This window comes from Juglans regia, chromosome 11 (assembly GCF_001411555.2).
Source record: "Juglans regia cultivar Chandler chromosome 11, Walnut 2.0, whole genome shotgun sequence".
Classification (NCBI taxonomy): Eukaryota; Viridiplantae; Streptophyta; class Magnoliopsida; order Fagales; family Juglandaceae; genus Juglans; species Juglans regia.
In genome coordinates, this window is record NC_049911.1 from 22,247,755 (window position 1) to 22,319,843 (window position 72,089).

At 36.4% G+C, this 72,089-nt stretch overlaps 3 protein-coding genes across 3 annotated transcripts; 2 read left to right on the plus strand and 1 right to left on the minus strand.

Annotated features, from left to right (window-relative positions):
- The first annotated feature begins 549 nt into the window (after positions 1-549).
- On the plus strand, positions 550-12,712 carry LOC108986111 (general transcription and DNA repair factor IIH helicase subunit XPD). The gene is made up of 12 exons (XM_018958632.2): positions 550-1,179; positions 2,739-3,019; positions 3,345-3,427; positions 3,530-3,933; positions 4,194-4,387; positions 4,542-4,722; positions 4,827-4,951; positions 6,787-6,876; positions 7,056-7,134; positions 7,258-7,334; positions 8,701-8,809; positions 12,182-12,712. The coding sequence occupies exons 1-12, from the start codon at positions 646-648 to the stop codon at positions 12,299-12,301; spliced, it is 2,277 nt and encodes a 758-aa protein (XP_018814177.1). The 5' UTR covers positions 550-645; the 3' UTR covers positions 12,302-12,712.
- A 1,047-nt stretch (positions 12,713-13,759) lies between these two features.
- On the minus strand, positions 13,760-21,552 carry LOC108986109 (transcription factor BHLH42-like). The gene is made up of 7 exons (XM_018958629.2): positions 21,130-21,552; positions 20,742-20,996; positions 17,235-17,331; positions 16,572-16,643; positions 15,845-16,466; positions 14,389-15,365; positions 13,760-14,062 (listed from the first exon to the last, which is right to left on the minus strand). Exons 1-7 carry the CDS (start codon positions 21,231-21,233, stop codon positions 13,973-13,975), a joined length of 2,217 nt encoding a protein of 738 aa, XP_018814174.1. The 5' UTR covers positions 21,234-21,552; the 3' UTR covers positions 13,760-13,972.
- Positions 21,553-23,917: 2,365 nt separating this feature from the next.
- Positions 23,918-26,841, plus strand: LOC108986106 (protein FAR1-RELATED SEQUENCE 1-like). The gene is made up of 4 exons (XM_035695868.1): positions 23,918-24,035; positions 25,206-25,478; positions 25,789-26,056; positions 26,280-26,841. The coding sequence occupies exons 1-4, from the start codon at positions 23,918-23,920 to the stop codon at positions 26,839-26,841; spliced, it is 1,221 nt and encodes a 406-aa protein (XP_035551761.1).
- The last annotated feature ends 45,248 nt before the right edge of the window (positions 26,842-72,089 follow it).

Sequence of the window (72,089 nt, forward strand, 5' to 3'; positions counted from 1 at the left end):
TATTGCATAAATTGTTCATAAATATAAAATTATAATTGCTTATTAAATAATGTAATTCATATGAGCTTTTATAAAGTCCAACAACCTTATATTTATTGTTTTTATATTAAAAATGAGAGTATTTTTAATATTTAAAGAGACCAGAGAAAATCATATTTCTAATATTAAATATATTATTTGAGTTATTATAAATATGATTGTTGGAATAAATCTTATAAAAATATTAGTAAAAAAATTAAAATTTATTTAATTAAATTTATAGATAAAATTATGGGACGGAAAAGATGATGTGCGGTAATACAATATTTAAGGTTTCGTTTAGATCATCAACTCATCTCAATTTATCATTATAATTTTTTCAAATTTTAATACAAAATATAATAAACAATTCAATTTTTTTAAATCTCAAAATAATAATAATATTAAAAATAATATTTTAATAATATTTTATCATCTCAACTCAACTCACTTCAACATCTAAACTCAACCTAAATTGCCCAAAGGCACCCCGTTAATAGAAGTAAAGAAGCAGAGAAGGAAACAGCCCTGCTGGCTGCTACATTCAAATTTGAAAGCCACTGACCCTCTTTCTCTCTCTCCAAACCCCAAAACCTCTAAAGATTCCGAAGCGAAAGAAAGCCTTCGATGAAGTTCCAAATAGAGGACGTAACAGTATACTTCCCCTACGACCACATATACCCAGAGCAATATGCCTACATGCTCGAACTCAAGCGAGCCCTCGATGCCAAGGGTCACTGTCTTCTCGAAATGCCCACCGGCACCGGCAAGACCATCGCCCTCCTCTCCCTCATCACCAGCTACGTCCTCTCCAAGCCCCATAACCCCGTCAAGCTCATCTACTGCACCCGCACTGTCCATGAGATGGAGAAAACCCTCGCCGAGCTCAAGCTCCTCCACAACTACCAGACCACCCATCTCGGCGACCGCGCTAAGATCCTTGCCGTTGGCCTCTCCTCTCGCAAGAACCTCTGCGTTAATCCGCGGGTTCTTGCGGCCGAGAATCGGGATTCTGTGGACGCCGGCTGCCGGAGGTTGACGGCCAGTTGGGTCAGAGCCGCGGCGGCGGCGAACCCGAATGTGCCGACGTGCGAGTTCTTTGAGGAGTACGAGAGGGCAGGGTCCAGTGCGGTTTTGCCGCCCGGAGTTTATACCTTGCAGGTAGAAGCGAATTTAGGTTTGAGTGTTTTGTTGATTGGGGCATTGGGATTCGTGTTTAATTTGTATTTCTTTGTTCGTTGATTTTGATGAGTTACTTCCGAGTATTCTGCGTTTGTGATGGATAATTTTTTTTTTTTTTTTTTGATAAGTAACATGAAAATTTTATTGATACGAATGAATAGGCGAAGTCCGTGTATACAATAAGTATACAAGTATGCGAAATAATACCTAAATACATTTTAGGAACCCGAAATTAAGAACAGAAAATCATGAACACTAGTTTCGATAAGCACAATGGCTGAAAACGATAGCAAAAACGTGTGTACAAAATAGTTCTGAAGTTCCTTCATTGTACGCTCCCTATCTTCAAAACACCGAGCATTCCTTTTAATCCAAATACATCACATAATGCACAATGAATCATCTTCCAAATTGCCGCCACTTGGGGAAAACCTTGAAAATCTCTTTCTAACAAGCTATTAAATCCACAACCCTCAAAGGCATAACCAAAGCCACACCAACTCTTTTAAATATCTCATCCCACAATACTCTTGTCACCTCACAATGCAGTAATAAGTGATCCATTGATTTTCCATTCTTCTTGCACAAATAACACCAATTCATAACAATGAGACTCTGCTTCCTCAAATTTTCCGTGGTCAATATCTTCCCAAGAGAGGCGGTCCATACTGAAAAAGTTACTTTGGGAGGCACACGAGACCTCCAAATAACATCTTGTAATACGATCTCACTGTAAACCACTTGCTCCCGTTAGGCCTCCATGCATCCTATCCCCATGTGCCATTAGACCTCCCGTGGACTATATCAAACTGAAAAATTCTGAAACATTATCCATTTCCCAATCATGAATATCCCTATTAAATTGAACATCCCACTGGTGCGAACCATGGGAAAATACCATCAGATCCGACACAGAAGCATCCCTATTGACAGCAATGCGATAGAGAGCTGGAAAAGCCCAATAGAGAGCTTTGAAGAATGAACTTGGCTTGGCTCAGTAGCTGGAACTTATTTGCAGTAGCTGCATAGAGAAAGAGAGCTGGAAAGGCCCTATTGACAGCAATGTGATAGAGAGCTGCAGTAGCTGCATCCCGATTGTTAGTCATCATTTTCCAGTAGCTGGAACTTATTTGCAGCTTGGCTTATGAATTCAGCTGTGTGAATCAAGATTTCTAAATATTAATGAAGACATAACACATTTCTTCCCTGCCATATCCTTGTTGGCTGCATAGTGAAAATGTTGTAAAAAATATGCAAATTTCTCCCCACTTTGGTTGGAAGGATGAATCTGATTATGGCTGTTGGTTTTGATAATTAAATTAGTAAGAATTGTGTCGACTTATCATCTTTAGTTTCAAATGATTGCTATGAATAATGCTGGCTCATCACCTCTAATTTCAACTATCAAAATAGCCAAGATCATTTCTTACATCCAAGTCATGCATAAAAATTCGATAATATATCTACTAATTCCGGAATTCCAAAATCTCTAGGATGTTGTTCAATTCTTGAATTCAATTTTGTTGCTATGCTTGCAGGATCTGAGGGCGTACGGAAAGAAGAAAGGGTGGTGTCCGTACTTTTTGGCACGACATATGGTGCAGTTTGCAAATGTGGTGGTTTATAGTTACCAGTATTTGCTGGATCCCAAGGTGGCTGGGATTATATCCAAGGAAATGCAGAGGGAATCTGTTGTGGTGTTTGATGAGGCGCATAACATTGATAATGTGTGTATTGAGGCTCTTAGCGTTAGTGTGAGAAGGCAGACACTTGAAGGGGCTAGAAGGAATCTTAACAAAATGCGTCAGGAGATTGAGAAGTATGTGTTATTCTCAAAATTTCAATTTCTTCCTGTTTCATACAACATATTAGGTTCATAGTTGTTTGTTTCACAGAAGTTAAAGATTTTTCTTGTAAATGTTGCCAGAATATGGGGCCTCTATTATATAAAGTGGTTTGACCTTTTTGCCGTGGATTTTCTATTTCTAATCTGTATGTCTCATTTTGAGTTTGAGTCTGGTGTGTTTCTTTAGAACTTGTGGCTCAATTATTCACAGTTATGGTTTTTATTTTGAAGTTTCTCTTTGAACCTTGAACTAAAATTTGATATAGCTCTTTATTATATTTTTCAATGTGGTAGGAAGGTTCAAGGCCACAGATGCTGGTAGACTGCGGGCAGAATACAATCGTCTTGTTGAGGGTTTGGCACAGAGAGGAAACCTGGCACGTATGTGGAGTGCACTGAAATTAATATTTCATTCTTAAGACCCAAGATTCTGTTTGACAATTTCCTTAGTTGTCATGAGCTACGCTTTCTTTCTCTATGCAGTCACGGACACCTGGCTCTCTAATCCGGCCTTACCTGATGATATTTTGAAGGAGGCCGTGCCTGGAAATATTCGCAGAGCAGAGCACTTTGTGCATGTCTTACGCAGATTGGTCCAGTATTTGGAGGGGCGGCTGGAAACTGAGAATGTCGAGAAGGAGGGTCCTGTTGCTTTTGTTTCCTCTCTTAATACCCATGCTGGAATTGATCAAAAAACACTGAAATTTTGTTATGATCGACTACATTCGCTAATGTTGACACTTGAAATCACTGACACAGATGAGTTCTTGCATATACAAACAATATGTGACTTTGCAACACTTGTTGGGACATACACTCGTGGTTTTTCAATTATAATCGAACCTTTCGATGAGAGAATGCCGCATATTCCTGACCCTGTGCTACAGGTTGGTTGCCCCACCCCACTTATAAAAAAAAAAAAACTTTGCTAGCGTCATTTGTAATGATAATAATGAGTCGAGTGTTCTGATAATTTAATTTCTATATGTTTGGGCATACAACTTACTAAGTAAGAGCTCTCCCATTGCCTCTTCCTGCCCTGCATGTCTGAATGGTGTTACTAGGTTTAAATTTTATATCTTTGGCTGTGGATGCAATCAAGATTTTATTTACTTGTTGCGTTTTCTCTTTGTATTTGGAATTTCAGCTTAGTTGCCACGATGCTTCTCTTGCCATAAAGCCCGTATTTGATCGATTTCAGTCAGTTGTCATTACATCTGGAACTCTGAGTCCAATTGATCTCTACCCCCGCCTTCTTAATTTCCATCCAGTTGTCAGTCGGAGTTTTAAAATGTCCTTAACAAGAGATTGCATATGTCCGATGGTTCTCACTCGTGGAAGGTATAAGTTTTACTTAAGTCTGTTAGCATTTTAGTGGGTGTATAATGGTTATAGGCTTTCATCTTTGTTTTGTAAATAGTTTGCTAGAAATCTGATTAACTTCATTATCCGTTTCAGTTCATCACTAAATATCTATGTAATTTGGTTGTTTCAGTGACCAACTTCCGGTCAGTACCAAATTTGACATGAGAAGTGATAAGGGTGTTGTGAGAAACTATGGAAGGCTCTTGGTGGAGATGGCATCTATTGTTCCAGATGGGATTGTATGTTTTTTCGTAAGTTACTCATATATGGATGGAATAGTGAATAGTTGGAATGAAAGTGGACTTTTGAAGGTATTTGCACCGTCCATGTTCTCTTTGTTTCAACTCCGTTTCCTTGAATTTGATCCCACTGCCTTCTTGATTTTGATTAAAGGTTCTTGATGCTATTGTCATAGGATATAATGCAGCATAAGCTTGTCTTCATCGAGACTCAGGATGTTGTAGAAACTACTTTGGCTCTTGACAACTATCGCAAGGCTTGTGATTGTGGGAGGGGTGCTATCTTTTTCTCTGTTGCTAGGTATCGTATTAGTCTCACTTTATGATACGTTAAAATCTTTTTGGGGATAAAGGTATCCTTCAAATCTGTATTTATTTAGTGTAAAATGCTCTCAGAAAACACTGTATTTTTCAATATTTGGTGCAACCAAAAAATGAACTTTAGGGGATAAAATATTCTGTGCTATGTTGCACCATACACCAAAAATGGAAGTCAATGGGGGTCAATTTAACAGGAGAAAACCCTTTTGCAACTCTTGATGTTCCTAAACCCCAAAAAAAACACCCTGTTGCTTCTCTGTTCCTCACTCCCTATCGATCAATCCTCGCGTTCTTGCTCTCTTCCTCATTCACTCCCAATTTGCAGCCCTAGCTATAATCTAAGAAAAGCTGCTTAAAAGCCCCATAGTAACCTAGAACAAAGCTTCCTATGATCCAAAATTAATTCTCTCACTTGTAAAAATTATTGATGAAGGGCCGAAGTGTTCAAATTTGGTGATTTGACTTGGATTCATATGGTTTTGCGAATTGGATTTGTGGCATGGTGTTTTTAGATTTTGGCTGAGGATCCAGATGTTTCCAGTTTTGGACCGTTCAGGTTTGGTGGTGGGTGAGATCATGGTACTTTTTAGTAGCCTTTGGCTGTGAATGTGATGATTTCTGATTTGTTTATATTTTTATTTTTCCAGTTCTGATGGTGGATAATGATTTTCAGTGCATGCCATTCAGGAAGTTGCACTCTCCCTCTCGTCCTTGTTGACTCCCAATTTGCAGCCTTATCTATAATCTAAGAAAAGCTGCTTGAAACCCCAATAATAATAGTGAACCCAACTTCCTACAATCTGAAAGTAAAACTTTCACTCAAGTCATCATTATTGATGAAGGGCAGAAGTGTCTAAATTTTGGGAATTTGATTTGGATTTGTGTGAATTTGTGGATTGGATCAGTGGCATGGTGTTTTTAGGAGGTTATTGGCTGAGGGATCCAGCCGTTTCCAGTTTTGGATTGTTTCAGGAATGGTGGTGGGTGAGATCATGTTACATTTTAGGAGTCTTTGGCTGTTAAATGTAATGATTTCTGATTTTGGGGTATTTTTTTCCAGTTTTGATGGTGGGTTATGATTTTCTGTGCTTGCCATTCTGGGATTTCAAATGACAGGGAAATTAGTGATTATTGTAGAAAATGTTTGTTCCAAACTCACCCACTTATTTGGATAAGCTTTGAAAGCATTTTAGGTTGAAACAAAGACAACCTAAATGTCAAAATCTATGATTCTGAAAGTTTTGACTGTTCTCAACTTCTGAAACCTAGTTGCCCTTCTCCACCTTGCAAAGGTAGAGACATTTATTTTCTTGGGTTTGGGTGTTGCATTTCGATTCTTGTGAGTGCCAAGAATTGTTTTGAGTTAAAGGTTTTGGACGGGAAAGAAAAAATATATTTTTGAATGCTTTTTGCAGTCGAATTTTTCTAGAATGCAATGGAGTAAGCTCAGTAGTAGGATATGGGACCATCGTCTGATGTGTGGTAAAGTCTTTGGCTATCAACTACTTGTGCAGATTTTTTTCTCTTCACACTAATGCTATAAGTGTCAAGAACACCCTGCCATGTTATGGAAATTTTAGTGACTCGTGGTGACAGATTAAATTTTGCTGGAAGCAGGTTGTAATTTTGTTAAACTTCTGCATTCCTAGGTCACTCGTTCTAAATTTTGACGATCAGACTTTCTGTCTCCATATACCACTGTATCTTTCTATGTATCATCATGTCATTTGCTGGCTCTTAAAATAATTGCTTATAATAAGTAGAGATTTATGGTCGATCAAGGTTCAATTAACTTGAAAATACTGTACTTTGCAGGGGAAAAGTTGCTGAAGGTATAGACTTTGATCGCCATTATGGTAGACTTGTCATCATGTTTGGTGTCCCTTTCCAATACACATTGAGCAAGTGAGTTTTATGATGACACGTTACTATGCTTTCTTTTCTGAGAAAGAGATTTTGGGAACTAAGTAGGTCTTCAGCTCTATACACTTTTAGTTTCTGGGAGATCTATATGTTACCGTTCGAATAAAGTTTATGAAGTTGCATTCTTTATGATGTGATAGATGAAAGCATGGTTTTTGCAGGATTTTGCTTGCCCGGTTGGAATATCTACGGGATACCTTTCAGATAAAGGAAGGAGATTTCCTGACTTTCGATGCTTTGGTATGCTTCCATTGGATTTGGCCCTTGTCTCAAAGAAGCATCTATATCATGGCTGTATGATTTCAGGATTTCTCTGTTTTGTGGGAGATTAATATTTTTATTAATTGAATTTTACTGCAACAGAGACAAGCTGCTCAATGTGTGGGCCGAGTGATCCGCTCAAAGGCTGATTATGGGATGATGATCTTTGCTGACAAAAGGTGTATATCCTCATACTTCCTGTTTATCACATATTTTCTTTTCAAGTTCTTGTATAGATTGACGAAGCTTTGTGCTTTTCTACTCCAGAAGTAATATTCTTTGAGGTCTAATAAACTTTCATATGGATATTTCAAAACATTGTTATGCTGATTTTGTTTATTTTTGAAACTGTAGATATTTGTCTACAATCATATCTATGTTTGATGAGCTGCTTCTTCTATTAAATAACGACATGAAACAAAGTTGAGTTCAGTTCATGATGCTGTAAGATATGTCCACTAAGCACTTCAATAATGAACAAAAAGTTGGAGAGATGCTACTGGATAGATATGCAAGTCCAAAAAATAATCCTTGGGGGATTGGCATGTACATAACTTGTTGCCTGAGGGAAGGTCCAAGAAGCCCTCAGTTCACTTATTGGCAGGGGCAAATATATGGTTAAAAATGCTTGATCCAGTATAAAAGAAGATATAGTTTTTTTTTTTTTTATAAGTAAAAGTATATTAATAAAAGAATAGGCAAAGCCATGTTTAGTACAAAGAATGCCCTAACTACGTAGGAGCAATAGATACAAGGAAATCATGGAAATCTTGGCCATTAAAATTAACGGCAATGGCCAGTACAAAGAGTTCTAAAGAAGAAAGCTTTAAGTTCCTCCATCGATCTCTCTTTGTCCTCGAACGTCCTTTCATTGTACTCTTGCCACACACACCACATGATGCAAATAGGAAGCATCTTCCATACAACCTTGATCTGTTGATTACCTCTTTTAGATCTGTCCAACTAGCCAGCATCGCCACTACTGTCTCGGGTATAACCCAACCCAAGTCTAGTCTACTAAATACCTCGTTCCATATCCCTCAAGCTACCTTACAATGTAGTAGAAGATGGTCCACTGGATTCACCCTCGTTCCTACACATGCAACACCAATTTACGATGATCACTCTTTGTCTCCTCAAATTATCTATTGTGAGGATCTTACCCAAGGAAGCGATCCACACAAAAAACGCTGCTTTGAGAGGCGCCTTATGTCTCCATATCCTTTTCCAGGGGAACTGAGTTGGAAGCTCTTGTGACAAAGACTTATAAAACGAGCGAACCGAGAACAGACCTTTACCTGTAGGTATCCACCACAATAAATCAGCAAGCTGGTTTGGTTTGATGGTGGTGGATACCTTTACCTGTAGGTATCCACCACTATCACCATGACTTCTGCCATTGAGACATCTTTGATAACGGCTTCCTATTTTTTGGCTCCATTTATTTATGGCTGCAGTTCCCAGAAACTAACCACTAATTAACTTGGCTCAAATATACTTATCATGAGGTTTTTTGGGTGGATGGTTGTCCTATATTTTGTGCAGGTATAGCCGTCATGACAAGCGCTCTAAATTGCCTGGTTGGATACTGTCGCATTTACGTGATTCACACCTGAATTTGAGCACGGATATGGCTCTGCATATAGCTCGGGAGGTAGGTCCTTGTTGCTTTCACATCTTTGTACTAGCTTGTGACATTTTACAATTTGACAAATCTATCAAACTATGGAGGCTTAGTCAGAGTCATGTTTTGTTCCCTTTTCCAATTGGTGGTTCGAAAATATGATCTTAGCTATTTTAGTTTATTCGATAAATTGAAATTGCATTATTTTAAGGGTTAATTGCAAAATCAACTTTTTGGATTTCATGTTGCTAAAAATTTACTGGGTCTATAATTTTCACAACTGAATCCTTGGGTTAGATGAACATTTCAATGCAATAATTACATCCATACGCTGTTAATTAAATTAATGGCTGCATTGCCACGAGTCCTCGAATCCATGTGGCCCTCAATCAGAGTGCGTCATGTTAGCTCTAAAACGTAAAAACAAAAAGTTTTGCCATATCAACCTGAAAAATAATTTTTTTGACAAGTCAATTTTCAAGTTCCAAGCACTATGGATCTAAGCTCGTCCATTGTCTTCTCACAAATTTTTTTAGTGATAAACACGTTTAAATCAAAATATTAAACACACCCATTGTCTTCTCACAATCTTCAAGTTCAGAGCATTGCGTTCCTTCCACCCCCCACATCACACAAAGGAACCATCCGCCAAACATCCACCCTGCATTTACCTTCATCTTGACTTCTCCAACAAGCTAACAACTTTACTACCCATTTGGCATCATCAACTGAGCAGTACAGTAAAAGATGATCAATTGTTTCCCTACTCTTCTTGTACATGTGACACCAATTGATCTCCGAGATTCTCCTAAAAAATAGAATCTTCCCTGTTGCATTTGTCTACACAAAGAATGCACCTGCGATGGAGCTTTGTTGGGCCAAATGCCTTCCGAAGGTAAACGGGCACCTGTTGGACACAATGCAAGACAAAAAGTTCTGACCTCAAACTTCCACTTTTGGAAGCTACCCATGAGAACTTATCCTTATTACCAGCTCCCATCCTAATAGAGTACAAGAGTTTGAAGAATGAAAACAACCCACTTCTTAATCTTGTGCTGGTTGAATAAAACTGATGTTCCACTGTGTTGGTCGAATAAACTGGGTGTCCTTAGTCCTTACCACAAGAAAGTTTGAACAACTCCGGAAAAACTACTTTCAAGGGTTGATTGTTGAACCAAATGTCCTGTTAAAACATGTACTTGGCTAAGCTTTTGTGTTCTTCAATAAAATTTTCCATTACTCGACAAGAAAACAAAATTCTCTCTGTCCCCATGAGGATGTTGTAAGGAATGGATCTATATCACCTTCTTTTAGCTTACCTGCATACTTCATCTTATCACCATTATTTATTGTTCTACTGACATATTGATAAAGCTAGAGAAGATCCCCTGCCCCTTATGTTTTTCATCCCTTCAAGCCCATGAGACTTGCTTACTTCATTACGAGCACCCCTCCCCCCGCATATTGCCATACTTGACTTCCACCACCAACACCATAAAGCCTCACCCCGGAGTACAAATCTTGGGCTAGCTGATGAGATGAAGCTTGAACTGATCACCAATGCTGTTATAATAACCATGGTCTGGTATTTGGTGCATATTGGTAAGGAAAAGGTGGTCGAAAGGGTTTTATTGCTATCCCAGAATGAAAAGCTCTAAATGGTTGGAAAGCTTTTGGTGATGAACTGCACAAGATGGCAGCTTTCATCCTGTGACGCTTGCTTGTGTCCAGCTATGGAGTTTTTTTATGTACTTTTTAGCACAACTTAAATTGTTTTGCCACTAGAATGAGGCACTTGTGTCCAGCTATTTACCCGTCCTTGGTCCAGATAGGATATATTTCTCAACTCTTTTAAGTGGGAACTACACTTTGTGGAGTATCCCAGAAGCAATTTGCTAGACTCTGCTCGGACCATTTTCACATTCTACTTGAGTGGGGATTTTCAAGGACAAGTTTGAAAGAAATCCCAAGAGAACACATCCAAAGCTTTCAACACCACAAGGATCTCATTTTCCTCAAACACTTTCCATCCACTCGGCCTCCTCCATACCAATAGAATTAGCTTTGAAAACCATCTGTTCTGGACCACCAACAGAACTTAAAAGATACTAAATAACTTGAATATTAAAAAATTAAACCGCCCCTCCTCACATGGGAAGGGGTGGTGGAGGGTGTGTCCCCCTTGTCTTGAGCCATTCCTGTGAGTGGTTAGAGAGCCACTATCACGGGGTGGCTGAACCACTCTGTGAGAGTGGCTGGTTAGCCACCCCGTGAAAGGTGGCTCCCAAACCACCCTGAATGCGAGTGGCTTGCAGGCTAGCCCCTTGGGAGGTGATTTGTTAGCAACCTTCACTGGGTGGTCTAGGGGTGGTCCTAGTGAGGTGGTTTGCAGGTTACCTCAATGGGCCACCCCATGAAGGGTGGTTTGCGAGCCACCCCTAGTGGCTGTTTAGCCACTCTAGCCGAGTGGCTCAAGGGCAGGGGTCTCCACCCTCCCTCCCTACCCAGGCTGGGAGGGGTGTGTTTCTATATTTTTATTTGCCCTTAGTTTTTAACTATTTTTATTGTTTTTTAAAGATGATGTGGCAGTATTTTTAATGTTTTAGAGTTGATGTGTTAAATGCTGGGCACGTGGCAGTCTCTTTGGGTGCCAGATGGCTTTGGTGACACATGGCATTGATACCACTAGTTCACTTTATTTAAAGCAATATGGATGAAAGAATCTAATTACAAATTTCATCAAAATCAGTGTTAAATTGCATTGATACCACTAGTTCGATAGGAACAGTAACCTAATCTCGGTTGGTATTGTCTACCTGCCTTTGCCACTTTGCTAGCTGGATTTGGTGACCAAACATATAAGAGTCGTGCTACACCCACCAAGGGTGTAGCCCATGGATGGGTCCTGATAAGGCCATTTGGCCTTTTTTTTTAATTCATTTTTTTTATACCCTTACACATTTAAAAAAAAAAAAATTCACATAATTAAAAAGCACTTAATCACTAAGTAAAAAAAAAAAAAAAATTATCGAGACCCATGTTAGGACCCCATTTGTTGGGACAAGTAGCATTATTCAACATATAAAGATTCAAGGATCTGAGGTGAAGACAGATCCACAGATCTTTCTGGTTCACTAGTTGAGTTTTTGGGGAACTTTTGAGTGGAAAACAAAGTCACCAATTGAAAATTGTAGAACTATAAAGTTTTAAATTTATGCATCAGACAATATTTTGAGTGGTTTAGTATCAAAGCAAGATGACAATTCTTTTTGAGAAGGGATGACAAAAAATTCAAAATTCGTTTCTTTTACGAGTCATTTCAGTATGATAGGTAGGTTGCGGCGTTTATCATATACAATATGCTGATGCAATTTATAAATGTTCTTTTATATCTGGGTACAGTTCCTTAGGAAGATGGCTCAACCATATGACAAGGCCGGTGGCAGCAGTAGTAAAACGCTTTTGTCCCAAGAGGATGTGGAGAAGATGAGCGATGGCAACTTCAATGAGATGCTGTATTGAGGATTTATCTGCCTGCTAGCTAATTATGTGTCTGATGGTTTGTTCCTGGTTCATTCTTTCCTTGTTCCATGCTTAGACTGAATTTAGTTGGCTAGGTTGTGGGAAGATTATGCATGTGAGAAGTAGCTTCCTGTTAAAGCAGAACATACCGTGCTTATTAAAGCCTTGAATTTTGCCTGGTCCTGGAATTCGTAAAGATGTTAGAATGTTCTGCATGGATTCGCATAGATGATCTTTTTGTCTTTGCCCTTTTTTTTTTTTTTTTTATTTAAAATTTTGTTAGGATAAGATTTCTTGTGCAGGTGCAGATTCCTGTTTCTTTTGTGATACTTGTGGGGCTAGCTAGCTACTTGCACTATTTTGACCATTTTGTTGAAAATTGGTTATTAATGTTCAAGTTCCATTTCGTGATGTTGCGTTTTTACAGTTTGGCTTCGCCACATGCAGTCGATCTTATTCATGAAATGCATGTAGACGGATTATAAAACTGAAAATTCCATAGGGCAACCAACCTGAACTTGTTATGATGAATGGTGTAATAAGCGTACCATAATGCTGATGAACTTTGGAAAAAGGTCGGGGAGAATGACGTTGCCTGAAGCATCAGATTATAAGCCTGCCGGTTATATATAAAAGCTTTAGTTTAGGTTTGGAATCAATACTTTTTTATGAAGGCCACAAATATAGCATAATGAAGCCTCTCATTAAGCTTTCCATGGTGCATGGCAGCATTAGGATGAGATCGGATGAGATATGTTGAAAGTCCCGAATAAGTCAAGAGATAGACAAAGAGAAATGGTACTTGCAGTCGTGAGTGTGCAAGTGTCGTACAGTCGTTTTTAAAAAAATGAATAAATATGAGACCTACAAGAAATGAAATTAATTTTTTAATAATGGACTTTACTCTTTTTCAAAGTAACTGCATAACATTAGCGTATTTCATGACTGTATGTAACATTATTAGATAGACAAAACAAATAGATCTCGCAATACTTTATGTTGATATACACATTTAAGTCCTTTTCTTTTTGAATTACAGAAACTGCATCTTTCAAGTTAAAAAGAAAAAAAGGTTGTAGAAAATTCTAATTAATCCATAAGGATGATGTTGTTGTCATGCACAGAGGCGCTTAATAATTTCAAGAATAATGATAGAGCTACCGCTGGTAGCTGCCGTTGGCTCTATAATGTTTTTTTTATGTGTTTTTTTTTTAATTTTAATTTTATATAGATATTTTTAATACTTTTAAATATTTTAAAAAAATAAAATAAATTTATAATATTATTAAAAAATACTTCAAGTAAAATATATATATATTTTTTTTATAAAAAAAACACACTCTAGCAGTACTCTAATTTCTAATATTGTTAGTTTTGGCCATCTCCGTGATTAGCGGTAGTCAAATAATGTTTGACATTAGTATGATCCGACACAAGTGTTATGAAAGCAGGTTAATCTAGCTTTAAATAATATATATATTACACTTGGGAATTAATCTTCTTGATCTTAAACATTCTCAACGTACGAAAGATACTAGAATTAATAATTTAACTAATTTACACTGCTACTTTTATCGATGACTAATTAAGTCAGTATATAGTAATTTCATGCATGGATTAATCCCCACAACTCATGATATATTTTATTAATATGCAATTATAATGATGATCTTAAGAGTCTGTGTGGGGGATGATTTGATTTATTGCCCTCTTCACCTCCACAATGCTTGCTTTCCTCCCATTTACATTCTCCTTGATCACCTGTTCGGCACCACATAGAAACACAAAAACGAATTAATTATCACCCTAAAAACTTGTTTTGATGTAAAGATTTTCTACAATTTAGAGAGAGATAAACACAACATATATATATATATATATATATAAATCTTCATTATATTAAATATTGTGGTCGTACGTAGACGATGTGCATGGACGACTCAACTATTAATTATAAATAATGTGAGAGTTATTACGTGTTGCGTCTATTTTTGCATGAATTGCATGAGATAGTATTTGATTAGAAAATTGTTGAAATCTTTGTCAAATATTTAGACATGAGTACGTAGTGAGCATGATATTATTACCTTGGCTCTCAATTCAGCTACAAAGAATCCATTGGTTAATGAAGACTGAACCGTCGTGGTCTCAATCCGGAGCTCTCGGAGCAGTTGCATGATGTCAAGTAACAACCCTTCCTTGTACGGGCATTGGAGCTCCAACAACGCGTCACTCTCTATGATTGACACCTCTATGCTGGTCTCCATTGATGTCGGGGATGGCGGCGGCGGCGGCGACTCCACTACCGTCTTGGGTTTTACACCACCACTGCTCCCCTCCACAATCCTCAACTTCCTCTTATCCTGCCCGGATTGACCAACACGAATCCGGTCCGTTTCCATCCCGGCTCGATCCATCGACATTGCTCCTCCACTCCGTTGCTCCCTCAAAGCACTAGATTTCGGTAGGTCTCCTAAGCTATTAGACCTATGAAGGTCTCCTAATCTCGACCGTTGATGATCGACCTCCATTTGCCGGTTACGTGCCTCCAAATCTTGAATTTTCTCACGTAGTTGTTTCAGGTACTCGATCGTGTCCCCTAATATGGAGGCCTTGTCCATTTTGGTCACGAAAGGCACGAGTGACCTGAGTATAATGAACCTCTCGTTAAGCTTTTCTCGACGGCGGCGCTCGGCAAGGACGTGGTTGGCACTGAGCTCATCTTGAGAGGTTCCCTTTTTGAAACGAGTGGTGGCATCGGAGCCGTCTCGAAGTTTAGGAGAATTTTCTTCACTATACTTGCTGTGGAGGACAGGAATGCTAAAGAGAATGTACTTGAGAAGCCATTGGGAGGTGCCATCCGGCGGGGCGTGAAACTGGTGGTCGGTGCGCGCGCGGTTCGTCCACTTGGCAAATGCTGAATGGGTGGAGCAGGGAATTATGTAGCCGATGGAGGAAGACTCGTTGGCGGCCCAAAAGATGGGCTGCGTTTGGAGGACCGTGGAGACTGTCTGGGAATAGTGGGTGTCCTCTTGTGCCAAGTCGTCCAATATTGCAGGGGCTCCTGCATGCATGCATGCATTTATTGACATGATTAATGAGATCATGAGCAAGCGATAACAAAATTAGCAAAATATTGCATGCATGGATTTGAAAGCTATATTTCTTGGGATCATAGGATAAATTTATGGGTTTACAGAAAATAATACATATATCCATTAGCTAGAAAATGGTTTTTTTTTTGGCCATTATAATACTTTCTCCTCCACACGTGAACTCAAAAGCAACGTACGTGTTGCATGGGTTTGGACCCAGACTTTATAGACCTAGAACTAATTAAATTTTGGTCAGGATCAGAAGATTTAAAACACAAACCAATTTCCCATATGTATGGCGTGAATGTACTATCTCATGTCACATATATATGGTCAGACCTGTGGCCATTGTGAGGTACGTGCAGTAATTGCTTTCAGATGGCCGAACCACATATATCTGGAAACCAAAATCTAACTACATGTACGACCTTAATTTATTATGATGTACCTGAATGTGGGGGGTGGATTATTCCACTGCCCAACGGCCATCTTTGAGTACTTGAATCGGCTCGATACGAGTCGGCTTGGCGCAGCTTGTTGTGGTTCGTAGGATTGACCGATTGGCTCACGGCAAGCATGTGAAAATCCGAGTCCAAATTATTCGACCCATCTTCGGGAGAACCGAGGCGGATGTCCTCAGACATCTCGAGCTGCACGAGCTCGCTCGGTTCGGCTGTTGTGTCTGCTGAGGTGGTGGTTGCAGCTACCCCTCGAAGGACGTTGGAGGCCGATATAATGGGTCGGTTGTTACGTCCCGTTTCGGCTTCTGAGTCGGATTCACCGTCGTCGTCCTCCTCGTCATCGTCGTCGTCGTCGTCCTCCTCTTGATCTTCCAAATCCTGATCTTCAGGATGTCCTAATTCTTGTAGGTTGGCGTTGATCGGAGGTTGGTCGGAGATGGCCGGGTAGATGGGAGGGATAGAAAGAGGAGAGTAGTGGAAGTGGGGATGGTCGGAAGAAGTGGCGGGATTGGAAGTGGAGTGCTCGGATAGAGCTGGCTTTGGGGGGAGAGGTTGGTGGTCAGTGAAGAAGCTCTTGACATGTTGGATAAACCCAAGATCTTCTTGCACCTTCAATCATACATGCATATATTTAATTTTCAAAGTCAAACTTCAGTACTACTAGTACGTACGTATAATACGTGTACAGTTGTAATTTGTTCAGTACTTAGATACCTTATCGATGGTGCCAAATTCCACTACGCCGCCCATCATGGGAATGCAAACTATAGTCTGAACACGAGCACTCTGTTGACGCAATGCCAAAAGCAACGAGTTTGAGTTAATTAATTAGTAAATTAAAGAGTTACGGCTAGTTTGGGAATTGAAGTGTTAATAAGAGCTTCTCTAGATATTTTATTTTTTTAATACATAAAACACTTTTTAATTTTTAATTTTAAATTTTTTCATCTAATTATTTTTTAATTATTACAATTTTTCAAATTTTTTAAAAAAATAATAAAATAATATTTTTTTAAAAATTTCAAAATAAAAATAATATTCAAACAACTTTTTAACTTTATAATATTTTTATTCAATTTTGTTTTCTCTCATTTCTCAAAATACAATAAAATATTTTAATTCAAATTATTTTATTATTATTTATAGATATTCTAAAATATTTAAAGTGTCCAAACGAGTCCTAAAAAGAATGCAACTTAAATAAATTAAACATTAATTAATTAATTGCAAGCACTATTAATTAAAAGGGAGCTCGTTATAGTTCATGAAGATGATGAGAAACTTCATGACCAAGTAGTACTGCACTGCATGCAATCGAGACGAGTCCATATGCATGAAATCTTTAGAATAAAGAAATAAAAATAATAGATGATTGACCTTGGCTAGAATGGCTCTAGTAAAAGTTTTGCTGTCAGCATCATTTGCACCGGTGAGCCATACATGCTGCCGCCTTGCATATGCCTTTCCTGGTAACCTACGTTAATCAATTCCATCCCAACTAATTCAATATTTATATAAAGTAAATATTAATGCTATATATTAACAATTTAATATAGACGTGCATAGACATTATATATATATATATATATATATATATATATATATATAAGTGCTGCTATGGTGCCCGCCCAGCAGTGACAGCTGGGCGTGCTCTTAAGTAAAATTCACTTTCTTAATTTTTTTAATTTATACTTTTTTAAAATATTTTTTTAATATTTCTAAATATTTTAAAAAAATATAAAAAAATACCAATACACTAATAGTCACTTTCTTAATCAGTAAGTAAAAGAAAAAAAATTAAATGAATGAACGCTCAAAATAAGGGGACAAAATTGAGGGGCATATATAGTACGTAGCATTATTATATATATATATATATGTATGTATGTGTATATATATATTTTGAGAGGAAATGTTCATGCAATATTGCATCGTAATTCATAAAAACCACTTTGATGGGAGAAATCAGCTAGATCACCAAATTAGAATGCACATGATCGATCGAGGATGTGGAGAAAGCAACGTCTTATATAAATATATATATAAATATATATATATATATATATAAATCCTCATTACTCATCATGCAGACCAATACTACAAATTATCGTATTACAACGTACATCTATTTTGTGTTACGTTGGCTTTAAAATGTGTTAACGCGCGTGTTTAATTCAGACACGAATATGAATTGACTCATGAGTTAATAATCATATAATATGTAATTTTCATATCGACTTTTTATAATTCGTGATTGATGATCTAGCTGACACGTACTCGATCATTTATTTGATATATCATTTTCACATTCTACATTTGGTTTCGTCTATTACTAATATTCAAACCTCAAAAAGTGATCTTAATGATCAATTAATGAATTTTTTTTTTTTTTTTACTATTTTATCAGTGAAGTTGCTAAAAATACTCTTGCATCTATTATGAAAGTGAGTTTTTTGAAACTCACGAGTAATAAAATGTGTAACCCCCTCGAATCCTAGAGAACCATTGACATTTATATTGCAAAAAAAAAAAAAAAACCCTATAATATTGGAGATCTCCAAAATCCTAAACCCTTAAAATTAAGGGTATGTATGGGAACACAACTTTTCTAAGATATATTATCAAACTACTTCATTACTATCTACAAACTATTCACTATTATTCACAAATCATATGAGATATTCTTAAGAGAAGATTGGATAGTGAGTTCAGATGAGATAAAATTTAAAAGTTGAATAAAATATTATTTTTTAATATTATTTTTGTTTTGAGATTTGAAAAAATTGAATTATTTATTATATTTTATATGAAAATTTTAAAAAAATTATAATTATTAAATGAGGTGAGGTAAGATAAGATGAGAGACTTTTTTAATCAAAACCTCCCCTTAGTATTCATATGGAGCCTAGAACAACCAAGTAATAGTCAACGCCCATGCTGGTTCGTACCACCTCCATTCATGAGGAACTGATCAAGAGCTCTCCTTTTACGTTTTCATATCAAGATACATTTCAACCTAAAAGTTACCCATCTCAATTTAAAAAAGTTAAACTTATCTCAATGGAATCCACAAAATATTACTATTCACAACTCAATTCAACTCAACATCCAAACGTACTTGACTCGCTAGGAGACAATGTTTGCTAGCTTGCTTTCCAGTGGGCTTGGAGTTTGGGTGGGTGAGTCGGGTTTGACTTGCTACCTATTCCTAATCCTAATGGAAAGCGATAAAAAAAGGTTGGCCAACACGAGCTTGAATAACTCAACACAAACTCGAGTAAGATCTCATTTGGAACATGGACGCATCTCAACTCATTTGAGTTGAGGTCAAATTTAAGCCTAGCCCAACGTCAAAACACAATTTATATATCATTAAATATCACTCAACTTAAGACTTTTTTACACGTGTGACTTATAACTTTTTTCAACTCAACACATCTTTACACGTATGATCCACAACATTTTTCAACTTCCCATAAATACATTTAAACTCATCTTAACAACCAAACACATCTAAATTCATCTTAAGTGAAACCCACAATATTCAATCTACCATCTTAACTCAAGACTATTTATAAAAAACTCACCTCAACATACAAACGAATCCTTAGTTATTTGGATCGAGTTATAGTTGACTCATGATTTATGACATGAACGTGAATGATCCAATATGAATTTGAATTTGCCAACACTAATGACCACCCTTGATCAAAATAAGATATTTGTGAATGCGGATTTGTTTTTTCTTTTCTGTGGATGAGGGTTGAAGGGTCGAAAAACACATGATGTTTAATTTCTGATCCATGTTCGATCGATCCGTCCCTTTCAGACTATTAATGGTGCCAAAAGGGTGATCTTACTACAAAAGCTACATGCTTTTGTAATATAAAGGTTGTTTTGTTTTTCCAAAGTAGCAAATTCTTCAGGGAGGCAAGCGATGGTGTCCAACCACTAATGCATTTATTATTTGACACTCCCGATGACTTTTCGAGACAGCTTCTGGTCCCCGAAGTCTTTGAAGTAGTTTTCTATGTTACTAAAATTGTTTAAAAGACAAATCTATGTTTGGCTCAAATGACCTTGCTTGATCATGAACTTCTAACAGACATGAAGATCAGGAAATTAAGAAACATATATGACACAATTAATGGCTGATCTGACCACCACCCAACGCACTTATTGATCTGAGGGCAATTTCAAGTTTCAACAACTCATCTTTCAGAAAATAAAGTAATCCCACAAACAACAGTTGTCTCTTTTTTTCCTTTCACATTAATCTGGACTTGTCCTCTACCAGTTCCATGTAACTGCCTCAATTACTCTTTCTGAAACAGTGAAACGTACTCAGACATATTTTCTGGCCATGTAGCATTTACTCACACAACCGCCCCTCACGATCTCGTACACATGACACGAGAGAGAGAGAGTACAGTCTGAGTCTGAGTCTGAGTCTGTACTCATCTACTCACTTCGCTCCCTTGTAGGAAAAAATGAATGGGATGCTAAGTACTAGTCTGTGATCGAGTCCTGCATGCTTATCTTGGAATGGAAATTCTAGTAATTCTTTCACTAACATCTGATGTGAGAGACGGGCGAAAGTCCAAGAGAAATATAACAATTTTGTTGCCTATGTGACAGTGTGTTTAAAGCAACAAGAAATCATTCACTCATGATTCGTTCTCTATTTTTGTATGCATATTGATCGATCAATATCATGCGCACTGAGATTCAATTCAAGAAATTAATTTAACTCTGTGGTTGTAAATTATTAAATGGTTAACAAGCAAAAGATTTGGAGGGACAATCAACCTGCTTCTAATCATTTGGCAGCAGGCAAAGGAAAGAAAAAGCTAATCTAGCAGAAGTAGTGCAGAAAGTACTTACCCCACCCCAGGCGGAAAAGAGAAAGAGACGCACATTAAATAGAACCACTCCGACTCGGTCAAGTCCTCCGGAGACAAGGCTGCACAAGGCCGCCGTGCCGGCTGGTTTGTCTCTCCGGCGGATAAAGAATCGTAGAGCTCTCTAAGCTGCTGGCTTCTCTGTAGGGATGCCTCCTCGGAACTAACCTCCATGGGTTGCACCGTCTTCCGAGTCTTAATTGCTCCATTGTAGTACCCGTCCGCCCATACTAAGATCCTGTACACAAGGATAAGTGTAAACATTAGGAAATGAATGTTAGAATGCTCTCAGGTACGCAAATTGAGCAGCCTGAGCAGCAATTCGATTATCCGAGTAGAAGAATGTTACGAGAATTTCCGGTGAAAATTACCCTTGCTGTGGACAGATTTGCCAAAAGAGGCTGTATGTCCATTGAACAGATTGCACCGCCGCCTGTAACATAGTTTGAAGCCGGCTACTCGGCGGTGCAGCCATGGACGTTGCAGCTGAGTTCTAACCCAGCAGACAGCTTGAGCTCCTTTTTATGAAATATCAGCCTCAGGAAAGGAAACAAAAGAAAACATATTTTTGGGGAAAAGAAAAAGAGGAAGCTAGAAAGAAAACCACTTTTGGGTTTCGGATACAGTAAATAGACAGAATTAAATTAGGAGAAGTGCTCAGTCAAGCTAAAACTCTAACCACTGTAATCCAAGCAAAAAAACGAGTGGGCAAGGACCTTTAGGAAAGAAGAGAAGGTAAATGGCTGAGACCTGCAGGTAAGGAAAAGAGATCGAGAAGAAAAAAAGTTAGATGACTTTGAGGAGGATATGTCAATAGCCCAGAAAATGCCACACCTTGTAAATAAATATAAAAGTTCGAGAGAGAGAGAGAATAGTTGAAGTGTTTGTGCAATATCGGAGGCAGGAGAGGAGAGAGTGAGAGATGTGGGTTTTGACTGGAAGGTCTACCAGACAGTTGAGATTGAGATATGTGATGCACTGATACGTGTGCACTGTGGGATTTTTTTGTTAGTTGTGTGGGCGCGCGCGTGTAGTGTTGTTGTGAGAGAGAGTAGAAGAGTGATTAGGTGGCGACGACTGGGCGTTGGAGTGGTAGTACTTGAACTTCCATCTCTATAATTTTGACTTTTGAGTTTTCAATTGGGTTGGAGAGGCCACCAGTACTTCCACACCCGACTGTCAAATACTCAACATTGAATACACAGTCGGTTTTAATTAATTAGTTTCACCTTTTTTTTTTTTTAAATTATTATATTTTCAAGTTCATGTCTAGAACATATTATTTATATTATTTGAATGATATAATTTATTTTTTTACATTAAATTATATCATATAAATATTTTAAATGTCTTATTCATACTGATTTATAAATATATATATATTTTTTTTTCGCGTCTCAAGTCCCAACTCTTATAACGGAAGAAAAAGCAAGCACTTACAACGACCAATCGAAAACAAGTAGGACACAGTGAAAAAGAAAAAAATGAAAGCTGAAAAAGATCGAAGCATTATGACATGAGACGAATTTTTTATCGGCAGTTTACTTTGTATCCATGTTAAGAAAATCAATATCCTCCCAAAGAGATTTAATTTAAATATATATAAATTGAATTTTATAATATTTATTATTGTATGTGTAATTTTTAAATAATATTAAATAAACTTCATTATAAGTTAGAGAAATAGACCCATAGAGTTTTTGAAAAGAGAAATTCTATTTACAGTCTTCAAGTAGAGATTGTATGTGCAGACACATTAATAAATAAGATAAAATATCATTTTAAGAGAGATAATTTTGTAATTTTAAAAAAATTTAAAGTTAAAATATCTTAAACTTGCATTACAATTCTCAAATAGAGACTGTATCTAACATTGCTCTTTTGAAAAACACATGATCTATGAAGTTAGTTTTACAATACGATTGATAATATTGGTATAAATCTTTGGCGTAATATTAAATATATAATTAGTATTATATATAGGAATTAGGACATACTTTATATATTTTTGTCATTTTAGATTCTAAAGTTGGGATATAAACTTCTCATAATTTCCTTCTCGAATTCCAAACATCACTTAAATATAAGAGAGTTGCTACGGAACGGCTCCATTTAACCAGCCTCGCGGCACACAGTGACTTGACATCTCCTTTTAGTTTTCTTTTTATCTTCTTTCTTCTGACAATTGTACTCATTTTATTTATTTATTTATTTTAATTTTTTAAATAAAAAAAATAAAATATCTTTAAAAAAAAAAAACTCTATATTTCAGTCAGTTTTATTCATCTTCTTCCGATTTTCTCTCTTTCAGTCTGGTGTGAAGAAGCTGATGCTGTGAGTAGACGCCATGAAGAATTTTCTGCCATTGTGAAAGCAACGATTCTGTCTAAAGAAGGTTATTTCATTTTAGTTAAGTTAAAAAATATATTAGTTTAATTTTAGTTAGGTTCTTTAGAAACCCTTGCTATGTTTAGCACTGTTCATCCGGGCCGGATTTTTTCCCGGCCCGGTCCGAAACCCGGGAAACCAGATTCCGGTTCCGGGTTTCGGCCCGGATCATAACGGATTCGAAACCCGGATTATAAAACCCGGACCAACACGGTTCGGGTACGGGTTAGGGACCCGGGTACCGGGTTTAAACCCGGTACCCGGGTCCTTTAAAAAAAAACCAAATAAACCCCCCCCCATGGGCTCACACTCACTTCGACTCTCTCTCTCTCTCTCTTCTCTCTCGCTCTCTCTCTCGTTGCGCTGCCGCAGAAGTAGAAACCCTAGGTCCCTAGCCGCCGCCATCGTAACCCCGTCGGGCGCATCTCCTTCGCCGTCGCTGCATCTGTTTGCCGTTGAGATGGGTCGTGCAGTGGTGGATGGATGCTTTGATTTGCTGGTGACCGTGTATTTTTGAAATGTTTGGAAACTTGTTTTTTGTTTTAATCTGTATTGGGTATCGACTTTCTGTATTTTATCTGTTTGGTTGTTGAGAAACTTGAAGGAAAAAAGCCCAAATTTATTTCCTTCGTCATTTTCACTCTCTGTTTGTATAAATAATGTACTCATCCATGCTTGTTTCAGTCCAAGAAAATTTCCATAAACACCACAGTTGAGTCTAGTGTATCTGGAATTTTTTTTTTTTGAAAGTGTATCTGGAATTTGAAGTCGATGAAAGGCTTCTTTCATCTTTGTCTAAAATCCAGATATGATCCGGAACCTGGATTTCCGGGTTTTAAAAACCCGGATTCACCCGGGTTTCGGCCTGGATCTGACCCGGATCAATCCGGTCCGGGTTTCGGTCCGGATTTGAGATCCGGGTTCCGGTCCGGGTATACCCGGGTTCCCGGGTTGGAACCCGAATGAACACGCCTAGCTATGTTCATTTAAACCCAACTATAATCACATTGTATATGATACAAGATTTGTTGATGATAAATATTATTGTTTTTTGATAGTTAGCAATTTGATTAAGATCAGGCCAAAAGTCAATAGAACAAAAAGTCACAAAAAAAAAAAAAAATTAATGCATCTAGATGAATGTGGCGTGCTTAAAATGCAAGGAGATTGGACTATCTTGATTTGCTCATTTCTGGATTTTAGTGACTGCTCAAATAATTTACTTATCTTTTTGCAATGTAGTTAAGTGTCTGCATATGTAGGTTAATTAATTAATATGTCAATTTTTGTGAGCACAAATAAACGATGTCTTTGAGCTGTCACAACTTACTATTATTTATTTTGTGTGATAGTTTTGTCTGAGAGTTTTGTGAAAACTCACCATTCGATGGGAAAAGGAAAAGATCACGTTAGGCCTTTTAATCCCAAGTCTTCAACTCAAGTATATTCTTCTTAAAGAGAATTATGTTATTGATTATTATAAATTTATTTCCTTTAAAAATGTTAATTTGTGGTCATAAATTGCTTATATTTGAAATGACAGGATATACCAAACACAACTCCTCTAGATTACTTAAGCTACGAGTAGGTTCACAATCAAACTTATTTATTTGATTTTATTTAGGTTTATTTGGCTAATTGCTTCATTTTCCTGCCACATGCATTCTTTTCTCATTTCAATCCTTATTCTCATTTGATTCTTTATCCAAATGCCAACCCTTATCACCCACGGGTAAGTCAGGTAATATATTTGTTTAGTTTGTTTTTTTAGACATTTTGTTTATTTGTGTCACAAGTATTTACACATGAATAATTCAAAATTGCAACAGCCGCTAATCAAACCATTTCCATCATCAACTAATTATCCAAATCTACTCAATCCTTGTTCGTCTATAGAGGTTGAAAAGACTCTCATTCAAGATTCAGATTCAAGGGATGATGAATTTGATCAACATGTATACCTTTATTAATAATTTTTTTGGATCTGAAGCATTAATGATTTTCTGCCCATGCATGATTTTCTGCCCATATATGATTTTCTAAAACTTGAATGGACAAGATGAGGATTGGGGAACCATTTTAGAGGTGGATAATGAACAAGATGGAGTAGATGGACAACATGAAATTACACCTGAAGCTCACATTGAGGTTGAGGAGGAGGATGATGATGAAATTGAAAATGGAAATGTCTTCAACGAGAATTCTACTCTTGAAGAACCCACTCGTAGATTGATATTTCATACTAAACAGGATCTCCAAGCTTATTATAAGCAATATGGGAAGCAGCTAGGGTTTGGGGTTAACATTCAAAGAGTAAAAAAGGATGTGGATGGTACTTTCAAATACTTAAACTCTAGGATGTGCTCGTGGCGGTAAGGCACGTAACCGCACACGTGATGTTTCTAAGCCACGTCCGACCAGCAAGACAGAATGCAAGGCCAAGATCAATGCAATGCTAGTAAACGGCTTGTGGCTTATAACTACAGTAGAGAATGTACACAATCATGGGTTGAATCCCCAAAAGTCCAGATACCTTAGATGCCATAGGGAAATTGACACAATCACCAAGAGGAAATTAGACGTAGCCGATAGAGCTGGGGTACGCATGAACAAAAGCTTCAACACTTTAATTGTTAATGCAGGTGGGTTCGAGAATCTTCAATTTCTAGAGAAGGATTGTCGTAATTATATTGACAAGGCTAGACAACTTCGCCTTGGCAAAGGAGGTGTTGAGGCCCTTCGTGCATATTTTATGAGAATGCAAGTAATGAATGATGGATTTTTTGCCTTGATGGATTTAGATTATGATTTGTGGTTAAGAAATGTGTTTTGGGCTGATGGACGGAGTAGGACAGCATATGATTATTTTGGAGATGTTGTGACGTTTGATACGACATACCTCACTAATAGGTATGGTATGACATTTGCACCATTTGTGGGTGTGAATCATCATGGCCAATCGATACTATTGGGGGTAGGATTGATATCATTTGAAGACACAAATACATTTGTTTGGTTATTTCAAACATGGTTGTCTTGCATGAATGGAAAAGCTCAAAAAACCTATAATAACGGTTCAAGATAAGGCAATGAAAAATGCAATTTTATTTGTTTTTTCCCAAACACGTCATAGATACTGCTTGTGGCACATTATGAGGAAATTGCCAGAGAAGTTGGCTTCCAATACTCAATACGATAGTGGGCTAAAAAGTACACTTCAGCGTTGTGTGTATGACTGTCAAACTGCAGAGGAGTTTGAGAAGCATTGGGGCTTATTTCTTGACACCTACAACTTGCATGATCATGCATGGTTGCAAAGTCTATACAGTGAGAGGATGCATTGGGTACCGGTGTATTTAAAAGATGCATTTTGGGTAGGGATGAGCACCACACAACGTAGTGAAAGCATGAATGCCTTTTTTGATGGTTTTGTTCATTCAAGCACTAGACTTAAAGAGTTTGTTGATCAATTTGATAATGCCTTGAGGAAGAAGGTTGAGAACGAGAATGCAGCAGACTTTCACTCTTTTAATTGCACAATTCCATGCATATCTCCTTTACCATTTGAGAGGATATTTCAACATGTGTACACTATAGCCAAGTTTAAGGAAGTGCAAAAGGAAATAATGGGAATGATTTTTTGCTGCTCATCTTTACAAAAACGAAGGTGCAATTTCAACGTATTATGTGGATGAAAAAATTAATACTGATGACTTTGTCAAATTAGTTGCATTTTCAGTTTACTTTAATAAAGATGAGTTGGAGGTGAAGTGTAGTTGTGGACTGTTTGAAATGAGAGGTATCATGTGTCGACATGCTCTTTCTGTTTTAGATACACAAAATGTTCAAACTGTGCCTGAAAAGTATATTTTGGAACGATGGAAGAAAGATATAAAACGAATGTATACCCTTATCAAGAGTAGTTACGATGACTTGAGTGAAAATCCTGAGACACAAAGATATGATCGAATCATGAGGCGATGTTGTGAGGTAGCAAAAAATGCTTCTACAATGGAGGAACATTGTATTGATATGCTGAAGCGGTTAGATATCATGGATGGCGATTATCTTTCCTCGAGACTTCCGACCACACCTTCTAGAAGTAATGATCCCACTGACCCCACAATAGTGAGCTCAACAAAAGTGCTCAATCCTCACGTTGTGCGAGGCAAAGGTAGACCACCATCAAAGCAGAGAGTGCCTCCAATAGAAAATATTTCCAAGAAGTCGAATACAGGGAATAATAAGGCAAATGACACTAGTAGTGTAACTAAAAGGAAAAAAAATCAATCATGTGAAACAATAGAAAGAGGTGGAATGGACGAATACTTGATTCCCAATGTAGCTAACTTGCAACAAGATTATATGATAGGAACACAACACAGTGTCATAACTCAGGTGTATGCTCACAACCAAGCAACATTTTACTTATTATTTTGTTATTTACAGTGCATTGTGTTATTTAACAATGTGTATTATTCATGACAAATGCACTATATCAGAGATGGAAGTCCTTGAAATTGAAGATATTAAGAAAATTATGCATTGAAGTGATTATGAGAAAGTTCAAATATATCACTTCATTATTAGTTGAATTTTGATGATGGCCATGATGATGCATACTGATGCCAATGCTAATGAATTTCAAATTAGTACTAATGAATAAAAGTATTTATGAATCAAAATCATGATGGAATATATTTTGCTTGGTAGTTATTCAATGTGGAGACCAATGCTCATGTTGAAGTTTAGATTTTTTTTAGTCTTGATTTTTTGCTTATTTTCATTAATACAATTGATTTTTCACCTTCCTTTATCCTTGTATTTTATTCTTCCAGAAAAATACCTCTCACATTATCGTCATGTGCCACAATAGTCTTGGCCTTGCCCCTCTCCTGACTTTGACTCATTTATTTATTCAGGAACCAAGCCATAAATGAAAGAAAGTTAGAAACTCAATGAATCTGGAAAAAAAATATAATAGTACCAATTGCACAAGTTAACGCTATAACAAAATCTTATGGAAAATGATAATATGTCCACTAAATGTGTTCACTCATATTTTTTATTGTTTTATTTTTTTCTTAATAGTTAAGGAAATGACTATTAGTAAGTTTACTCATTTTTAATTTCTTCTTAATGGTTAAGGATGTTTAAAAAATCATTAAAGAAAAATAATAAAATTAAATTAAAAACTTATTTGTACCAGTGTGCATATTTAATAGGCATTTTATTCAATTATTCAAGTTTAATTCTAAAGTATTTGATTTTTTATTTATTTAAAAATTCAAAAAATTAAAAAAAGGAAAGAAAAATGTTTTACACTGTCAGAAAAAACATGGACGTCATCTCATGGTGCGCCGCGGGGCTAATTTACTGGGGCCGTTCCCTAGACTTTTTCTAAATATAAAATACTTTTAAATTTTAAATTTTAAATTTTTTCATTTAATTATTACATAATCATTATGGACCTAAACACAAAACCTAAAATTTTTTTCTCAAACTTAAAAAAAAAAAAACACAAAATAATAAAAAATTTTCAAATTTAAAAAAAAAATAATATTATCAACAATTTTGTTAGTTGTGTGGGCACACACTTCTTTTAAAAAAATTAAGTAAATATGAAAAATTGAGATTCATATGAAAAAATTAATTTTTTAATGATAGATTTTACTATTTTTCAAGAAGAGTGCGCAATATTTACATAATTCATGACTGTATATAGCATTACTCACATAATTATGAGATATAGTATCTAAACGAGTCCTAACAAATTTTTAATACTTAATCAGGTAACTTCCGGCCTATCGCTTCACTTTATAGTTTGCTTGTTTGTAAAAATAAGAATATTATAGTTTCATTTCAACATCACTCAAACGCAAAACACTTTTCAATTTTAAATTTTTAATTTTTTCATCTAATTATTATTCAAATACAAAAATCAATACAATTTCTACAAATTTCGAAACAAATTACAAAAATCAATACAAGTACTTTTACAAACTTTGAAATAAAAATAATATTAAAAATATATATTCAAACAATTTTAAACTTTATAATATTTTTATTTAACTTTTTCTTTCTTATTTTTCAAAATCTAATAAAATATCTTCATTCAAACTATTTCACAAGTACTATTCACAAAATTTTGAAATAATCCATATGTCCAAACATGCCCTAAATGTAAAAATGAAAAAGAAAGCTAATACATGATTTGCTTTTTATCAAAGAACACATGAGAAAAACTCTACATTAGATTAAATCCCTTTAAAAACTGTAAAAAAAAAAAAAAAAAAAAGGTGGACAAGTACCACCCACAAGGGGTGGTGATCTACATAAGCCATATATATATATACTAGCGGTCGTTTGCCATGTCTGCTTAATTGAAAAAATAAATAAATAATGATTTTCAATATTAAAATAGTCTAATGCATATGAGTAAAATTATTATTTTTTCATTAAAATTATTTATTCTATTAAAAATGTTCAATAAAACTTCATCATTTATTTAATGATGAAAAAATAATATTTTATAAATTAAAGTTGATTTTAAGTGTATGATATAATATTATTTTCTTAAAAATGTTCAGTAAAACTTTATCTTTTACTTAATGATGAAAAATTAATATTTTATAAATTAAAGTTAATTTTAAGTGTATGGTAGAATATTTATATTTTAATTATTTGTTTTATGTTAGTTTAAATCAATATTTAAACTTCTATCGTTAGATTAAATCTGAAGATTAAAGATGAAGGGTTAGAATTTAAAACCTAAAAACTAACATTTTCCCCCACCTTTTCTTTCTCATTCTCTCTCCTTCCCCACGCACGTTTGCCTATTTTAGTTAATTAAGAATATTATCATATTTAAATTATGTTAAAACTCTAATTATTTATATGATTTTAATTTCTTAAAAATATTTAGTAAAATTTTATCATTTATTTAATGATGGAAGATTAGTATTTAATAAATTAAATTTGACAGTTTATGTATAATATGATATTTATATATTAATTATTTAAATTTTAAATTAGTTTAAATCAATGTTTAAATTTCTATTGTTAGATCAAATCTAAAAATTTAAAATGAAGGATTGAGATTAATTTCTTAAAAATATTTAATAAAATTTCATCGTTTATTTAATTTATTTCAATATTTTTAATTAAATTAATATTTATGTATATTTAAATCAGTATTTTAATCTTTTATTGTTAAATCATTTTGAAGACCCCAAGATAAAGAACTGGATAAACACCTATAACTTTTTCCTTCTCCCTCACTTTTCCCTCCCCTCTCTCAGCTCACGCGTACGCGGTACGCTACCCCTCCTCCCAGCCGAATCTTCCTCTGCCCAGCCCGATGCTGCCGTGCGTCGGTGAGCCTCACCGCCTCTTCTACCGGCACCACCTCACTCCGGCGAATCCCCCCACACCGGTCTCCTTCTCTCACACTCTCTCTTCCTCTCTCTCGGCTGTGCACAGTCCGAATGGGTTTGATGTTGCTGTGCCGCCATGTGCCATCCTCCGGCGCCACCACCTCCACGGTAGCCTCCTCTCCCACCGGCCATCCCCCTCCAACGAGCTCGGCCTCCATCTCCGTGCCGTTTGCTCCCACGAAATCCACCTCTCTTGCACGGGTTCTCCACACCCACGGCGGAGCTCCACCTCTTTTGGCCACCGCACCACCACCGGGACGTCCTTTCGCCACCGACCACCTCTCGTAGCCGTCCTCACGCCCAGCCGAGCCACCATGCATGCTCACCTTCCCTCACGGACGCCCACTTCCCCTTAGGCCACCTCCACCACTGTAATTTGTGGTGATTTTTTTTATTTTATGATATTTTTGTTGTGATTTTATAGTGATTTTGTTAATTTGTGAAATTTTTGTGATGATTTTGTGATGATTTTGCCGTGATTTCTCTTAGAGAGGGATGCGGAGATTTGCGATTTTGTGATTTTGCCGTGTTTGTTACTGTTCACGATTACTGTTCATTATTGTTGATGTCACTGTTCATTAGGCGATAGGCTCTTTTAAATATAAGGATATATATATATATATATATATATATATATATATATATATATATACCGGCTTTGGGATGGCCAATTAAATAATCGATCCTGTACGTACGTTATGACGGAGACGTTTGGATTCGAAGCTCATCTCAGCTCATCTCAACTCATCTTAATTCATCTCATTATTATTCATAACTATTCAACAACTTTAACTCACAAATCTCACTACTATTTACAACTCATCTCACTACTATTCACAATTTATCTCAACTCATTTCAAGTCATCTTCGAATTCAAACGTCTCTTTAAATTAAGGCGGTTTTTGGTATAATCTTACTGAGGGATTGCGGTAATCATGTGGCGAGACTGAGAGGCCGCAGCTGATATATACTAGCGATGCATCGATCGATCTGACTTGCATGCATGGCTACTTCTGATTATTCGATCGGTATATACGCGCACTAGAGCTACATGATCTCATCCTACATATCATTTGATATTAAAAAATAAAGTAATTCTAAGGAATATTGCTCTATATATAATTTATTTATGACATAAAAGATCATTGGCATTCACCAAATAAATTATTAGTTAAACTGTTAATGATGGATGAAAAGGCATGTGATCATTATATGCATATTAGACATGATGTGTCAATTTGTGATTGGTTATGATATGTAATTAAAGTGCCAAATCAGCAATTAATTTCTTTATTAATAGATTAACAAAACTTGGATGGAGAGATCATTATTTTGATACATGATGAACTCAAAGATCTATTTGACACCTTTTCAACTCTTAAATTAGGACCAATATTTCAAAATTAGTCAAGCTAGCTAGCCTTAATTAAGAAAAACTGTGCAACATTTATATATATATATATTGTTTGAGTACTTTATCATCGATCAAATCAGGTTGTGCCAAAGGTCTGTAATTTAATTAGCATAATCTTCAACTTCTAAAATGGAAGTCTGGAATTTGAAACCTTCATTTCTACTCAAAAAAAAAGAAAAAGAAAAACCAGGTCATCTTGTACACTATCCAGTGGGAGGTTGGCACGTCAAATATCTCTAGACTTTAATTGCATCTGTCTACCATGCCAAGTATATCTCAAGACTTCACCTCACTTCTGCTGTAACCTTCATCGATCTTGCCCAGGCTTGCCACAGGTATGTATAATTTAATTCCTGCTTCACCTCACTTTTGAATTTGAAATCCTTCCTCACCGACAAATTTAGAAGAGTCAAGCTCGGCCCAATCTCAAGATGCGGTGAAACATTAGCATTAACGTCGATCTTTCCCTAGAAATCATGTATAACTAATGTTGTCTATTTTTCAGTGTCCACTGAGCACTCTCCTGTGTCAGCGACTCGGCAGTACTCTAGCCGCCTCCCTCTCTTTCTTGTTACTTAAAAATAAAAAATTTTACTGTACTATTATATGAGTTGAGTTACTCTACCGTCCACTCTTATAATTAAGTGATATTATTTATTTTTTTTAAATATATTTGAATATATTTTAAAAAAAATATATATATTAATATATTTAAAATCACTTCTTTAATTATTAAATAAATTTTTTTTTTTTAACCAGCAATTAAATAGAGCGATCAAAATGGAAAGGTAAAATAACTTTTTTCATTATATATCTTCCTTGCTGGCTTGCCTTTAATTTGGTTGACAATACTTGGTATACTCTGAATCTCTTACGAAATAAGTGAGTTTGAGTTTAATGTAAATGAGTTTAGTTCAAGACAAATTGACCCTATAAGGTACAATTAATAAATGAGATGGGTTAATCCGAAAAACCTGCAATCAACCCTATGACAAGAATAAATTTTATTTTCAAATTATATGTCTTTATTGTTGTTAGAATGTAATATTAATATTAATATTTGAGAAGTACTTAATATCTTAAATTATTAACCTTTTTTTATATGTAATTTTATTTTATGAAATTATTAATTTCTTAATATTATTGGTTTGGATATTGATCATAAGATATTTTACCATGAATCTAGTTATAATGGTGAATGACTTATATAATTATTTTTGTGTTATATATGAAATTATACTAATTGAGTTAAAAATAAATATATAGGTAATCTCAACCCATTTATATGAAAATAAATAAATGAGTTGAAATGAGTTTAGGATTTTTAAGCTTGACCCCTTTAGTTAAAGGGAGTGTATAAGCACGCTCTGATACTAAGTTGTGGTGCCTCATCTCTCGTGTAAAGGTTTTGGTAAGGTTCCGTGGTGTCAAGGGTGCCAACCAAAGGGTTAACACTTAGGGTTTAGTCGGGTTAGGCATGCCTCATCCAGATGGAAGTACACGTACTTGATACATATATAAAATCGCAATGGAAAAGATAAAGGTTCACTAAATAAACTAGAACTTGTATTACTAGAAATCTAAAACACAATCTTAGAAATAATTAGTTTCATTCCGGTTAGAGACAAACATCCCAAAGAGTATGTTCATCGCCTAATGGGCGGTAGATTGAATACGATTGGTTGCTCCGTTTTAAAGGACTAAGTACAACTCAAAATGATGCATGGCTCATACGATAGAGACAAGCTCCCATTCTCAGGGTTCGGGTATGATCAGTCTTCTTCCTCGAGCATCACTCCTGGTTCTAACTCTATATCAAAATCTATGGTTCCGTGGACGAAACCAAATGTAGTTTAAGTAGTCATGACAAAAATTACTAATGAGAGATAATGCTCCTAAAGATGCAATGAACAATTCATGTAAATAGTGAAAGGACATATGTATATACGTTTTGGCGAGGTATAGAAATATAGTAAGGAATCACTCTCTTAGTGAAACACATTTATATAAGAATGATGAGGAATCACCCTCCGAGGAGTTACCCTCTTACGCAACGTACTAAAAAATAAGGATATTATTTAGACGAGGAATCACCCTTTGCTTCAATAGATCAAATACATAAAAATCATATATGGTTCCACATGCACTATTGCCATCACATATAGATGCCTATCACATAGGTATTCTTCACATAAATATTCATTGCTTGATGGGCCAACAGGGGATGAGCCGTTCCATCATCGAAATGAGGGAAAATCCCTTCTATTCGATCAACATGTTGCAATTTAACTTGCTTGTACCCTAACACAGGTCAACCCCCACACAGAGATAACATGTTGCACCAGAGAAATGTCTACCTGGCCAACTAACTTAAAGACACCAACACGTGATACGTCGGGGGATTCTACATTTCAACTATCAGGTGAGGCTAACATGATACTACCCTACCCCAATCATTCATAGGGAATCCCTCTATCTGTTTGAAGTGGTGACGTCTCGCAGGAATGGTCCGGGGAACCCTGTTTGGTTCCATGATTATTGACACATGGTACACTTACTCATGACACATAGATATAGATATTCACATTGGGATCATAAGTAAGGGAAAAAACAACATACACATTCAAAGTCTCAAAAAACAAAAAATGAACATAAGATAAACATAATGATCAAAATAGATTTATTCATGTTTAGAAAGGGGAAGGTTATAGAAAATGCAAATATGTCTTACATACAACATTCACCTCACATTCCACAGTCATGTCTTAGAAGCTAACCTACCTCACAACGTTGATTTTGCTATTGCATTGTGCCGCTCATTCCTTGCTCTTTTGAAGAATCTGGCTCCACAAGACCTCTTGTGCTTAAGATCTCAAAAGTGAGATTTTGTCCCATGTTCAAATCCATTTTATAGGGCAGGGTTGTCAGATGTTCTTCTGACATGCTTCTAACTACAAGTATGCTTGGATAGGAGTCCTTAAACCTCATCTATCGTACTTCATGATGACAGTGATAGACGACCAAGGCATAATCTGCACTCCCTTACGGCCTGGCAACTCCTCAGTTCTTCCTTGAATTAGGGCCTTCCATGTGGTGTCGGGCCACACTTCTAAGTTCAGATGATATGAATTCTCGAGTCATAATTCCTTAGCAGACCCACTCTGGATGTGACCCTTTAGGTGGCGTGTGGGCTTCTCTGTATGACACTACCACTCTTTGGGCATTTTTTGTGTGGTTCCGTAAGGCTCCCATATATGCTCTAGTCTATCATAAACCTTTTCTAGGTGAATAGCTCTTATCTCATCAAAGCCACTAGCCTCTTCAGCTCTTCGTTCTTTTCTTAATGGTGGACTACTTTTCTAAGTCTTCTACCATAAGGCGAGACACTCATATCCACCTCACGCTGGGATGTATCTACCAAGCCTTCTACAAGGTGTTCGCTTACTCGCATGTTGGACTAGCTGCACTCTGCAACATCCACAACTATTTTCTTCAACAAACCAATGAAGTGCTCCTCATCTTTCTTTTCATTCAATTCCATTGGTGGTTTGTCCCCTTGTGTTAGCGGGGCTCTTACAATGAGAGTCTTTGGGTTGATCATGCATGGTGTCCTTGTGTGTGTTGACCGGGTTGAGTGATTCCCCGCATCGAACGGTAGAGTAATTTCCTATTGGTACTTATATGATGAGCTATTGTGAATTTCATGTACTTTAATAAGAGGGTGATTCTTCGCATTGATAATGACTATGCATATATGAGATTTGTTGGGAGGGTGATTACTCACCATATTTATATATTTGTGACTTATTCTAAGGGTGATTGCTCGCCGTGATTATGAATACATGTGTTCCTGCTCCGAGGGTGATTCCTCAGCATGCATAAATATATGTGTTCACATATTAATTTATATGAAACATTGCATGCATATTCATTGTCCATTATTTCTCATTAATAGTACTGTCATGAGTTTTGTTAAGGATAAGGCAGCTGTAGAAGATAAAGATAAAGATGAAGCCGTAGGAAACTAGAATTTCAATTTCAGTTGACTTAGTCATCTAGTTGTAATCCACTTTTTGAATTTCCTCTTATCGGTTTGTTATGATTCCTACTGTCATCATACTTGTATTTCTCTATTAATAATACAATCCACACAACTGAAAGGTGTGGTGGATATTTTCCTCAACATGGTATCAAGAGCCTAAGACTAACGTTAGTTATGGCAGATTCAACTCCACCTATTTCTGAGACTCACGTCTCTTCTCCGTTTGTTCACTCACCCATTTTTACAAACACCTTCTCTGCGCCTACTACATCCCTCCCCAACTTTACACCCATTAAGCTTACGAGAGACAATTACCTGCTATGGAAAGCGCAGGTTGTCCCTTATCTCAAAGGTCAGCACTTGTTTTCCTTTGTTGATGGATCCTCTGTTTGTCCTTCCCCCATGATCACTACTGCTACCAACCAAACCGTGCCTAAACCTGCTTTTATGTAATGGATTATGCAAGACCAATTAATTCTTTCAACTCTAAATTCGTCTCTCTCTGAAACTGTCCTTGCCCATGTTATCAAATGCCAAACTTCTTATCAAGTCTGGTCGACACTGGAAAGATTGTTTACCTCCACGTACCTTGCTAGATCCATGAATCTTCATTTTCAATTAGCTACACTCAAGAAAGGTGGTTCCTCTATCTCATACTATTTTCATAAATTTACTACCATTGCTGATACATTAGTCGCTGTTGATCAACCACTCAATGAATTTGAGTTGGTCTCATTTTTGCTTGCGGGTCTCGGACCGGAATACGATTCATTTGTGACCTCCGTGACAACCCGGGTCGACCCACTTTCTTTGGAGGATCTATATGGGCATTTGATAGCTCATTAAATTCGACTGGAACATCACCAATCACCCAATGATCTTACTCTGGGAGGTGCAAATTTTGCATCTCGTTCGCGTGGGTCTCGCGGTGGATGCAGCTCTGGGCGTGCCTCTGGTTTCAATACTGGTGCCCGTGGCTATGGTCGCTTTAGTCGTGGCAGGGGTCGTGGTCGAAGCTCTGATTCATCCGAGTCTCGACCTGTTTGTCAAGTATGTAACAAATCGGGCCACACTGCTTTATGTTGTTATCATCGCTATGATGAATCTTACGAACGTGATCCATCCTCTATGCAAGCATATTACATTGGTTTGTCTTCAGCAAATGATTTGAACTGGCATCCAGACACGGGTGTTACTCATCACTTGACCTCAGATCTTTCTAATCTCAATGTTACTGTTGAAGCATATACTGGCCTAGATACAATACGCGTTGGAAATGGCACTGGTTTGAACATTACACATCTTGGCACTTCTAAACTTTCTACTCCTACACTTTCATTTTTACTTCACAATGTACTTCATGTGCCACAAATTACCAAGAATTTAATTTATGTTCAAAAATTCACTGCAGCTACTAATACTTTCTTTGAATTTCATCCATCTTATTTTTTTGTGAATGATCGAGCAACGGAGAAAATTCTACTACATGGGCCGAGTAAGAACGGACTTTATCCTTTCTCCATGTCAAATAAAACTTCTCCTCCATTTGTGCTTATTGGTGAAAGAGTCTCGCTTCCTCAATAGCATTCTCGGATGAGTCATCCAGCTTTTAAAATTGTTCGTCATGTTTTGTCGAAATTTTCTTTACTAGTAGCCGCGTCTAAATCTAGTCTATCATGTTCTGCATGTTTAAGTTCTAAAAGTCGTCAGTTACCATTTTTTGAGTCATGTACTCGTGCCTCGGTACCACTTGAATTAAGTTATAGTGATGTTTGGGGCTCGTTTTCTATTATTTCTCATAATGGTTTCTGATATTATGTTACCTTTCTAGACTCATATAGTCGATACACGTGGTTTTATCCCATAACTTGCAAAAGTGATGTCATTACTATTTTCTGCAAATTTCAACCTCATATAGAGCGACGATTTAATTGCAAAATTAAATCTGTTCAGTCTGACTGGGGTGGTGAATTTCGTTCACTATCTACATTATTGGCCTGTCTTGGCATTTCTCATCGCAGATCTTGTCCTCACACTCATCAACAAAATGGTGCTATTGAACGTAAACACCGTCATATTGTTGAAACTGGTTTGGCTCTCTTAACTCATAGTCATGTTCCTCTTAAATATTGGGATGTTGCATTTGACATATCATGCTATTTAATTAATCGGATGCCATCACCCATCTCTCAAAATCAATCACCTTTCACTCGTCTTTTTCACAGTGATCCTGATTATTCTTTTTTTCGTGTCTTTCGTTGTGCTTGTTGGCCTAACATCTGACCATATAATTGCCACAAGTTACAACCTCGGTCCACTCGTTGTATCTTCCTTGGGTATAGTCCCAATCACAAAGGTTACAAATGTCTCAACCAACTCACTGAAAGAATAATTATTTCTTGCGATGTTGTTTTTGAAGAGTCATTATTCCTGTATCAAATTCAATCCTCCACTCTGAGTCATCAAAAACCTCCCTTGGCACCATTCATTATACCCAATTTAAAGTCTTCTACTTACTCACCTCGTGCAGTAGCGCAGGCCTTGTTGGTCTCGGTCCCTGCAGATCAAGCCCACGCTTCTCCAGCCCACTCAAATAATTTTCCATCTCAAACCGCTCCAGCCCACCCGAGTATTTCCCCTTCCCAACCCATCTCCTCTAACCTTTCTCCCTCACTACCACCCGATACCTCTGCACCGAATGCTTCCGAAAAACCCCTGCACTCAATCAACCTCAAATTCCCTTCCATCCCAACATCCTATGACCACCCGATCAAAACATAACATTATTAAACGCAAAACAAGTATCGATGGCACCATCAGATATCCTCTCCCAAAAGCCCTAATTGCCGAAACCGATTCTCTAATGGTTGAACCATCGTGCTACACCAACGCGGCTAAGTATCCTCAATGGCGACATGCTATGAACCAGTAATTTGATGCATTACTAAGAAATGGTACCTGGACTCTTGTACCTCCCATTGATGCCCGAAATGTAATTGGGTCAAAATAGGTCTATCGGATAAAAAGGAAAGCAAATGGTGATGTGGAACACTACACAGCACGTTTAGTTGCCAAGGGCTACCTTCAACAAGCTGGAGTGGATTTCTTAGAAACTTACAACCAGTGATTAAACCCACCATAGTAAGAACAATTCTCTCTATTGCTATTTGTTCAGGCTGGGAAATTAGACAAATTGATGTACATAATGCTTTTTTACTCGGTACACTGACATATGAAGTTTTCATGACACAACCTCAAGGATATACACATCCACAATTTTCAAATCATGTTTGTAAATTGAAAAAGGCCCTGTATGGCCTAAAACAAGCCCCACGGGCGTGGTTCTCATGCCTCAGTAATCGGCTTTTGGACCTTGGTTTTCATGGCTCACGTTCAGACACTTCTCTATTTATTCATACCTCATCCATGCTCACTATGTACATTTTCATTTATGTAGATGACATTTTGATCACCTGCTCAGACAAGCTTGCTATTGATGAGTTGTTGAAATCACTACATAATGACTTTGTGATCAAGGATTTGGGAAGTTTGATTTTTTTTTTTTTGTGTATTGAAGCTATTAAGTCAAATGGGCAGCTTATATTATCTCAACATAGGTATATCATGGATATAATTCAAAAGACAAAAATGCATGAAGCTAAACCTATTAATACTCCCATGGCTACCTCTACTAATCTCAGTGCTTTTGACAGTGAAGATTTTAGTGATCCAACACTTTTTCGTAGCACAATTGGTGCTTTCCAGTACTTGTCAGTCATTAGGCCAGATATAGCGTTCACAGTTAACAAGTTATCTTAGTTCATGCATAAACTTAAACTTGCTCACTGGCAGTCAACTAAAAGACTCCTTCGGTATCTAAAACAGACTATTAACTATGGTCTTGTATTTAGCAAGTCAAGCAACAAAACTCTCCAAGTATTTTCAGATGCTGACTGGGCTGGGTCTTGTGATGATCGACGATCGACTGGAGGGTTTTGTGTGTTTCTTGGGCCAAATCTTATCTCATGGAGTTGCAAAAAGCAAGCAACATTTGCTCGATCAAGTACTGTGGCAGAATATAAAGCACTTGCCAATACAACTGCTGAACTTCAATGGCTTCAATCCTTACTGCAGGAACTTGGTATTAGAACATCAGCTCCTCCCATCTGATGGTGTGATAATATCGGAGCCACATATTTATTATCTAATCCAGTTTTTCATGCTCGCACTAAACACATAGAAATTGATTTTCATTTTGTGCGGGATATAGTAGCCAAGAAACTTATTGAAGTGAAGTTTTTGTCCTCAAAGGAACAACTAGCTGATATTTTTACAAAACCTCTTTCTTCATTCAGATTTGCGGCACTTCGATCCAAGCTCAATGTAGTTTCCACTTCATTGGACTTGCAGGGACGTGTTAAGGATAGGGCAGCTGTAGAAGATAAAGATAAAGATGAAGCCGTAGGAAACTAGAATTTCAATTTCAATTGACTTAGTCATCTAGTTGTAATCCAGTTGTTGAATTTCCTCTTATCGGGTTGTTATGATTCCTACTGTCATCATACTTGTAGTTCTCTATTAATAATACAGTCCACACAACTGAAAGGTGTGGTGGATATTTTCCTCAACAAGTTTTAATCTATTGGGATTAGGGGTGTAACAAAAATTGAAAGCCGATTGAACCAACCAAACTGGTGGGTTTGGTATTAATTTTTATATTTTAAAAATCAGTTTGAATCGAACCGGATCGGTATATATTTTAATTTTTTATAATATATTATATATTCTAAATTGCTTATTAATATAACATAAAATTTTAATTTTAAATATGACATTAATATTTAGTTATTAATATAAACTTATTTTTGATAAATACATATTTGAAAACAGTCAAAATTCTATTAATACTTTTTTTTTTTTATAACCAAATTCTATTAATATTGTTGTTGCTGCATATGATGGTTATCTTCAGAAGCATTTGATTGTGGCTCGTCTCCATGCGAACTAAATGTTGAACTGAGATTGGACGAGGATGTCATGATAACATAGTAACATACAGCAGCAGACAAAGCCACATCATGAGCTGACAAATTAGCTATAGATAGAAGTTCAAATCTCCCTTTGCCTTTTAGCATATTTGGACCTGACACCAACAAATTGATGTCCTTCCTACACTAACAATTCATCATTCGTTCGTGGATATATACATTTTTTACATAATAAATTGTAATATATATTATTTTTGATAAATATATTTTTACACACTTAATCATATTTTCTCAATTTATATACGATAAACCAAAAAATTATACCGGATTAAAATTGAAAAAATTGAAAATTTTGATTTCGATGATAAATCTATCTATATCGGTTCTTAAATTTTCAAAACCGATGTATATTGGTTCGGATCCAAAACTTATTCAAAATCGGATTGAACAAGATCGGGCATACCCCTAATGACCCCTAATAAAGAATTCTTAAAAATTTCACTGTGGTGGTCCCACCTATAGTTTCATTTACGTTTATCGGAATCGTAGATGTTGATGTAGATTTATCATTTAGCACGTACATATATTCTTGAAGAAGAAGGACTAGCCCCGTCCGAAGTGTAGACACGGAGGTCTGTCTCCGATTGTTAGATATTTGTTTGGTTAAGATATAGATTTTAGTTAGGTAACGAATCATATACGGTTTATTGTGTTTTGATGTAATTAAGGAATTGATGATAGTATATAATATGGGAAGAAATCACAATGAAGGTTAATTTTCTTATGGTATAAATCTCTAGTATACTTAGTATATTAGTCTACGACTAATCCCCGTACTTATTCCGCTGCAATATACAGTTCACTTAATGTGCGCTACACTCGAGAATGCATGCCTAGACCTGAATTGGATCTCGGGTGTTGTCGATTGGTTGACACCCTTAACATCGAGGATCCTCGAACTCTTTAATGAGGAACGAGGGTGCCACAGAGTAATAATGATATAATATAAATAATAAAATTTATCTCTTTCTATTCATTTAAACTTTTGGGACAAGCGATAATTTCGCTGTTATTAAGACATGAGTATTACTTTAAATATCGATGCCAATTTTTTTTTTAAACTATTTGAAAATGACCAAACACCAAGAAATAATATAATAATTCTCTCAACATAAAATGTTAGGTTTGGATAGTGAGTTGAGATGAAAGTTAAAAGTTGAATAAAATTTTGTTAGAATATTATTTTTTAATATTATTATTATTTTGAGATTTGAAAAAGTTTAATTGTTTATTATATTTTATGTGGGAGCTTGTCAAAGTTATAATGATGAGATGAGATGAGATAAGATGAGATAGATTGAGAGTGTTTCTCAATCCAAACTAAGCCGTTTGTATTCAGAGAGTGTTTCATCTCATCTCATCATTATAATTTTTCTAAACTTTTACACAAAATATAATAAACAATTCAACAAATTTTTCAAATCCGAATTCAAATATTTCAAATTTTAAAATAATAATAATATTAAAAAATAATATTATAATAATATTATATTTAATTTTTATATAAAATTATTTTATTTCATCTTATTATCTAAATTAATTACTGTATATCCAGTCACTGTTTAGGACTGGGTGGGATGTTCACCTAGTAGCGGTAAAAAAATTCGCGAATGACCTAGAAAATGATATTTTTCACGAAATATAATCCTAAAATTTAGAGTTCATTGAACTCATAAGAAAACTAGCATTATCCCTGGCTATAATAAAGGTACGTACGACGCACGCAGTACGTATACCCCAGCTAGCTAGCTAGCTAGGAGACGGAGATAGTTCCTTGTATTGTACGTGCACTTTACCATGCATTTTAGCTGTCGTTTGTTTCTTGCGAAGACATCATCCAATATTTCAAGTATTGTATACACTGGCCAATGAAATTTGAGAAAATCATTGCATTGAGTTTGACACTGAAACTCTGCAGGACATGCGTTCATGCATATCGGTCTGATCAAGGCATGGAATAAGGTTCGAGGCTTGGATCATGTGGACAATGAGTCAGTCAAGTCAAGACAGCTCACTTTAGGCGATCGAACCCAAACAACTTGGAGATTAGCGAGCATGCACGTTGTTCATCAATTCAAATGCAGTATATACCAAGTTTTGTGGTGCAGCTGTCAATTAAACTGCATAGGATATTGCTGCATGCATTTCTAATATCAGGCAAAATAATCCATTTTTTGGTGAATTTTTAATCCTAATTGCTGTACCATGTCGTGTGAAAATTATATATCTAAATTGTAACTCAGGAGCAACAGATTCATTAATTAATAGAGAATTCGATCGAAGTCTCACTTATCAATAATGTGAGAAAGATATCCTCGTGTAAATCGAGACAAGACTCAAGAGAAATTAAAGCTTGGGGCCGGATGAGTTTAAAAGTGGTTTTCGCACCAATCAATAGTAACGTGTTACGTAGACATTCTAGGAAAACACTAGCTGGACCCGCGTCCACATGATCTCCATCTTTTCCTCCGAATCTCTCCCTCACCCAACTCATCATCTGCACGCAAGCTTATCTCAGAGAAAAAATAAAAACCTCTTTCTTTGAATTCTTTTAGATCTATAAATTAGGATATAGTATTAATCGATACGTAATGGAACTCAAAATTCAAATAAAAAGGTATGATGTGGATAAACCTACAAATCTGGTGAGAAACATAAGGAATTAGGAAGTTAGAAATTTTCACACCACTATATTTAATTTTTTTGTAACGAGAAAATTACAGATCTAAATGTTCCAAATTCGTTCTCTACAAAATAATAACACCGGCTTCTTGTTCCAGCTTCGTGAATGATTACAGCGAAAAGTAAATAAAAATCCGTCTGCTTTGGAGAAATTATAGAGGTGTTTATGGTTTAAAGCATAAAAGAAAAAAACAAACGCAAGAAATTTTTGAAGTTAGAGGAAGAACCAAGACTTCTATAGAAAATAAATAAGAAAAAAGTAAATGTAAGAGAGAGAGAAAAAAAAAATACAGAATGAGAGAGAGGATTTTTGTTTTTTTTATTTAAGAGAAACTTACGTGCAGATGATGAATAGAGGAGGTTGAGAGATTCATAGAGAAATAGGGAAATCGAATGGATGCAATTTCAACTAATATTTTTTAAGAATATCTACGTGACACATTATCATTGACTGTTACAAAAATTTCTTTTAAAGCCATCGGACTCTAAGCTTCTCTCAAGACTCAAAAGACACCACTAGCATAAGTTGATACGATGGATGTGACAACTGCAGACTAGTCTTTATGTTTATGCTTTGGTACGTGACAAAGTTGCTGGAATATTGGCCTGAAACCTTTCCTCCTTTGGACATTTCATTGATTTTACATTACATAGATAAATTACATAGTGGCCTCCACCGGGCCACTTTCTAGACCGTAGGTGCTCGCTCGCCCAGGCTTAGGGGCAGAAAAAAGTATCCAACCTTTTAATAGGTGCGCATATATTTTAAGGATTTAAACAATCCCTTTTCAAAACGTCTAGTACTGGAAATTAAACTAAGCCCAATTAGTTTTGGCCTAATAGTTATTTATTATATATTATTAGAATAATATTAGATATAATTTTAGGATATATAAATTTTACATTTTTTTTTTTCTAAAAAGCAGAATTTATTATTAAAAAAATAATTTTTTTCATATGTGTTCTAAATATGGGTATAACCAGTTTAGTCCGGTCTAATTTTGGATAAAATTTAAGACCAAATCGGTATGTACCGATTTTATATTTTTCAAAACCGATTACGCACTGATTACCCTCATAAATTGGTACTTCTAGTTTTATCGGTTTCTGGTCCGGTCCGGTCCGATTTTTCAATTTTTTTAAAATGTAAATTTCATAATTTGTCATTAAAAATTTGTTTATAAAAAAAAACTGATTTAAAAAAATCTGTTTTATACTTTTATTAAAAAAAATTTGTTTTAACTTTTACTAAAAAAATATGCTTTACTAAAAACTAGTACTGGAAATTAAACTAAGCCCAATTAGTTTTGGCCTAATAGTTATTCATTATATATTATTAGAATAATATTAGATATAATTTTAAGATATATAAATTTTACGTATTTTCTTTTAAAAAGTAGAATTTATTATTAAAAAAATAATTTTTTTTCATACGTATTCCAAATAAGGGTGTAACTAGTTCGGTCCTGTCTGATTTTGGACAAAATCTAAGACCGAACCGGTATATATCAGTTTTATATTTTTCAAAATCGATTACGCACTGATTATTCTCTTAAACTAGTACTTTCAGTTTTACCGATACCGTTCCGGTCCGGTCGGGTCCGATTTTCTATTTTTTTTTAAAATGTGAATTTTACAGTTTGTCATTAAAAATTTGTTTATAAAAAAAAAACTGATTTAAAAAAATCTATTTTATACTTTTATTAAAAAAAATCTGTTTTAACTTTTACTAAAAAAATCTGCTTTACTAAAAACTACTTCAATAAAAAATTTGCTTTACTACAAAAAATCTGCTTTACTACAAAAAAATCTGATTAATTAAAATCTGTTTTAGTAAAAACTGTTTTCCCAAAAACTGCTTTACTAAAATCTGGAAAAAAACTGGAAAAAACAAAAAAATGCTTTACAAAATTATAAATATAACTACTACAAAAACTGGAAAAAAAAAAGTCTGCAATAAACTGCCTTATCTACAATATATCCTTGCATGTTAAAGGAAATAATTTAGTACTTACACATATTTTTTAGAGCAGTCACAAGAAATTCAAGAATGGACATCAATAAGCCTATGAGCCTATGGAATAAAATAAGTTCAAAAGTCTAAATTAGAAGTCTAAAAGCCCAAAAAATTACAAGTCCAAAAATTCAAATTACAAGTCCAAAAAATTACAAGTCCAAACACTTAAAAGTCTAAATTATAAGTCTAAAAATTCAACAAATTACAAGTCAAAATTACAATAACTTGGAACATCCAACAAAAAACCTTCAATAGCTAAACACTAAGCCACTAACTCCAATAGTCCCTTCAACAATCATTGCAATTGTATGAAAATAAATCAAGCAATTAATTCTAATAAAAAGTTAGTAATTACATTAAATAATAAAAAAAATTAAGGAAAAATGTTATACAAGTTGACCTACCTTAAATTTAATTATCTCCGGTCAAAGAAGAAGGTCTTGAAGAACTCCCTAGGTCATCCATGAGCTCTACACAAAAGGGAAAAAAAAATAAGCATAATAATTAAAATAAATTTCTAATATGATTTACACTTTAGATATAGTTAAAGAAAATGTGAATGATACTACATACGTGTTTCAATTTTCTCAAACTCCTCAACATCATCCATTAAAGTACGAATGTTAATCGGGGCAGAACAACGGAGCCAATTTTGTGTATAAATAAGAGCTTCTACCATAAGTGGAGATAGGATACTACGGAAAGGATCAAGTACTCAACCTGCTGCTGACTCAGAGGCTACTGTAGATATCGGAACTGCAAGAACATCCTGCGCAACTCTTGAAAGCACGCGGCATCTAATGGAGTTGACCTTCCACCAAGTCAACAAGTCAAATTTCACATCATCTTCTTCATATTTTTCAAAGAAATATCTCTCCAATTCAAATTTAGTTGCCAAAGAGTTATCCGACTCCAAACGCTTCTTAATTTGTTCATGGATTAATGATCTGAAATCACCTTGACCTACCCCAGCAGTTGAACTTGTACTACTAGCCCCTCTCTTGATTGATTGACTTATAGTTTGATCTTGTGCCCCAACATTACTTTCATCATTTTCACAATAACTATCATATAAACGAGTTAAGGCATCTTGAACCTGATCCACCAACATAAGAATTTTTGAACTATTATCCTCATATATTCCTTCAAAAATATATGCTAAACCACGCATTTTATACTAAGCATAAAAAACCAACTCAACATAGAACAAAAGATTCATTTTTTCAATATTTTCCCAGTACTTCTCACATTTAGATTTCATACTAAATGCCATTGTCCTCAAATTATAAGGTTCTTCCACACACTCCAAATTAATTGCAGTTTAAATTGTTGCTAGCTCAAATAAAAAACTATTGCAAGTGACATAATTGGTCCCCGAGAAACGCAAGGTTGCATCGTAAAAAAGTTTCAAATATTTTGCAAACAACCTACTCTTATCCCAATCATCCATGGTTGGAGGCCCTAACTTGGATGCCCCTCCTTTACCCAACTCACTAACACCATCATCATTATCACTATCATCTTCCCTAACACTCTTAATATATCCCGGATCTTCATCCTCTAGCCGTTGAAATACTTTTTGAAACTTTTCAGCCCTATCCAACATCATATAAGTGGAGTTCCAACGGGTTGCTACATCTAAGCATACACAACTTTTTCAAGTAATGTCTTCACTGTCATAACATTGCTTAAATGTGTTCCACATTTGTGGAGATGATTTTACATACTTCACAGCTCCTCTAATTCTTGCAATTGATTGATCATATTCTTTCAACCCATCCCGAACAATTAAGTTCAAGATATGAGCACAACATCTCATATGCAAGAACTCATGTTCTAAAATCGTATCCCTTCTATTCATTGTCTTTCTTTTGAGATACGAAACTGCCCCATTATTTGAACTTGCATTATCAAGTGTAATTGTAAATATTTTGGGCCTCCCCCATTCAACCAAACACATCTCAATTTGTTTACCTAGTGTCTCACTCTTATGGTTTTCAACCTTGCAAAAATTGATAATTTTTTTGTGCATGTTCCAATCTTCATCAATAAAATGTGCAGTGAGATATATGTAGTTAAAATTTTGCATGGATGTCCATGTATCCGTGGTTAGACAAATACGTTGCCCCTTAAGAGCACTTTTCAGCTTGTCTTTCTCTCTCAAATAAAGTTTATAAATATCTTTTGCAACCGTTACACGTATTGGAATTGCATTCCATCTAGGTTGCACAACAAGCATGAATTTTTTAAACCCCTCCCCTTCCACATGTTTAAAAGGAAGCTCATCAACAATCAACTTTTCTGCTAAGACTTCTCTACACGCCTCAACACTAAAAGTAATAGGTACAAGTCCCCCACTGCTTGATCCAGACTGGAAACTCAATATAGATTGGTTTCTATCCACTTTCCAAAGTGGAGACTTCTTACATGTCTTTTCTAAATGCCCCAACATTAAGTTTGTGCCATTTATATTAGGATCACATGCATAAGTCATCCCACAAAGCTTACACGAAGCCCTAGGTTTCGACTTATCCTCAGTATGAATTTTTGTAAAATAATCTCAAACTATTGATCTTTTCCTACCAATAGATGGCATACTTACATTAGATTTGGGAGAAAGCGGATCATTAGTCGCCATTGATTCCATAGTCCTTTCACTCATTTCTATTGTAGGTTGAATATTGCCGTGTGTTTCTGTTTTATTTGTAGAATTCATATGAGATTCTGTAGTAACAAAAATAAACATTAATTGTTGAGCCTTCAAAGTTTATTCAAACTCAACCCCAATTGATAAACATTAATTTCAGGCCACACTACACATATGTTATTCAAGTAGAAAAATTACAAAATCATATCAATATAATTTACTAATTTCACAAATCACCTAATTTCAGATTTAAAAAACCCTAATATCACAAATATTATCTATCATAGATTCATAATTTCAAACTAATTTCACAAACCCATAAGGGTGAGACAAATAATAATAAAATAATTTATAAATATCTATGTTTTCAAACAACCCCCAGTTTAATAAAGGGTCAATAAGCAAAGTAGAAAACTTTGTTTAATTGTTTAAAAAATAGTCATTCAATCCATTATAAATAGTGTTACATGTACTTACATTTTTAGATTTATTTTTCAACTATTATATAACAACACTACACATGCATGTACATTGCAGTTGGCTGCAACCAGATAAGGTAACAACCACCAGATCACTACCAATAGCTAGCTTGGTCAACTCGAGCAGCAACCAAAGCATCATTACTTCAGACAACATCAAATTAAAATGTGCAGGCCAATTTCCAAGCGTTAATACTAAATAGATGGCACATCCAGCAAAAAGAGATATATTTTCCTTTTAGCTATCTGATCTCTTTTCTTTTCTTTTCTTTTTTTGTAATTTTCCATTTATTAGGATTCAAAAACCCTAATATCACAAAATTGAAAACCCAATCACAGTCCACAGATTCACAAAAATCTCAATATCACAAAACCCAATCACAAAAATCCTAATATCACAAAATCCAATAACAAAAATCTTAATATGTAATTTAAAAAAAAAAAAAACTTACCGAGGGGGCAGATTCGGTAGAGACAGGCCGACTCCGAGAGAGTTGAGAGAAGAGAGAGTGAGAGACGACATATGAGAGAGTTGAGAGATGAGAAAGTGAGACACCGGAGAGTTGAGATTGAGAGACGGGAGAGTTGAGAGACAAGAGAGTGACTTAGTGAGAGACGGCCAGACGGGGACTCAGAGTGAGAGATGACTCAGACGAGAAAGTTGAGAACATGAGAGACGAGAGAGTGAGAGACGGCCAGATGGGAGAGTTGAGAGCAGAGAGCGACTGAGCGAGGGACGATAGCGTGAGCTTCGTGAGAGACAACAGACGTGAGACGAGGGATTGGAGGCTGGAGCAGACGAGAGACGAATTTAGTTTTTAGGGTTTTAAGTTTTAACCGTTTAATTGTCATGAAAACGGCGCCGTTTGGGCCTTTGGCTTTTCTATTTAATTAATATTTGATTATTTTCAATGTGTGTTTTTTTTAAATGATATTATTTTCAATGTAATACATTTAATAGATTATAGTGATTTAATATAACTATATATAAATATTTGTAATACATTTAATATACTATAGTCAAATATATTATATATTAGACTATGTAATATATATATTTGTAATACATTTAATATACTATAGTCTAATAGTATTAATCTTAGCCTATTAGTATAGTTATATATTAATATTAGTTATAGTGATTTAGTATAACTATATTAGTATAAGTATGACTATAGTCTATATTAAACTATTAATTAGAATTAGTTAAATAGTTATAGACTTATATATTAGTATAGCTATATAATATATTAGACTAGTCTAATAGTATTAATATTAGCTTACTAGTATAGTTATATATTAGTATTAGTTATAGTGATTTAGTATAACTATATTAGTATAACTATAACTATAGTCTATATTAAACTGTTAATATTAGTTAAATAGTTATAGACTTATATATTAGTATAGCTATATAATATATTAGACTATATAATAGATTAATAGTATTAATATTAGTCTATTAGACTTTTAGTATAGTTATATTATATATATTAGTATTAGTTATAGTGATTTAGTATAACTATATTAGTATAAGTATAACTATATTCTATATTAAACTATTAGTATTAGACTATTAGTTAAATAGTTATAGACTTGTATATTAGTATAGCTATATAATATATTAGACTATATAATAGTATTAATATTAGCCTATTAGTATAGTTATATATTAGTATTAGTTATAAACTATATATTAGTATTAGTTATAAAATATATATTTAATATTAGTGTTAGTTATAAACTTGTAGTAAAAACTTTTAGTATTAATCATAAGTAATTAAGTATAACTATAGTCTATAGTCTATATTAGACTATTAGTATTAGTTAAATAGTTATAGACTTATATATTATAATATTAGTATAACTAAATAATATATCAGTCTATCAGACTATATAATAGTATTAATATAAGATTATTGGTATAGTTATAAGTTATATATTAGTATTAGTTATAAATTATATATTTAATATTAATATTAGTCATAAACTTTTAGTATTAATTATAAGTATAACTATAGTCTATAGTCTATATTAGACTATTAGTATTATTTATAAACTTATATATTAGTATTAACATTTAATGTAATAATTTATAAAGTATAATATGAAATTATTTCATATAATATATATATAATATTTTGTATAAAACTTATATATAAAAATATTATTTTTTATATTTTTTTTATCAACTGGTCGGGTCCAAAAAATTACAAAACCGGAACTGGCCGATTTTTATATTTTAAGAACCGGTCCCGGACCGGACCGGACCGGTTTTGAATCGGTCCAAACCGGTCCAATTTTTCAATTTGAATTTACACCCCTAGTTTCAAATTTACCTACTTTTGTGAGACTTGCATATCCATGACAGTAAATAACATTTTTCATATTGTTGTTCATTTCATTAGTAGTTTCAATTCAAGTTAGTTTGTGGCTGTGCTATCCACCATGTACACTTTGATTCATGTTATTTAGTTTTTTTTTTTCCCAGAAAATCATGGATGCATTAATGGAAATAGGAGGGGGTAGAAACCGTAGAATACTAATACCCCCAACAAAAACTTCGAACAAGAGACGTAAAACTTAATAAAAGTAAAAAAAAAAAAAGAAGAAGCAATGGACTAAATAAAATAGTCTAGGCCCATACACTGGACAAATACATTTATTCAATAGTTATCAAGTATACGAAAGAGGAGGCCGTGAGTGCCCCCAAAAACGCTTAGATGCAACCCAAACGTCACAGTGCTTGACAGAAAGCAATTAAGAAAAAAAAATATATATATAGAGGAAGGGGAAATGTTCAGTCAGATGAGCAATCCCAATACTATAGTTTAGAGTAATATTATATATAATCGTGAAGTGTGTAAATACCGTACAATTATATTGAGAAAGAGTGATATCTACTATTAAAAAATTAATTTTTCAAGTAAATCTTATATTTATTCATTTTTTTTAAAATGATTGCACAATGCTTGTACACACACGATTACAACTATCATTTCTCCATAATTTATTGGCCAAGAGATTGTGCTAAGAAAAAATTCACTATTATGGTGGTTTATTTGATACTCCCTTGAGAGGATTGTTAAGTGCATGACATCTATTAAATAAAGAGATCTAATTTGCAACAGAGGGGGCATTAGGGCATTAGATTTGGATGAATTGATGTAATTGAAGGAGATCTCTCGACTTTCTCACTCCCTCGTCCTTTGATGGAGGAGCACTTGCTGGAAGTAGGTTGTGGACACCTAGCTAGTACATGTTAGACAGATAAGTCAAGAATCAAATACCTCCGAAGATCACTCACTGCAAGTCCAGGACTTATCTCATGTACCAACAGAACTCCAACACTTATCTGATATACAAACTGTAGCGTCTATCCCTCTTGATATATAGGAGTCATAAGGCTTTAGATAAGATTTAAATTGTGCATATCTGCTTCATCTGTAACTATCACATACAATGTAAATATATATAAATAGAACAATACACACGGCTAAAGTTAAGTTAGCCTATTCATTCAAATATTTACATGGTATCAGAGCATTTCTGCTCACGCAATCTCTGATCCTTTTTTTTTTTCCTGTTTTTCCTATGGCTTCCTCTTCCACTGTTTTCATTGCTCCAAACCTCAACCAGTTGGTTTCAGCCAAACTTGATGGGTCAAACTATCTGATTTGGTTGTCTCAGATGGTTCTTATACTAAAAAGCAATGACTTGATGGGTTTCGTGGATGGTTTCGAACCGTGCCCATCACAATTTCTTCTTGATGCTCAAGGGAAATTCACAACTGATCTAAACCCCAACTATGTTTTTTGGCATAAAAAGGATCAGTTTGTGCTAGGATGGATCAACACCACCTTGTCTAGTATGGTGGCTCCCTTAGTTTTTGGTATTACGTCTGCACGATCCGCTTGGATTACATTGGAAAAGAAATTTGCCTCAAAATCTCACTCTCGCGTTAGCCATTTAAAACGCAAACTTCAAGCTCTCTCTCAAGGCTCACGTAGCTGCTCTGTTTATCTTGATGAAGCGAAAGAAATAGCAGCTCAACTAAGTGCTACAGGTAAGACTGTTGAAGATGATGATCTGATTACCTATGTCACTCATGGTCTCAATCCTTCATACCTACCATTTATGACCTCCTTGTCCTTACCTACAAGAGATAAACCTTTATCATTTGATGATTTTGAAACTGAACTTTTATCCAATGAACTACTTCTAGACACACAGTTCAAATCTGTTTCCCCAGAAACAAACAATTTTGCATTATTTGCACCCAAGCACACTCAACAATTCTTCAACGGAAAACCAAAATATCCCAACAGGTCTACCCAACCTTCTTTTTCAGGCCACTCTCCCTCCCACTTCCCTTCCCACCGCAACTCAATACCCCATTCTAAGCCAGCATCCAATACAGCCCCACCCAAGTAGAGTCTTCAACCTCCTAAACCTTCACCAAATGCTTCATCTCCTTGCTCACCTTGCTAGATTTGTGGCCGATCTAGTCATCGTGAGCTTGACTGCTTCCATCGCATGAATTATGCATATTAAGGGAGACACCCTCCTGCCCAACTAGCAGCCATGGTGGCTCATGCTAATGCAGAGCACGAGAATGAAACTTGGTTTGCTGATAGTGGAGCAAATCAACATATTACAAGCAATCTTGAGCGACTCTCTCTTTCCCAACCATACACAGGACAAGAGCATGTGGCAGTTGGTAATGGTCAGGGTGTAACTATTACACATACAGTAATGCAACTTTTCATACGACCAACACTCAATTACACCTCAAACGTGTATTACAATGTCCTAATGCCTCTGCTAACCTCCTCTCTATCAACTAGTTCTGCTTAGATAACAATTGTTTCTTCATTTTATCTGCTTCTCATTTTTTTGTGAAGGACATACTGATGGGGAAGACTCTACTCGAAGGCAGGAGTGAAGGTGGTCTCTATCCATTTCCCATGCAATCTATTTCTCTCAATAAGCCGCGTGCCTTAGCTGCTGTCGTAGGAGTCAAAGAACCACTTGCAGTTTGGCACTCTAGATTAGGACATGCATTTATTTCTATTGTATCCCAATTATTGAATAAATACAAGTTACCTGTTCAAGGTTCAATTAGCAAAATGGATTTTTGCAAATCTTGTCAACTTGGTAGAGGAAAACAACTTCCATTTCCTGCTTCAAGTCGTATTTCTGAGTTTCCCTTGGATTTAATACATTCTAATGTTTGGCCGCGTTCTACCAAATCAATGAGTGGCTGCAAATATTATGTCATTTTCATAGATGATTTTTCTCGATTCACCTGGCTTTATCCCCTTCATAACAAATCCGATGTTTATCCATGCTTCATTAAATTTTCAAAACCTTAGTTGAAAATCAATTCTCCCGAAATATCAAACGATTTCAATCTGATGGTGGTGTAGTCATTTCTCACAAATCATGGTATTCTTCATCGGATCACTTGCCCCCATACGCCCCAACAAAATGGGGTCTCCAAAAGAAAATATCGACATATTGTCGACATGGGCTTATCCCTTCTCGCTGCATCTCACTTGCCATCAACGTTTTGGGTTGATGCCTTTCTAACATCCATTTTTCTTGTCAATCATCTACCTACTCCAACTCTAGAACATCACAGTCCATACTTTAAACTCTATGGCAAGAATTCCAATTATACTTTTCTTCACACTTTTGGCTGTGCATGTTTTCCTCTACTTCGTCCATATAATTCTCACAAACTAATGTTCCATTCCAAGCGATGTATATTTTTGGGCTACAGTGCGAATCATCTCGGTTATAGATGCCTAGATCCTGTCACTTAAAAAGTTTTCATTTCAAGGCATGTCATTTTTTATGAGAACTCATTTCCTGCTAAGAATGGATTGCAGCCACCCGAACCCCTGCCCGTTGTCTCTTCCCCAGGTATGCTTCTTACTTCTCCTTCATTTCCAATTGTTACAAACTCTACTGGTTCTTCCTCTCAAGCCCATCCATCCCATAGTGGCCTCAAACAGGCACCTCGAGCATGGTTTTTGAGATTATCCACTGCTTTCCTTGAGTTTGGCTTTGTGTCATCACCAGTAGACACTTCATTATTTGTCTATCATAAGGGGAACTCTCACATTTTCTTTCTTATATATGTAGATGATATCCTTGTAACAGGCATCGACGTCACTTTGATTCACTCACTAATTAACAAGTTGCAAGTCGATTTCAAGATGAAGAACTTGGGTCATATTGGCTACTTTCTCGGCATTCAAGCCACACGAGATACTACTGGACTACATCTTAGACAATCCAAGTACGTCCACGATCTACTTCATCGAACCAAAATGGAAGGTGCCAAACCAGCTTCATCTCCATGCACTATGGGACAGAAGCTCTCTTCACATGTTGGTGAACCACTCACCTCATCTCAAATTACAGAGTATCGACATACAGTAGGGGCACTTCAGTACTGCACATTAACCAGGCCTGACATTGCATTTGCTGTTAATCAACTATGTCAACACATGCATCACCCCAACTCGACTCATTGGACTGCAACAAAACGCGTACTCAGATATTTGAAGGGCACCATGGACATTGGCTTGTGGTACACTAAAGGTGATGGTTATCTCTAAGCATTTTGTGATGCGGACTGGGCGGGTGATCCTGATGACAGACGATCCACCACAGGCTACGCTGTCTTTTTTGGTTCATCTATCATTACCTGGTTTGCAAAGAAACGATCGGTGGTTGCTAGGTCCAATACGGAAGCCGAGTATAGGGCGTTGGCGATGGCGATGGTCAAGGCTGAAGTGTATTGGGTTCGAATGTTACTCCAGAATTTGCACATTATCCTTCATAATGCTCCTACAATCTAGTGTGATAATAGTGGCGCCATTGCACTTGCTTCCAACCCTGTCTTCCATGCTCAAACAAAACACATCGAAGTTGAGTTTCACTTCATCCGTGAGAAAATTGCAAACAAAGACGTCTCTCTCCAGTTTCTCGGCTCATCTGATCAATTGGCTGACGTGTTCACTAAGGGCCTGAGTTCCACACGTTTCTGTATGTTGCGATCCAAGCTAACGGTGATAGACCTCCCCATTAGCTTGCGGGGGGCTGTTAGACAGATAAGTCAAGATTCAAATACCTCCGAAGATCACTCACTGCAAGTCCAGGACTTATCTCATGCACCAACAGAACTCCAACACTTATCTGATATACAAACTGCAGCATCTATCCCTCTTGATATATAGGAGTCATAAGGCTTTAGATAAGATTTAAATTGTGCATATCTGCTTCATCTGTAACTATCACATACAATGTAAATATATATAAATAGAACAATACACACGGCTAAAGTTAAGTTAGCCTTTTCATTCAAATATTTACAGTAAAATGGGAGGAGACCGGCCAAAGGTTGTAGAGAAACCATATAGGTTAGGGCACATGAATACAGAGCCTAAGGCGACGCGTTTGGCTCACACATGCATGGTTGAGAGTGTTTGAAAGAACAAGTGGCCTGAGGGTGGAGCATGGTGTGGTACGTATACGTGGTTCCTTTAGTGTGACATGGTAGGGCGGAAAACAAAATTTCTAACCTTTTTTACACTTTAGATAGATTAAAAAATAAAATAAAAGGAAATACATTAAGCAGTAAAATTGATCAAAGAATTGGCTGGCTAGATTTCCGACTCGAAGATGCCGGAGGAAGTATTTTCGATCCGATTCTATTTGGAAAAGCAGGTTTTCCGACCCGACCCGGTTTTATTTATTTAATATTATTATCTTTGTTACACCATCCATGACATAAAATCTGAGAAATGAGATTTAGTTAAAATAGTTATTAAAGAAGAAGTTGAAAACAAAAGCAACATATATATTAGTTATTTATGGAAGACTAGTGGATCCATATATTGGCTTGTGTGTTAGTACTGTTGCTGCTTGCACTTTTTGGTGGGCTAAAATGGACTCATTCCAACAAGACGGAACCCATATGGCATATATATATGCTTGTCCTCGAATAGAGAGAAAATAAATCATATATATATTTGACATTCTTGAATCTTTTTATTCACCTAATTATATAGTCTTGGAACAGGTGCTGGATATTGGATTTATACAACTCGTTTGGCCAAATTTGGTTGTTTTCAAATTTGAAATTTCTTAGGTTGATATTTTCAAGTAGTCTCCAACAAAAAAATCATTTCTCAAGGCATTCACTACATTATCAAAATCACAGAGTACTATTGAATCAAACATTCTCCAACCATCCAATAACAGATTGGATCAAAATGATAATCTCCCCCAACCCAACCCTAAACCTCACACAAGACCAACCCATGAATCCCCGGCCTCAGCTCTCGAGTCCAGAAAACTTGGTACACGAATAGCCCTATATAACACTTACATGCCTGTTAACAAAAGGAAAAGAAAAGAAATTAATGGGGTTCATTTTATACTATTCTTTAATATGAAGAAGTAGACTTAAGAGAAAAAAGAAATGCTCATGATGATTATTAAATAAATACATAATAAACTATAGCTTTCGCATGGGGTTGGTGTTGGCCTGTTTTTTTGAGTGGACATAGTACATGGTTTCTCAAGTGCATGACAATACCTAGCTCAAAAGGTCACATCAATACTGATCTCTAGAGAAGCGGCCAGGTGGATAAGAAGTCCATATTCTCTTACAATAATCATCAAGTTAAATAAGTTAGCCAACCAATGAAGTTAAATGAACTTACGAAACACCATAAGAAACTTCATAATCACCATAAATCTAACAAGGGAAAAACCAAATATTCTTCAATTGCCCTCCTTCAAAATATTATTCAAAGTTATCTCTATAGGAAAAACAGAAACTATGTTAAAAATATAATTATGAAAAAATACTACATGAAAATATATGGTACTTCAAAATGATCAACTAACCAATTTCAAGATTATAGCTTTCGGCAGCTTCCATTAAGTCTCGGGAGTCATACTTATTGGAAGGAACTTTCAACCAATTTTGTGCATAAATAAGAGGTTCAGCTGTTTTTGGAGTCAAGGAGCTTCAAAATGAATATAATACATGACCCCAATGTTGAATGTTGACTAATAAGTAACAGTAGAGATGATAATAACCAACACATCTCGTGCTACATTGGCAATGATAAAAAATTTGGTTGAGTTCACTTTCCATTACATTAGAATATCAAAGATGGGTGTTAATCCTTAAAGGCTTCCCATGAAATACTTATCCAACTCTAATATGGACTCTACAACACCTTTTAATGTTTGATATTGGCGATTCTTACTATAAAGATCATCCTCATCATCATAAGATGCGTTGTTTTGGGTCTTATCAACATGACTTGATTGGCCCCAACTCGAATATTGCTTATACAACAGCTCAACGATTCCCCTTTGTTGTGCAATAAGTTCAAACGCTCGCTCAGAGCCAAGAAAATCAATCAACCAAAACTTAAAACTTCCAACTTTGGAGCGCAGGTCAAGCATAGCTGCAGTAAACAAGATTTTGTTCACTACCTCAAAATCCTCCAATATTTTTCATATATCAATATCATATTCTTCGACATGGTTGCCAACTTAATATCAACACTTTCATAAAATTTGTTCAAATAGCTATATAGTGTAAAAATTTCTTTAATGAAAAAATTTAAAGTTGCATAAATTGAGCGTAAATCATAAGGTGGCATAATAGAAAATCTTAAAAAACTATACAAAAAGCTCAATGGTTTCCCAATCCTTAGAAGTTGATTTCCTTTCTCCAACCTCCAAGAGATGTGGTACAAATTGATTATTTTCATCTTGCATCAGGTCAAACGCCGCACGATACTTGAAAGTCGCACTCAACATCAAATATATGGAGTTCTACTAGGTTGGAACATCAAGAAAAGTAGCCCACCACCCAAAATATGTTGTTTGTGTAAACATAACTTGAACTTATTCGAGTTTTGCAGGGGAAGACTTTGCATACTTCACTGCATTTTGAATCTTCACAACCGATTTATCAATTTCTTTCAACCCTTTGTTGATAATAAGATTTAAAATATGTGCATAACATCGTATGTGCACAAACTCATTATCTAATATCAAACAACTTCCAACTATGACAATTTTCCTCAAATAATCAATGGATGTGTTATTGGAAGATGCGTTATCAACAATGATGGTAAATATCTTCTTTATACCCCGTTGAAGTATGGATGACTCAATCTTTCCTCCTATTGCTGTCCCTTTATGATCAGAAACTTTCATAGAACTTATTATTCTCTTATGCAAGTTTCAATCATTATCAATAAATGAGTTGGTATGCACATATAGTTAAGATGTTGAATCGATATCTATAAATTAGTGGTTATGCAAATCTTATAACTAGATGTCATGAACGTGTCCCTTAACTTGTCATTTTCTAACATGTATAACTTCAAACAGTCTTGCATAATAATAAGGCGAGAAGGGATTGGAAATAGGCTCAATAGTGTCCATAAATTTTTTAAACCCTTGACCTTTAAAAAACCTAAATAGTAGCTCATCTATAATTGTCATCTTAATTACTACCAACTTTATCTTCTGTCCATTATATTTGGGAGGTTCAACACTAGGAATGCTAGTTGAACCATCACCCCAATCATTCTTCTTAGCTCCGATTGTTTTTAATTGGGCGTTATCCCCTTCCAATCCCACTAGCAAGAAAGATTTTACAACAATATTACTACAATAATAATGACATAATAAAACTGTACTACAGTAATTGCATGTGGATTTGTGCTAATTGGGATCCTTCCTCAATCCTAATAAAATGCAGGTATACTTATACGAGGGATGGGAGAGAAAAGATAGATTGTGCTCATGAGAGAGAAAAGATATACTTCTCCTTATTGTCCTTAGATTGATGTGTTGTGTTATGGAGCATGCATTTGAGCTGAGAAGATGTCAAATCGAGAGTTCGCTTGACTTTCACTCAACAAGATGCTCGAGCGTAGCTCAGGTAGAGAGTTCACTTGAGGTGCGCTTGACAATTGGCTCAAACAAAGTTCAGATAGATTTTTTGTTCGAGGAGTGTGCGACGTGGGCTCGAGTGAAGTACAACCCTAATGTTCGTTTAAGGTGCTCTTGATGGTTGGCTCGAGCCAATATTGGATAGGATGTTCGCTCGACACTTCGCTCAAGCGAATAATCCTATTTTGCTGCCTTAGGGTTTCTAATGCCGTTTGTTATATATATATATATATATATGTTATGTTTTGGCATAGAAACTAATTAGATTGAGAATAGAGAGAGTGAACGACATGTTTAGCACAAAAGAGAGAGAAAAAAGGCCATAGTGAGAGTTGAGATTTGTTATCTCCTCTGGAATAAAATCTCCTGCCGCTCTGTAGACGTAAGCATATTGCCGAACCACGTTAAATTCTGTGTGTGCTTGAATCCTATATTTTTGAATTTATTTTACTATCTGTCTCATTATTGTTGTTTATGGGTGTGGTGTTTTTCACAACAACTAGTATCTGAGCTCCAAGGTTGGAGTTCGGGGCTGAATGATGGCTGGAGAAGACATGAAGGTTGGAATCGAGAAGTTCGATGGCACATATTTTGGTTATTGGAGGATGTAGATAGAAGATTATCTCTATGGCAAGCCAGGCAACATCAAAAGAGACTGCTAGAATCAGAAACAGACTGAGAAAGGCACTATGAATGCGGTGGCTGAAGAAATTTGATGGTTGAGTGTTAGATTCAGGGGCTTTATTATATAGCACCTCACATCGAGAGATAATGCATAACTTATGTTCCTGGTTGTTTTGGGAAGACGTACACGTCTGATGGAGAGGCACTGGATGTAGTGGGAATGAGCGATTTGAGCATTGCAGCAAGTCAGACATGTTCCAGATCAGAAGTAAAGCCTGATCTCTATGAGATAGCTTGATGGCAATGATCATACAATAATGTTTTCTAAAAGAGCGTGGAAGGTAACAAAGGGTGCATCTTGGCGCCTGGTAAGATAACTAACACTTTGTATTTGACATCAGGCTCCAGTGATGTGTAGGAAAATATAAGGTTGTAGCAAAGAAGGCTTGGTCGTGTGAATCAGATGAGGAAGCAAAAGGGAGTCAATTCTGCTTTTCCTCATGTAAGTTTGGGGAAATCTCCCAAGACCACGGTGCAGAGCAGAGGTGTAAGAGACGGGGACAAAGCGTCTAGTGTTCTAGGGACGTCTACACCTACAGTTGATGCTTGTTGAACTACTAGGATGAATAGACTTACACAGTGGTCACCTACCTTGAACTATGTCCTACTGACAGAAGGTTGTGAACCATTTACAAAGGGAAAAGCTTGTGAGACGAGAGATTGAGCAAGTGGAGTTAGTTGAGAGGAAGCTCATTGGACTTCCAGGGAGGAAGTAGAGACAACATAAGAGATGGCCATGTAGACTAAAGATAGAACATGTTATCAGTAGGAGGTGGGATTAGCCGCCCAGATCAGAGATTGGGATGTCAACAATAGGTTCCCTGAAGTTTACCAGGGTTGGTTTGAGACTGAATGCTCCCAGTGCAATGGGAATTGTGAGTCGCCCAGTCAATGTGTTGACTGAGGGTGATGTACATGAGAGATTGAAGTTGGGCTCAACTTCAATGTATCTTCTGGCACGAAGATGGAAGCTGTGAGCTACAGAGGTGATAGGGCAGGGCTCGTGCTGGAGACAGTGGCTAGCATGTGAAGAACCAGTCTCCAAGTATGAGATTATTGGGTTATGGAGCTTGGTCTTGAGCTGAGAAGACGTTAAGCCGAGAGTTTGCTCGACTCTTGCTCGACAAGGCGCTTGAGTGAAGCTCAGGCAAGGAGTTTGCTTGAGTTGCGCTTGATGATTGAATTAAGTGAAGCTTAGACAGATTGTTCATTCAAGGCATGCGCAATAGTGGACTAGGGCGAAGCACAACCCTAGTGTTCTCTCGATGGTTGGTTCGAGCCAATGTTGGATAGGCTGTTCGCTCGAGAGAATAACCATGTTTTGCCTCCTTAGGGTTTCTGATGTTATATAGATGTTATGTTTTGGAATAGAAATTGATTAGATTGAGAACAAAGAGAGTGAATGGCGTGTTGAGCACAAAAGAGAGAGAAAAAAAGCCCTAGAGAGAGATAAAGTTGAGATTTGTGAGTAGAGTGAAGCTCTTGTAACTCACTGTGTGTGTTTCTTATCTTCTCTGGACTAAAATCTCTTGCAACTTTGTGGCTGTAGGCACGTTCTTTAACTGCATTAAATTCTGTGTGTCATGTGTGCGCGCTTGACTCTTGTATTTTTGCATTTATTTTATTGTTTGTCACGTTATCGTTGTTTGTGGGTTGGTGATTTTTACAACATGATGTGTATGTGATTTAGTATTAATTATGTTTAATCTTGTGAAGTTCTTGCTATTGTTAATTTAATTTTTTTATGCTAGAAGAAAATCATAATAATAAAACAATAAGGTAAAAATATAAACAAGCTAGGAAAAAGGCCTAACGTAGTGGGGCCGATGAACTTAATTTCCCCAAGAAAAACTACAGGTTATTAGAGCAAGTTTATGGAGAAATTTAACTCATACTCTATGATAAAATTGAGCGTGCTTATAAGATGATAAAACACTAAAGGAGATTAAGGTGATCATAGTATTGTTAATATATATATATATATGTATATATATAGATAGAGAGAGAGGTAATACTTGGAATTAGGGCTATAAAAAAGGCCATTTACCTGACACGATCGATTTACCTAACCTGTTTTAGTATAATTTGAAAACTGAATTATCCTTAATCGGTCCCCATTTAATCGGGTATCATCCAATACCTGAACTTTATCCTAATTGAATACCTGAAAATGGCGTCGTTTTACTCACATATATATTAACACAGCCACATAATCGTTTGTCTCCCTTTTACTCACTCGATGACCTCTCATAACTCTCTGTATCGTAGCTCACTCTCTCTGTAAGACTGTATGTCTGTCCTTATTTTGATTTTATAAGGTCCTAAGTTTAGGGTTTGTATGGTAGTTGCTGGATTTGGAATTTTATAAGTTTTGTCCCTATTTCAATTTTGTGTTTTAATTGTGATTTTTGGTTTATTAGTTGTGGGTGCTTTCGTTGTATGGTAGTTGCTTTTATTTTGATTTTTATTGTAATAGTTTTTATAACATAGTGAATCCAAGGATTGAAAAGGGTTTTGCTCACCTAAAGGGTGAGAATCCTCCAGAAATGTAGAAAGGAAGAGAAACGAAGATAGATAGAAATTGAGAGAAATTTTATTCTTATTAAAAAGACTCGTCCGTTCTCCCCATACACGCCCACAATCACTTATAGTAAAATGCTACCACTAATTGCCTCTAGAGCCTCACCCAATAGTAGTAAAGTGTTGATAACAAACAATAAAGGTAAAATAGTAAAACAATTACTACTAGACTACTGAGCCAATTAAGGCTTAACACTTATGTACAGATAGATAACTAGGCCAAAGCCCATACGCAGATCATGCATGCAGACCGAGTTAAGGCCTTCCGTGACCCTGGGCCACGAACAACCCAAACTCCCTTTAAGCTCTGCAGTGCCCTAATGCGAGTGACAGAACCCCTTCCCTTAGAACACCTTGCCCACAAGGTGTGGGTAGGCTCTCTTCAACTCGTGGAAGGGTTCCCATGTCACATCTTCACTGTGCTGCCCCTGCCAACAAATCAAAAGCTCCACTAGGGGTTGATTTCGAGTTTTTTTCATTCTTCTGGCCAAGACCTCTTCTGGCTCTGGCTTTATTACACCCTCAGTGTAGACGGCAGGTAGGGTCTGGAGTGCTGATGCTTGTTGTCCTAATTTCTTCTTGAGCTGGGACACATGGAACACCTGGTGGATGGAGGAGGATGGTGGGAGCTCTAGCTGATAAGCAACTTCACCAATTTTCTGAGTAATTTGGTACGACCCATAGAATCAGGGCAAAGGCTTCAAACTTTGTCGATGAGCTACTGAGAGCTGTTGGTACGATTGGAGTCTGAGGTAAATCCACTTACCCACCTTGAAATTTTGTTCCTTTCATTTTAAGTCTGCATACTTCTTCATTCGGTTTTGTGCCCTGTGTAAGTTGTGTCGTAGTAATTGAAGAATCTTGTCCCTGGACTTGAGACTTTCTTCCACGGCCTCAACCTTAGTAGTTCCAGGAACGTAGGGAAGCAACTTAGGAGGGGCATAGCCGTATAGGGCTTCAAATGGGGTGGTACGTGTAGAGGAGTGGTGGTTAGTGTTGTACCACCACTCAGCTAGGGGAAACAAGTGTGAGATCCCTAAATTTTCATGTGTTTAATTCCTTATATTTTATTTAGTTGTGTTATTTTATTTATGTTATCTTAATTTATTTTATTTTGCAATTTATTTATGGGCTTATGTGTAGTTAGTGTTTTATTTTGGGCTTGAGTTTGTTTGTTCCTCGTTGTGGGCCATGGGTGTGTGAGTTTGGAGAGCCCAAAAGCCCAACCGGTGTGCATTGTGAGCCCAGCCCGTGTGAGTTAGAAACCCAGCACTCCCCTTAGTTAAACGGCGCCGTTTGGAGAAAAACCCCTTAGGGTTTCGTCTAGGGGTTTTTCTCCTCCTCTTACGACGTCCCTCTATTTTCCTCTCATTTCTTATTCTTTCTTCTTTTTCCTTCTATCTTCTTCCGGTTTCTTCATGATCCAGCTGCTGCCGTTGCCACCACCTTCTTTCCTCCAGCTCATGGCAGCTCCGTGTCGTTCGCTAGTGGCTCCGAAGACTCGCTGTCAAGCTACCGCTCCTCACAGGTTCCTCAATTAAATCTTCCGAGTTCCTCATCCTTCCTCTCTTGTATAAGCTATTTTCATCTCTAAATTTTTAGTTTATTGTGTTGTGAATTTTGTTGGTGAGTCCGAGAGTTTGTGAAGTGTCTGCCGTGTCCTGCTTTGTCCATAGAAGTTGAGCTCCACTCGGTTTCTTGGAAATTTTTATGCTAACCGTGAGTTGATTTTTTTTTCCATCCATTTTTCTACACCGAATTCCTTTGAGAGAAAACCCACCAGAAATGCCACTGTTTTGCCCTTGAGTCACTATAGCCGCCACTTTTGGCAACAACTCCATTTCCGCGATCTTTCAGAAATTTTTTATTGCAATTGTGAGATTTAAATTGACATTATAATTGGCATTATTTGTAAACTGTTGGATTGTTGGAATTGGGCCTTGGGCCGTCGAAGTGTTGGGATTAAATTGCAGTTGATGTTTGTGTTGGGCCTTGGGCCGGATTTGAGGACGGGATTATGCGTGTAGTTGATTGTGAAATTGTGTAATTGTAATATTTGTGAATTTATAAATGAGCAAATTTACCATATCATCCAATTTATGTTGTAATGCATATTTATCGTCTTTAATAAATTGTGTTATGAAATCATGTTGCCTGTTTGGAAATGAGACTAATTATGTGGCTGCGTGTGTATCGCGACCCCAAGTCAAGATGGGGCATTATTTCGGTGGAGCTGCTCTGGTCACTCGAGAGCTTAACAGACTGACGTGATATCCCCTGAGTTGTCGCAGGGCGACGACGAGAATGGAAGAGACGGTAACGCTCTCGTACCGATTCCGTAACCTTTTGGCTGGCGAGGTTAGAGGATGGTTGGTCATGTAAGCACTGGGCGTGGAACTGGGCATCGCTCGTTACGAAGTCTCATGCACGGACGTTACCCGTGGTGTGACGATGAGAGCCAAGGTGTGCGGATGGTCCGTAGGGGAGACTATGGTGCATACATAATAAAATAATGGTTATGACTGGGCCAAATGAGATTTTTGGCGTGAGTGATTAAAAGTGTATTTTTGGGAAGAAAGAAATGTGGTTTTGTTTTCTTCATATTTGACCGTGTGTGCACGTGTGATTGTATTAATGTGTTTTAAATCTTTTGGATGTTGTTTTGCTTAAATTACTTACTGAGATGTCATAATTTCATTGTGGTGTATTACCCTACAGTTTCGTCTTATGATGCCGTAGAGTCTCACGCAGAGCCAGAGTATGAACCCGGGGGATCGGCTCCGCTTGAGGCATGACTTGCTGATATGTTGATTAGCGTTATGGGATATGTTTCCCTTATGTTATCTCTTTTCTTTAAATTATCTGTCGTATGACTGTATAAATCTTGTGAAGATATTTTATTGTTTTTGAACAATTCTGGTACTTAATAAAGAAATACCATCTTATTTCTCCGTTGTGAATATTATATTGTACACTTATTGCATATTGTACACACTCTGAGCACTGGTCGTTGGGGTGCGTGATCAGTGTAGTCATCATCTCGGTGTCATGAACTCCACAAAAATAACACATGGGGGTCGAGGGAGTCACACCAAGTGTGCCCAGGTCTTAGGTTGATTCCACATGAAGCACCTAAGGTAGTTTTCTAGGCACTTGTTCACTGCTTCAGTCTGGCCATCAGTCTAAGGGTGATAGGAGGTACTGAAGGCGGCTGGATACCCTGTATTTTGAAGAGTTCCTTAAAAAAAAAAAAAACTTGTAAAGATGCTTCCTCTGTTAGAGACAATCGACTGGGGCATTCCATGTAGCTTCAGGACATGTTTAACAAAGAGCTGGGCCACTGTCTTGGCCGAGAAGGGGAGTGTTAGAGGGATGAAGTGTGAATACTTAGTGAATCAATCCACAAGCACCCACACACTATTGAATCCTTGCGAATTTGGCAATCCCTCCACAAAGTCCATGGTGATGTGTATCCATGGCTCTGATGGAATGGGGAGGGGCTGTAAGAGCCCACTAGGCTTAGATTGGTCTGCCTTAACCCCTTGGCAGACTTTACATTCCTTTATGAACATTTTCAAGTCAAACCTCACTAGCTAGTAGAACTCTCTTTTCACACACTGCAAAATCTTGTCATATCCTGAATGTCCCCCCAAGGGACCACTCCAAGGGACCAGTGTGGAGTGTTTGCATTGTTTTCAATGTAGAGTCCCCCTGGTTGGCCTCACACAGCCTCTATTTGTAGTAAATCAACCCTTATCTTACTGTAAAGTTTTGAGAAAGCTACTCATTTTTGAACTGATTGAGCATGTTGGTTGTGTAGGGGTCCTGGGTGTACCCCTTTCTCACTTCATCCCACCAAATAGTGGTAGGTACTGACAACGCATAAATACTCATTTCCAGTTCCTTTTTGGTGCCTTCATACCTTCTTGATAAGGCATCAACTACTCGGTTGTCTGCTTCCTTTTTGTATTCCACCCTTATATCGTAGCTTAACAACTTAGACACCCATGTTTGCTGCATAGGGGTCCCTACCTTCTGCTCAAGGAGGAATTTTAGGCTTTGGTGGTCTGTCTTGATAGTAAAAATCTGTCCATTTAAGTAGGGCCTCTATTTTTGTATAGCAACCACCAGTGCATATAACTCCTTGTCGTAGGTTGACTAAGCCAATACTCTACCCTTGAGAGCTTGACTGAAATAGGCCATCGGCCTATTTTTCTGCATTAATACAGCCTAAATGGCCTTCCTCGATGTATCACACTTAATAACAAATGGCAGTTTGAAGTCTGGTAAAGCTAACATTGGGGGCTTAGTCATTATTGCCTTTAATTTAATAAAGGCCTCCTTAGCTTCTTGAGTTCAACTGAATTGGTTTTTCTTTAACAAGCTAGTTAATGATCTAGCAATGCCCCTGTACCCTTTAATGAATTCTATAGTACCTTGTGAGGCCTAGGAAGCCCCTTGGTGCCTTAAGTGAAGTGGGAAAAGGGCAGTCCTCCATAGCTCTGATTTTTTCAAGATCTGCCCTCACTTCCTCGGTTGATATTAGGTGTCCCAAGTAGGCTACTTCAGCACAAGAAAATATGCATTTAAAGGGTTTAGCAAGTAAGTTGTGCCCCCTTAGTGTCTCCAAGGTAAGTTTCAAATGTTGTACATGTTCTTCAACTGTCTTACTATACATCAAAATATCATCAAAGAATACCAAAATGAACATTCACAAGTAGGGCCTAAATATCTCATTCATAAGGTTTTGGAAGGTAGAGGGGGCATTAGTTAGCGCAAACAACATAACTAAAAATTCGTAATGGCAATCATGTGTTCTAAAGGTCGTTTTAGGGATATCTTCCTCTCTTATCCTAATATGGTGGTAACCTGAACGTAAGTCCAATTTTCAGAACACCCTTGGACCACAGAACTTGTCCAGCAACTCCTCGATCACTGGTGTTGGAAATTTATTCTTAAAAATGACCTTGTTGAGTGCCCTGTAGTCCACACACATCCTCCATGATCTATCCGCCTTCCTTACCAATAATACGGGGGAGGAATAGAGATTTTCTATCTCCTATTTTTGAAATTGGGGTACCATTATGGTCTCATTGACATTGGTGGGGTGTTTGGCAGTATAGTGATGGAGTGGTCATGTGCCCTGCGGGGTGGTAATCCTTGTGGTTCCCAAACACATCAGAGAACTAGTTTAAAAGCTTCTGGACAGGTTCAGGAATCTGTCCATACCCCATAAGTTTTTCCTCTTCAATCTGTTGTAACCATAGGCCCTTCCTTTCCAGCTTATTGTATTTATTTAGACCACCTATTTCAATTCTAGTTGTCGGACTGAGCCCCTTTAGCTTCACATATTTTTTTTCATGCTGGAACTCCATGGTCAAGTCCCCAAAGTTCCATAGTATTGGTCCCATCTCTCTCAGCCAATGCACCCCTAGCACCATATCACACCCAACCAACACTAGAACATGCACTTCAGTAGTGAAATTGATTCTCTGCACCTTAAGCCTCAATTATGGGCATTTCCCTTCACTAAATCAATTCTCCATTAGCTACTTTTTCCTTAACTCTCTCATCAACAAGAACTGAGATGTTTCCTTTTTAACCACAGAAAGGTCTAGGAGATTATGGGTAACACCCGAGTCAATAAGTATCACCACTTCTTGCTCCCCCACCCTTCCCCTAACCCTCATAGTCTTAGGGTTTTGGGACCCCACCAAGGTGTGTAAGGAACTTTGAAAACTTATTCTTCTGTAGTGTTTTCATCAAGGTTAATCTCTTCATTGACCACCTCTTCTACTTCCTCAATTAGAAACAACTTAGAGTTGGAGCACTTGGGGTTTGGACTCTACTTGGAATCACAATAACAACAGAGTCCCTTCTCTCTCCTATGCTTCATCTGGACTGAGTTTTTTTTTTCTAGACTGGAACTAGGGCTTTTGGAGGCCCTTTAGGGGCTGTATTGGTGTTATTATTAAGGTTTCTCAAGGTTCCTGTTTCTGGTAAGGGCAGTAGTCCCTTGTAGTTTCTCCTTGTCACTCCCAAGTGTTCCTCTTGAATTTTTGCTAGGCTATAAGCTGTGAGTAAGGTTTCTGGTTTAAACATCCATACTGGAAGTTTGATATAATCCCTGAGGCCACTCAAAAAATGGCTTAGTTTATAGGACTCAGACAGCCCCCTGAGTCTATTTGACAATGCCTCAAACTTGGATTTGTAGTCCTCTATAGTTCCCACCTATTTCAACCTTGTTAAAGCTTCCATTGGGTCATCGTATGAACTAGGTCCAAACCTATTTAAGAGAGCTTTAGTGAATCCCTCCCAATGGTCTAAGTTCCCAGGCTCTTTTATGTCTTGGAACCAAATGAGGGCATGTCCCTCCATATAAAATGATGCCAACCTTAACTTCTAGTGGGGTAATCTGTTGTAAAAATTAAAGAAATGGTTGGCTTTATAGAGCCATCTAGTGGGGTCTTCTCTATTGAAACTTGGAAAGTCTATTCGTACTGACCTTGGCATTGCTTCTCCTCCAGATTCCAAGGTCTTTTCATGGTGGGGGGTGCTGGTTTGAAGACTCTCCATGGTGGGTCTGGTGGTTCTTCCTCTACAACTCCACATTCATCGTAGCCAGTTGCTGTACAATCGCATCAGATTGGTGTTTCAAAGCTAGCATTTCAGTCTTTACAGTTTTAAATTGGGAATCTGTAGATCTAGTGAGATTTGCTATACCATCTTGTAATTGACTCAATTGTGTACCATCTGCCATTTTTTGCACAGTGAGATCGAAATCTCTGATACAAGATTGTAACACAGACCACAGAATGCAAGGATTGAAAATGGTTTTGCTCAATTAGAGGGTGAGAATCCTCCATAAACACAGAAAGGAAGAGAGACGAAGATAGATAGAAATTGAGAGAAATTGTATTCTTGTTAAAAAGATTCGCTCGTTCTCCCCATACACGCCTACAATCACTTATAGTAAAATGCTGCCACTAAGTGCCTCTAGAGCCTCACCCAATAGCAGTAAAGTGTTGATAACAAACAATATGGGTAAAATAGTAAAACAACTACTGCTAGACTACTGAGCCGATTAAGGCTTAACACTTATGTATGGATAGATAACTGGGCCAAAGCCCATACACAGATCATGCAGGCAGACTGAGTTAAGGCCTTTCGTGACCCTGGCCCACGAACAACCCAAACTCCTTTTAAGCTCCGCAGTGCCCTAATGCGTGTGAAAGTTTCCTTGTTTATTAACTTATAGTCTAGGGGTGCTACCTGCACTATACAGTTAATAAACGATGGGTGAAAGTTTCCCAATTCGCCCCACCCAGTTGCCCACTTAATAATAGACTACAATCTACTAGGCCCACAAATTATTTATGCGTTCAAAAGTTATCAAAAACAAATTTTTGGACCACAATTGTAAATTTAAATTTGTAAATATGACTATAATTTAAAAACTATTTGCTATTGTATATTTTGTGTAAGTTGTAGTGTAATAGGATGGTCTTTTTATAGATTGTTTTCACAATACAAGTACCACACTTAAGCAATGTGAGATTTTTGTATTGTCTTCGCAAACTATAAAAGGATCACCTTACATAAAATATTAAGTAAAAGTTCTACTTAATACATATTACTATATTTATATATAGTACAATTAATAAATATTTATAAATATGTATAGTATAAATATATAGATTTATATAATAAAATATATAAGTGCGGGTAAGGGTTGAGCCCTCCCCGCCCCTCGCCCTTGCTAAGGGGGCTAGATGCGAGGCGGGGCAACGGGGGGTGTGGTACTGCTGCCCACCCGGCCCTATTACAATCTGTAAAGCGTTCCATAAATGAGTAGTCATCACGTCCTCCGTTTTACCCATACGATTATCCATTATTGAGTTCTTGTTTCCAGTCACTTATTCCTTATTCATTTGTATTTGAAATAGCAGACTGTAGGCAACCGAACATATGTTCCTTTTTCTTTTTTAAATCTATTTCTCTACAGAACATCATTTTAGGGGTTATAATTCTCGATCAAAATCTGGGTGTCATCATCAACACTTTATCATTATGTTACACTGTTGCTAAAAATTACAACATTGGGATTTTGTTTTCATTTTTAGTTTATCATTTGCCGGTGTTATTCAGCATATCATACTGGAAATAAACCATTTATTTCATACAGTTCATTCACAAGGGATATAGAACACCTCTTTCCTTTAGTTTCCATGCATTCATGAAAACCTTGAAAGCTATAGCATTTAGGTTGTGCTGCATATCATCTATATGATTAAAACATATGCCCTGGATTGATAGCTTAGTGGCATTTAGCTATAGGTGTTAGATATGTATATTTTCATATATAGCCTACAGGACATGATTCTGTCCACTGGACTACATGCATATTAAAGGAATTCGAAGGCACTACGGAGGAAATAACCTCAAAAAATTTCTGATGTACTTTAGAGATCAACATGGTCAAAATGGAGAAAATAGGGTAAAAGAAGAAATTTGGGGAAGAGGATCATTGTTCTTATTTACTTAAATTAATAATACACTGAAATCAGACGCGGTCCCTGTTATCAAGATAGGCATGCTCTTCCTTCATGTGTGCCTTTGAATTCTGATGCAACCTAGCTAATGGTACAAACACAGACCAGGTGCCTTTATAGAGATAATGTATCTTGGCTTGGGTCCTGAAACTTATTAATTGAAAAAGATTTGGTGCTCTTATGAAGACATGCCCAGATCTGATCATTAGAGACCCTTATTAGTGTGTAATACATACACACACGCACACATTCTTAATTAAATCATTTCCCACTTCTTTTATTTATAATCCTTTGTTTTGAAACTGTACTCCCTTACTTATTCTAAGACCTCTCTCAAACATGGTCAAGATAGACATGT

Coding starts and splice junctions, on each gene's coding strand:
- LOC108986111 (XM_018958632.2), top strand. CDS start 646: ATGAAGTTCCAAATAGAGGACGTAACAGTATACTTCCCCTACGACCAC. Junction 3,428..3,529: donor ACAGAGAGGAAACCTGGCAC/GTATGTGGAGTG, acceptor TTCTCTATGCAG/TCACGGACACCTGGCTCTCT. Junction 3,934..4,193: donor TTCCTGACCCTGTGCTACAG/GTTGGTTGCCCC, acceptor TTGGAATTTCAG/CTTAGTTGCCACGATGCTTC.
- LOC108986109 (XM_018958629.2), bottom strand. CDS start 21,233: ATGGCTGCACCGCCGAGTAGCCGGCTTCAAACTATGTTACAGGCGGCG. Junction 16,644..17,234: donor CTAGAGCCATTCTAGCCAAG/GTCAATCATCTA, acceptor TTGCGTCAACAG/AGTGCTCGTGTTCAGACTAT. Junction 16,467..16,571: donor AATTTGGCACCATCGATAAG/GTATCTAAGTAC, acceptor GTATGATTGAAG/GTGCAAGAAGATCTTGGGTT.
- LOC108986106 (XM_035695868.1), top strand. CDS start 23,918: ATGAAAGGCTTCTTTCATCTTTGTCTAAAATCCAGATATGATCCGGAA. Junction 24,036..25,205: donor ATCTGACCCGGATCAATCCG/GTCCGGGTTTCG, acceptor TGAATGGACAAG/ATGAGGATTGGGGAACCATT. Junction 26,057..26,279: donor ACGACATACCTCACTAATAG/GTATGGTATGAC, acceptor AACACGTCATAG/ATACTGCTTGTGGCACATTA.